Source organism: Lathyrus oleraceus, chromosome 4 (assembly GCF_024323335.1).
Source record: "Lathyrus oleraceus cultivar Zhongwan6 chromosome 4, CAAS_Psat_ZW6_1.0, whole genome shotgun sequence".
Classification (NCBI taxonomy): Eukaryota; Viridiplantae; Streptophyta; class Magnoliopsida; order Fabales; family Fabaceae; genus Lathyrus; species Lathyrus oleraceus.
This window is the reverse complement of record NC_066582.1, coordinates 350,400,052-350,472,140: the sequence shown is the minus strand read 5'-3', so window position 1 is coordinate 350,472,140 and position 72,089 is coordinate 350,400,052. Positions and strand designations below refer to the sequence as shown.

The 72,089-nt window shown below is 36.1% G+C and overlaps 1 protein-coding gene across 1 annotated transcript; it reads right to left on the bottom strand.

Moving 5' to 3' along the window:
- Positions 1-37,534: 37,534 nt before the first annotated feature.
- LOC127075438 (guanine nucleotide exchange factor SPIKE 1) lies at positions 37,535-63,604 on the bottom strand. The gene is made up of 30 exons (XM_051016896.1): positions 63,266-63,604; positions 63,007-63,169; positions 62,616-62,737; positions 62,410-62,513; positions 62,242-62,297; positions 62,001-62,098; positions 61,743-61,880; positions 60,359-60,670; positions 59,603-59,890; positions 58,879-59,046; positions 58,581-58,778; positions 58,431-58,474; positions 57,654-57,723; positions 57,043-57,204; positions 55,748-55,855; positions 55,535-55,572; positions 54,601-54,745; positions 52,705-52,831; positions 52,332-52,525; positions 50,535-50,665; positions 49,736-49,811; positions 49,510-49,620; positions 48,875-49,057; positions 48,394-48,537; positions 48,097-48,270; positions 47,459-47,806; positions 47,022-47,354; positions 40,834-41,019; positions 38,314-39,288; positions 37,535-38,160 (listed from the first exon to the last, which is right to left on the bottom strand). Exons 1-30 carry the CDS (start codon positions 63,323-63,325, stop codon positions 37,906-37,908), a joined length of 5,511 nt encoding a protein of 1,836 aa, XP_050872853.1. The 5' UTR covers positions 63,326-63,604; the 3' UTR covers positions 37,535-37,905.
- Positions 63,605-72,089: the final 8,485 nt, after the last annotated feature.

Below are 72,089 nucleotides of genomic sequence, written 5' to 3'. Positions count from 1 at the left end.
AAGGGGAAGGTATTAGCACCCCAAACATCCATGGTACTCCATGGGAACCATTTTGATTATTCTCGCTCGAATAGGTGTTATATCTAAAGATTACTCGCAAAAAGAATGGGAAAGGAAGAAAAATAGATAAAGTGCTCGGTGAGGATTGGGGCCCTCATGCCTACATATCCTCATAGTGCAATAAGAAATTCAGAGCTTCGTAGTTCAAGGAACTAGAGGTGGGAGGTGGAAAGAAGTTGTGATCAAGTATGGTCTCAACCAGAAGATTATGTTTTGGACTCCAACGAGGGTGAAAAGATGAAACCAAGAGTAAAACTGGTATGAACCAACAAGTGAGGGCCTACAGCGCAATATCACTATATTGGAACAACCGAAAAAAGAGAGGAATTAGGTGTTTGGGTTACGGGCCAAACAACTCTTGGTTCACAAGGAGATACAAGATGGAGCATAAAGCTATAGTGTATTTGGCTCAAAGAATAAGTATATCACATGGATTGAACGAAGGTAGATTATGAATGCATCACGGGAGTGAACGGAGTGAAGTGACCCAAGTCACAGAAATGAATATCTGGTGACAAGTGATGAGGAAATATTATTTGAAACCGGAAGGTGAAAGTGTATTGAAATCCATAAGAGAAATGATATTTGTACCATAGAGATGTTTGGGTGACGGGCCAAGCAACTCTAGATAGAAATGCGGACTTTAGACGTCCTAAAAGGATGTATATGGAATTCCAAAGAAAGTGTATTTCGACATCAAAGAAGTAATATGTCACTGGGTGAACGGTTATGATCGAATGTAGAAAATGGGTTATGAAAGATATGAATGATGCCCTAAGGAGAAGGAGGAATAATTAGGAGTATGCTCTTCAAGGACTCGCATCCTCGTGCCTACGTATTCTCATCATGCCATGAGAAAGTCAGAGAAATCGTAGTTCGGACTTATGAGAATAGAGAGAGAGACATACAGTGATGGAAATTATACTTTGTACCAACAGAATAGTATCAAGGGAACCCACAACTGGAGGGAACTTGGAATCAAAGAGTAAACAAGCCTCTCAACCAAAGGAACGAATTAAATGTCTAGATACGAGCCAAACAACTCTAGATTCACAAGATGAACTGGTGCTACAACGTCTTTAAGGGGTAAAAGTGGGGCCCAAGAGAAAGTATCGTCGTGTACAAGGAAACAGTATATCACTGGATGGGGAACGAACAGTTTGAGATCGAATAAGAATAGTATCTTGAATCCAAGAAAGGGATAGACTCTTAATCGAAAAGCAAAGTGGCGTCTTAACCGAAAAGAACGAATTAAATGTTTGGGTACGAGCCAAACAACTCTCAATTGATGAGGTGGACTGTCGTTAGATCATCCTAAAAGGATAGACAAGGAATCCAAGGAGAAGTATGGTTGATCTCACAAAGATGGTATTGATTGAATGAATGGAGAAAGATTGATTAATAAATAGGGTAGCTCGCGAAAAAACTGGGTTCTTCTGCCTACGTATCCTTATAGTCAATAAGGAAATCAGAGCTTTCGTAGTTCAGCCCACTAGGGCTGAAAGCATAATGATTAAGGAGGAAAGAAGAGATGATAGAATTATTTGAATTGAAAGAGTGGAGTAGACTTGATAGTTACTTGATAAGAATCACACTAAAGTCTATGAATAAAGGTGGATATGATAAGCAACGAGTCAAACATATCGCATCCGAAGATATCCAGAACGAGTGTAGGAAAGCTCCAGTCTCATTCCTTCTTTACTAGTTAAGGCTCAAGGCGTGTAACTCTCGTCTTAACTTTCAAGTGGAGAGAGAAGAATCTTTGTTGTTGTTTCTTATGTTGAGGAAGACCTTAACAATCGTTCATTTCGAGTTACACTAAAGTCTATGAATATAGGTGAATATGATGAGTGTTGGGTCATTCATCCCATACCCAAAGATACTCAGAATAGGGGTAGGAATCCTTCAGTCCCACTCCTTCTCTATTGCTTAAGGCTCGTATCGTACAACTTAATTCATGATTGATAAGTTGTTGATGTAGTCCTCGCTTTACGTTGTTTTGTAGCGAGAGAGGGAGAGAGAGACTTGTCAATCATATGATTAGAATTGTGCTAAAGTCTATGAATAGAGGTGAATACGATAAGTGTTGGGTCATACGTCCCATACCCAAAGATACTCAGAATGGGGGTAGGAATACTCCAATCCCACTCCTTCTCTAACTTTGATTTGACAAGTTTTGGCAGTTTCCACCTTTGAAGCACTTGTATAGTTTGCTGCTTGGTATGACTGAGGATGCCTTGATTGAGAATCTGACTTGAGGCTTCAAGCTCCACAGTTTGGAAGAAAAGTCTTATTAAGTGACCAAGGGTCTTTTGGTCACTCAAATTAGACTATGGGATTATACAAGTTTAAAGGATTTAATTAATAAAAATTGCTTTTGATTAATTTAATCATGGGTTTGTTTTGGTTTGAAGTCTAATGGTTAACGTGGAATTAGACTATCCTAAGGGATCATATCATGGTTAGTTGCAAATTCTATGTTAGAAATCCTAAAGGAGCATGTTATAGTTAGTCAAAATCTATGATGGAAAAATAATAAGGGAACATGTTAATGTTTGGACTTTGGATTAAAATTCTAAGTTACATTTTATCCCTAAAGGAGCATGTTATGAGTAAAAATTCCCAAAATTACCCCTAAAGGGTAAAACAATCTTTTGACAATTATAATGGTTATCGAATCTAAAATTCTAATAATGAAAATTCTAATTAAACTCCTAATTGGTCCAATTAACCTAAATTCTACCAATCAAAGTTATCTAATTAACAAAATAAACGCAAATAAAACAAATAAAATAGTGTGGGCCTTTGCAAAACAGAGGTGTAGGCCTTGTTTGGATGTGCAGGAAAGCAGAGGGTAAAGCATAGTCCAAATGCGTGGGCTTCAGTTGCCAAAGCCCAATGCTAAACAGATATTTTCAGCCAAGGGGTGCAGCAGAAAAATTAGGATGATAGGGTGTTGCGTTGGGCTTGGAATGTGACAAGCCCAAACAGAAATAAGCCCAAAAATTGGGGACTGGTTTAGGAAAAACCTGAAAAATTTTGAATGTATTTGCGCGCTCTTTCTCATGGCAGCTCAGACCGTCGGCGCTGGAACTCCACCGCGGGCCATCGCGCTGTAAGACCCCAATTTTGTCCCTAAGATCCCTCATGGCATCATATCATTGCATAGCATAGCCTCAAGGATCACTTGAGCATCTTGGCTTCCTTTCCTTTTGGTTGGGATCTCCTGTGAGTGGTTTGATATCACCAGGCATGCTTGCATTGTATATCATTGCTTTTCTTGTTTTCATCACTACCCAAAAGCACAAAAATATGTCACTAAAATTTGTTTTGTAGCTGAAGCAATCATCAGGTCAAGCAATTCAAGAGCGTCCTTTGTACAAGAGCTGATGGTATTTTCTTGAGATGAGGACCACATGATATCATCTTGAGCTTATATGAGCTAAGGTTCATTTTGAAGCAAATTCCCCAAGTGGTAAAGGCTCAAGTTCATCAAAGCATGTCAAGGTCATCTGAGGACCAAATAATCAATTGTGCAGTCAACTGAGGGCTTTGAGTTGGGGGAAATGATTTGAAACATCCCAATCATGTTCAAACAAGGCCTATTCATCATGTCAAACATCTATCTTGAAGATTTTGAAGTCATGACAAAAGTTTCCCAAAATGGAAAGGGACCTATAATTTCAAGTTTCCAAAAATGGCAAGTTTTTGGTCCACATTCAACTTGACTTTCCAACATCAAAGAAGCTTCAAATGGATTATTGGTGAACATGAAAGTTGAATATCTTTCTCTCCCATTTTCAAAAAGTCCTATTTCATGTCCATCTGATAATTGGTTGAGAAGTTATGGCCAAATGACCACAAAGTATGCATGGAAGTCCAACATGGCATAACTTTTGATTCAAAACTCCAAATTGGTCCACTCTTTTTGCAAAATGCTCCTTGTGACCAATACTTTCCAAATGAATCTTTGCCTTGCATGAAAGAAACTCATATGATCACTTGTTCACACATGTGCATTTTGGAGGGAATTTTGATAATTCAAAATTGGATGATCATACAAGCCAAATACCAATTCCATGATGATTATTGGATGTTTTTAAGTGAAATCCCAGCTTGCATGGTACTGTTCACGTGTGGATTGGTCATGCTAAGCACACTTGCCATTTTTGCAAAACACCTCACATCTCCTTAATCTTGTTTAGCCAAGGCAAATTGTGATTAGCAAAGTCATTAACAGGTGGTATATAAGCTAAATCATAACTGTTTTGCAAGCAGGATAACAAATTCAGATCAAAATTTCACTTTTCCCTCCATTTTTCTCTCTCTTCGATTTGCATCTTTCTTGACAAAACTCTTCAAGATTCTTGCAGATTATTGATCATGGAACTTCACTGAGTAAGATCCAACCATTACTTGTGGTAATTTAGCAAGAATTCATGCAGTGCAAAAGCTTCATCAAGTAGATCGGATTCTGAGATTGAAGTGGATCGAGGAGGTTTCAGTGGATGCTTTGTGCATAAAGCTTCACAGTAAGGTTGAGGAAGAAGATCTGGAAGTTCTGGAAGCTGGAGAGCACGATTTTTTATCATTGCATTTCAAGTAAGTGAAAATTCGATCATCTCCTTTTGCTATTTTCTTGCCATGATTGTATAGATCTAGTTCCCCTGAGCATGCTGATATGATTATATTTGAATTTGGTTAAGATATGAACATGCTATGTTGAATTAAAGTTTTGATTGCAAATATGTTTGTGCTCGATCCGTGCGATTCATGAGGAATTAGTTTAATTGAATGTGATATCTGAGATCTATGTTGAACGCCGGTTCGATTGACATACATTTCATGCGTTTCTGGAAAAATGTTTGAATCTTCGCCGCCTGGTTGGCCGGAGAAGACGGCTGTTTCCGCCGTCTGCAACCGTCTGGTTTGCTAGGGTTTTAATCCATTGTGGCGTCCACGTTTGTTCCTACCTGTCCGTTCCATTGGCTGTTATCCTTTTGACTTGCTTATGTGTTACATTGACCGATGATGTGGCTGCCACGCCATAAATGAAACGCAGCGTTTCATAAGCGCTCCTAACCTTCCTTGCGTGCGTTCGATTCTTGGCGTGCGCATGTTTTGAATTTCATTTGTTTTCTCCTTTCCATGCGTGTGTTCGATCCCTGATAAATGCATTCTCTGAATTTTATTCAAATTTCATTTTCCCTCCATTTCATTTCATTATTTCACATTATTTTCTTCAACTTTAAAAAATCATTAAAAAATTGAAAAATGCTTCAAATTGATCCCAATTTTTTTCACATTCTTGTTTGGATCTCTAGTTTTTTATAGCATTTATTTCTTGATTTGTTGATTGCTGGATTTTTTAATTGTGAATTTGTGATTGAACATTATGCCAAATTGACATGTTACATTCATTGCTTTGTGAAATGCTCATCTTTAATCCAATCGATCTGAAATTTTGCATGCTTGATCCTCACATGTGATATGATTTTTGAGCTTTTGTTTGGAATTTTTATCATATGCTATCACTGTTTTGGACACATGAAGATATGGTGTGACAATTTGTGTCACATTTTGTGCCTTGCATTTATGCATTTTTGTTCACCTATCATTTGAGATCTTCTGGATTTAAGTTTTGGCATGATGTTTATTCATAACATGTTGAGTTCACATAAAAAATTTCATAGCCATTGGATGCATTTCTGTATTGATTTGGATTTTCTAATTTGGATGTCCAACTTTGTGCACATTGTTTGCCTTTGCATGACATGAATTATTTGAAGCATTTGCCTTGTGAATTGATCTTGGTCCTTTTGAGGACATTTTCTTGATTGTTTGAATGTACAATATGTGAAAGATTGACTTCTGTTTTCATCATTTGATTTGGTTTTGAACCTAGTCTTTGTACAAGTGTTTTGTACATAAACTAATTGTGCTTTGTGTTTCAGGTTTGGACATTTAGCATTGATGATTGGTTTGATCTCACTTTGTGAGATACAAATGATTTGAATTCTAACACATTGCTGTTTTTGTAGGATTCTAAGTGATAGGCTTGAGCTCATTGCTTCATTTGATTGCTTGATCATTGCTCATTGACTTGTGTAACAGTTGGACTGTCTGTCTGTTTGTTTTCTGATTGAGATATTAACTGTTTAGCTTTTGTACAGGTACATTAGTTGCTTGTGTTTAGCTCTTGCTTGAGCTTTGGATTGTGGTTGATACACCACTTAGGTAGCTACTCTCTTACTCCATGTAGTCTGGAAGTCCTGTCACCTTTTTGGCAGGCATTTGGCTGAAGTCCTCCTTAAGAGGCTCTGTGTGTGATTGTTTACATTTGTGCCAAAGACCTCTAAATGAGGCATGTTACTTGATAAGTCCTCCTAAGTGAAGAGGCAATTGACAGATAGAAGGGATTAGCAATCAATCCCCTGTTATTCAGTGAGTCATTCACTATGCTCGCATTACGTGCTGATGCTTTTGAATAAACACCCAAGATCTTATTTAGTGTCTGTCAAGTGGAATAGGATCCCACATTCTGGATCCCCACACTTTCTTTGTCATAAGCTCACCCAGGCCAGGGTTAAGAGCATGAGGTCTCATCCTCATTTCCTACTTGATCAGCTTCACCCTAACTCTCAATGTTAGTGGTTAAGAGCTACAAACTACCTTTGTACAGTTTGGCTTGTTTGTCGAGGTTGATATGACCCCTCTTGACTAAAGCCCACCTATTTGTTTGAGCCTCTTGTTTGTATATAGTGTGTGATGCATTGTTTGCTTGATTGCTTTGCATGTGTTTGCTTTTGCTCATTTGCTTGTTTGTTTGGAGTCGGATGTAAGTCCATCTATTGGCATTCTGTTCCCGTTTTGTTGCTTGCGAGTCGGATCTAAGTCCATATATTGGCATTCTGTTTCCGTTTTGTTGTTTAGAGTCGGATCTAAGTCCATCTATTGGCATTCTGTTTCCGTTTTTCTTTCAGGAGTTGGGTTTAAGTCCATTTATTGGCAGCTTGTTTCCTTTCCTTGTGGTTCTCTTTTGAGACTTGTTTATATGCTTTTGCCTTGTGCTTGCTTATTCCAAAGGAACTTACTTGGATCATCTCTATGATCTCGAGAAAGGAACTCCTATTGTGGTTTTATCCCTTACCTTTCACCCTTAACCTTCTTTCTCCATCTTAACCCAAACAAAACCAAAAAACTATTTGTGCAAACATTTGACTTGTTTTCAACATTAGAAACCTAAGCCTTAGGCTTTTGATTTTCAAACTCTTTTTCATAACACTCATGTTGAATTGAATCTTTAAGTCAACTTTGACCATTTTGTACATACTTCTAATTGGTTAATGCAACCCACTTAAATGTGCTTCTTTTGTGATTTCAATGATCACTTTCTTAATCAAATTTTTCATAACCTTTTGCTATTAGGTTTGAGTTATCTTTGTGGCAGATATGATACTCACCTTTGTCCTTAGTGAGTGGACAATAAGTCTTCCATGCTTATTATAGGGCTAACCCCTCACTAGCATGTCGAAGCTATCCTCACATGGTGGACTTGTGGTTTTTCAGGTCGAGTTTTCTCCCTTTGATAACAAAAGACCTTAAGGCTTTTGGACCAATCCATCCACTCATTTGTTTTGAAATCTTTTACCCGAACTACGGGGTTTTGATCCTTATCTTTCATGAGAAGGTACGTAGGCAATGGGTTCATCCATCCAAACACAAAATGTAAATAAACTTGTATATTCTTTTCTCATCTCTTCAATCATGTTTGCACAAATAAAATTTCATAAACAATAACCTTTTGCAACAAGCGTGAAAAGGGCTCCCTAGGAGTACCTAGGATGTTGTGGGTGCCTAACACCTTCCCATTGCATGACCAACCCCCTTACCCAGATCTCTGACCCTCTTTTACTAGTTTTGTTTGTAAAACTTTATAGGTTTTTGTTCACTTTCTAACCATTCTTTTGGATAAATAGAACTGCGGTGGCGACTCGACTTTGTATGATTTACCTTGGATTTAGTCAATATCTCCAATGGTAACGAATACACCGCTACAGAAAAGTGGCGACTCCACTGGGGATAGATCGTCCCTAGTGGGTTTTGCCAACTTTTCACACTTGTTGTATTATATTGTTATGACATATTTTTGTGCAATTTGGGATTACTGTATTGTTTGTAATGATTGAATTGCTTGATATATCAATTGCTTGTGTGCTTGGTGATCTTTGTGAGATGAGTTCTATACCCGAACTCGAGTGCACCTTAGGATAGGAGAATGGTATAGTTTCGTCGACTTGTGTGGAGTTATTCCTTAGCAAGTTGACTTGCGAGTCCATTCACTTGGTGGAGGTCATGTTGGGATAATAATGTCACACAAGTAAGTTGTGGTTAGATATTACTCTTTCCAATGTGTGCCTTAGAAGCCAAGGACCTTAGTTTACCAAGCCCATCTTGGCCTATTTTTAGGACGTAGTGCGGAGGTCGTTCAAATGTAAGATTTGATACGATTATTACGCGATACTACACTCATAAGAGTCTCTCTTGAGAATATTTTTGGAATACGAGTAGTCGTTTCTCCGATAATATTCGAAAGATGGGATGATGACTATGGGAACCTCTGGTAGAACATGATCGGCAGGTTTAAACCCTAGTACACTCCCTTTGGGTGTTTCTTAATCGAAACTCCATGCTCGTGACTCACAACAAACCCTTGATTCATGGTTGATCCGTTCATGCATCCTTAATATCAATGGAACTTGGGTGTCGATAAGGTGTAAACCATAATCCACCAAAATGGATGATTGATATTAAGGATAATATGAGTCATCCCATGACCTTTGTCTGGTGTGCTTTGCTTGATCCTTGAGTGTGATTGTTGCATTCATGCATTCATGCATTCATCTGCATCCATATCATCAGATAAAAAGAAAATTTTCAAGGAACTTAAGGGGTTCATTTGCAAAAAATTTCAGACATGGAAAGACAAAGAATTATTTTGATAAGATATTTCCAAATGCAAACAAATGCTTAATATTTCCAAAATTTGCAAATAAAACCCTATAGTTCCTTTGAAATAAAAACAAATCATATGCACAAGCATTACATGCATCATTTGCATAAGCAGGTGTTGTTCTCAGCCTCTGGTCTTGTGGTCTAACTCTGTTGCTCTTCATTTATTTTGAAGACAAGCTGACTCACCGGTACTACACCAGAGCCAACTCTTCCAGATTGATGGATCATCTAGAGCAAGAGAACCGTGAACTCAAAGATGAAGTTGCCAGACTGAGTGCTTTTGATGGAATCATTCCTGGTTAGCCACTTGTCTTCCTTCTCATACATAGATGTTGAGGATGAAGTTGGAACGCCTTTCCAAGCTTTATCTATAGTTGAGCCTGTTGAGAAGAGAACTCCTTCATTTGCTTCCTATAGAGATGCGAAACTGGCCATTGAATGTGGTGCAGTTGCTGGTCTAGGAAAAATGATTGAGCTGGAAGTTAACAAGTCCCGGGCTGGCATAGGCTTTTCTTCTGGGGTCTTCAACGAGAGAGGGTTGTTCAAGAGTGGAGGTTTCATCCACACTGGTCAGAGCGAAGAAGTTGTTGCTGTCTTGGAAGAGGATGCAGAGGATTCTGACAATTTTGTCATCCCTGGCGGAATCTGCAACAATTGGGTCGTTGTGGATATTCCTACAGTCGTCCACAAGTCAACATGCCAAAGGAAGAAGTCATGACATTGTTGGCAACATAAATACAATGATATTTTCATTCAATAAATTCATGCTAAATGTTTGTTTTTCCAATTGTTTTCCCTTTTTGCTTTTTGCATGAAATTGGTGATCACAAAAAAAACCCTAAAAACAAGAATAAAATCAATCTTTTCATCTGCATAATGATTGCCTTGTTTGATTTCTAAAAAGCTTTTATATCCAAAATCATTATGCAGGTTAATTTCTAAACCCATTGAACATAATGATCCAACGCCATCTCCCAATTTTGAATTCCCTGTATTCGAGGCAGAGGAAGATGATGTTGACGAGATTCCTGACGAGATTACCCGTCTACTTGAGCATGAAAAGAAGATCATTCAGCCGCATCTTGAGAACCTGGAAACAGTCAAATTGGGGTTTTACAGATGTTAAAAAAAGAGGGGTAAAAAAAATAAAAATCAAAAAAAATCAAAATCAAAAAAAAAGAAATGTAGAGAAAAATAAAAGAAAAAAAATGGCGCCCTCAGACCCCAAGTTGACTAATGCTGAAGGGATTCAGAGTCGTTACGACCAGCTGAATTTGATCGAAGAGAAGCGATTGACTGCCGTGTGCCATGGTCAGTTATATCAGCAAAGAATGAAAAAAGCATTCGATAAGAAGGTCAAGCCTCGTGTGTTCCGAGAAGGTGACCTTGTGCTCAAGAAAGTCTTGTCTTTCGCGCCCGATTCCAGGGGCAAGTGGACTCCAAACTATGAAGGTTCATATGTTGTTAAGAGAGCCTTTTCATGCGGTGCTTTGATGCTTACAAGTATGGATGGGGAGGATTTCACTCGTCCTGTGAATTTAGATGCAGTAAAGAAATACTTTGCCTAAAAAGAAAAACAGAATAACTCGCTAAGTTGAAAACCCGAAAGGGCGACTTAGGCAAAAATGAGCGTCTCGGTGGATTGAAAACCCGAAAGGGCGACTTAGGCAAAAATGAGCGTCTCGGTGGATTGAAAACCCGAAAGGGCGATCAAGGCAAAAGTTTGAGACATGAAAAAAAAATGAATATTTGCATCCCGCTAGATTGAGTACCTCATCCTGGGGCAATCTAGGCAAAAATTAGGATTTTGGCAAGTAACTGCATCTTGACAAGACTGTGTTCTACATCTGTCACCCATCAGAGATTCTTGTTCATTCGTCGTCAACTGAAGCTTCGAATACATCGAATCCGGAATTGGTGGAGAAATGGTCATGATGTTCAATGTAGCCCTTTTCCAATATATATCACCAATTTCAAACTGGTAAAAATCTATGGAGTCTCGCCATTTGCAGGCTACCATTCCATCAAATAAATTTGAGCCTTTATCCAATTATTTGCACTCTTATTTGTTTCTATTCAACAAATGTTTTGCATGTTTTAATTGATAAAATGTCATTGTTTTAAACAAACAAATTTTTCACAAATTGTTTTTAAACGAAGTGAACATTCACAATGATGAAAGGATACTTAAGGAATTCTCAGTGCTCTCCCAAGGGTGGTATGATTTCCAACAGGGTAAGACATGTGTTCATATCCCTGGCATTTGACTGTATCCTCTTCCTCCGGAGCCTTTTGTGGTTTTCTCCTGAGCAGAGTGCCTTTTGTGACTTCTTCCCCTCAGCAGAGTGTTGGGAAGATTTATTTGTCCCTTTTTCACTTCAGCAGAGCAGTAATTTTCTCTCCTCGGACGTGTTATCTCTGGAATATCTGTTTTGGTGGTGAGCCACCAGAATCCCTTTATCCATCGGGTATACTCTCCAGTAGAGCTGCTCATGTGGTAGAAGTGGTCTCATATTAACTCCTATCCCCAGTTGGAATGTTCATTGATTCCTTCCCTAGCAGAAGAGCAGTGGTACTTCCCTCTTCAACAGGTGTGCCCTCGTTGGAAGGTTCAATATTTGGTGGTCGATCCCCAGATTTCCTTCATTTCCTCAGATAGATCCCCAACGGTGTTGTTGGTGTGTCGGATCTTATCTTTGATGGTGTTTTCCCCTTCGGAGATATTGCTGTTTTCTGGTATCTATGATCCACATCAGAGTTTTTGGTGGTGGATTTTACCTGTGATAATTCATCCCCAAGTAGAGTTGTTGGTATGGTGGATCTTACCTGTGTTGACAGTGTTCCCCGACCAGTGTTGCTTTTCTGGTAGATTCTACTCATGCATTTTGAGCACCCTTCCCCAGCTGAGATTGATGGTTTATCCCGATCTTGTCTCCTCAACAGGTATGATCTCCTTGGTGAGTTTGGTATCTTGGTGGTTGATCCCCAGATTTCTTCTTGTATCCCTCAGGTGGATTCCCCAGTAGAGTTGCTGTTGGATTTCCCCAGTAGAGTTGCTGTTGGAATCTCCAGTAGAGCTGCTCTTGTGGCAGTTTCTGCCTATACAATGAACTCTTTTCCCTAGCCGAATTGTTTGATGATTCATCCCAGAGATTTTGTGATTTCCTGATATCTCTGATTCTCCTGCAAGGTCTTTGCTTTCTTAGCATCTGGATCTTCAGTAGATTGGATGCTCTCCATTTGGTGATCCTGGCTTTCTCTTTTGAGATGTAGTACCGGGTGGCTGTGTGCTTTTTCCTGGACCTGTTTGTGTTAGATATGTCTGTTTGTCAGTATTCATCATACATAAACCACGCATATGCATGCATAATCATCAACATCTAGATATTCATGTTGCATTTTTTGCCATATATCTTTTGTTGTTGTCTCCTGCTAGTTGGTGATATATATATATATATATATATATATATATATATATATCCCCAAGCAGATGGATGTGTCTGATCCCTCCATGTAGAGTCAACCCCATAAGCAGAAAGTGTCTGTCTTTCCTGCCATTTCCCCACCGAGTTATATCCTCGTGGACGACGGTTGTTTCCGTTTCCTCCCAACACATATATTGGGATGGATTTCCCTATTGAGTTATATCCTCATTAGGATGAGTCTTGATTCAGTTTGCCTTTTTGGTTTGATCCTAAATTGGCCCTTTGAGACTGTTTTTGGTGTTCCCCAGTAAGGTCGCCAATATTATTCACCTTATCCTCAGTGGATTTTTGTGGCTTCTACCCACTAACCGGTAGTTGTAAGTCCTTTTTCTTTGGTTTTCTACCCAGTATTCGGTAGTTATAATTCCTACTTTCATCCCCTAGCAGAGGTAACCTTTGTGGTTCATTCTGGTTGATGGCGGATTTTGTGGTCTTCTACCCAGTATTCGGTAGTCGTAAATCCTACATATTCCCTCCCTATCGGAGTCTGTGCTTCCCCGCGGTATAGATGAATAATTGCCCAGTAATCGGCAATCATCTTATCCCCAGTAGAATTTGTGGTTTTCTACCCAGTATCCGGTAGTTGTAAACCTTATCCTTATCCTCAGCTGAGTCTTTGGTTTTCTACCCAGCATCCGGTAGTCGTAAATCCTATTTCTCCCCTTTGCAGAGTTAACCTTGTTGTTCATCCCAACCGATGACGGTTACTTTTTTGTGGTTTTCTGCCTAGTCTTCGGTAGATATAATCCCCTCTTTGTTGGTTATCACTCCAGTATTCGGTATTGATATTCCTTCTTTCTTGTGGATGTTTGCTCTGAGTAAGCAAATTTATCCCTAGCGGGTCCTCTTTCATTTACCGTTTGCCGGTAATGTTTGTTGCTTCCCCTTTGATTGGCCATCATTACATACCTAGTTTTGGTATCCCGATGCCTTTCTTTTCGGTCGATTTATCCTTTGTTAACCTACTACCCGGTTGTGGATAATCTTCCTTTCGAGTATATTATCTATGTTTTGACGGCAATAGATAATATATCTCATGCACTCTTTGGTCGAAGTCTTTTGTTGTTCTTCCCGAATTCCTTGTGGAATCGAATGTCCATCCTATAAACAAGTTTGCGTTTCTAGCTTTCTTCAGGATGATGAGTGTGTTGGCACACAAACCAATCCATGTTTCGGTCGATTTATCCGTTGTTAACCTACTACCCGGTTATGGATAATCTTCCATGCGAGTATATTATCTACGTTTTGACGGCTATAGATAATATATCTCATGCACTCTTCAGTCGAAGCCTTTTCTGTTTCCCCAGTTGAGTAAGATTTGTTGTCCCTTTGCGGAATCGAATATTCATTCTACCCCATTTTGTTTGGATAATTGCCTGGTTTGCGCAATTTATCCCCAGTGAGTCATCTCTCGTCTACCCTTTTGTTGTTGGTAACGATTGTTTCTCCTTTGATTGGTCATCATTACATACCTAGTTTGGTATCCCGATGCCTTTCTGTTCGATCGATTTATCCTTTATTAACCTACAACCCGGTTATGGATAATCTTCCTTGCGAGTATATTATCTACGTTTTGACGGCAATAGATAATATATCTCATGCGCTCCTTGGTCGAAGTCTTTTGTTCTTCCCCAATTGAGTAAGATTCGTATTCCTTGTGGAATCGAATGTCCATCCTATAAACAAGTCTGCTTTTCCAGCTTTCTTCAGGATGATGAGTGTTTTGGCACACACACCAATTCACGCCTCGGTCGATTTATCCTTTGTTAACCTACTACCCGGTTGTGGATAATCTTCCTTTCGAGTATATTATCTACGTTTTGACGGCAATAGATAATATATCTCATGCACTCTTAGGTTGAAGCCTTTTGTCCTTCCTCAGTCGAGTAAGATTCGTATTCCTTTTGTAGAATCGAATGTCCATCCTATAAACAAGTCTGCTTTTCCAGCTTTCTTCAGGATGATGAGTGTCTTGGCACACAAACCAATTCAAGTCTTGGTAGGTCACCTATTATATACCCAGTAACCGGTATCCCTGGTGTTCCTTCCTTTTTGCTCCCTATTATGACCTCGGTCCCTTGTGGAGTCAGATTTTCCTGAGTTGAAACATACCTTTTTCAGGTCTTCCTCAGATGTTTTGGTCGATTGATATCTCTCACCCGTACACCAGTCTTAGATATTCATTCTTCCTGAGCTTGTTACCCACTAACCGGTAACACCTCATCCTTTTGCTTCCCCTGGAGAGTCTTTTTAGATTTCCCCAGCAGAGTTGTTGTTGTGATTCGCTTTTTGCTGTGTTGGCATATTCCCCAATACATGCATTTTCCCTGGCAGAGTTGTTTTGTTCCATATCTTTCCCCAACCCGATTCCGGATTTTTATCCGAAGTATCCAGTACGGATAGTTGTGCTGTGTTGGCGTTTTCCCCAACACATGCATCTTTGAGTCAGCTTGAGTCTTTCCATTGGATTTATTTCCCTTTGGAATTCTTTTCCCCAGTTTTGAGTCCTTTACTCCCCAGTAAAGTCTCCAGTTTCAAGTCGTGTCCTGCTCACGCATTTTTCTTTTTCTTATCCCCATAAGAGTCCCGCTAGAGTCTCTGTTCCATCAGTGAGTGTATTACTCCTATGGATTTTCAATCTCTCCTAATTTCTTTTCTTCTTTATGGACCCATATCCCCACAGAGATAGTTTGTTTTGCATACATACATTTGCATCATGAGGTCTCTCAGGGACCAAAATTTGTCTCTTTGTTGTTATTTAAGCCCATTCTACCTCGTCGAGACGAAGATTTTAACCTTCATTTCTCCGGCTAGAATGACCTTAAATAGGGGCATCTGTAAGACCCCAATTTTGTCCCTAAGATCCCTCATGGCATCATATCATTGCATAGCATAGCCTCAAGGATCACATGAGCATCTTGGCTTCCTTTCCTTTTGGTTGGGATCTCCTGTGAGTGGTTTGAGATCACCAGGCATGCTTGCATTGTATATCATTGCTTTTCTTGTTTTCGTCACTAACCAAAAGCACAAAAATATGTCACTAACATTTGTTTTGTAGCTGAAGCAATCATCAGGTCAAGCAATTCAAGAGCATCCTTTGTACAAGAGCTGATGGTATTTTCTTGAGATGAGGACCACATGATATCATCTTGAGCTTATATGAGCTAAGGTTCATTTTGAAGCAAATTCCCCAAGTGATAAAGGCTCAAGTTCATCAAAGCATGTCAAGGTCATCTGAGGACCAAATAATCAACTGTGCAGTCAACTGAGGGCTTTGAGTTGGGGGAAATATTTTGAAACATCCCAATCATGTTCAAACAAGGCCTATTCATCATGTCAAACATCTATCTTGAAGATTTTGAAGTCATGACAAAAGTTTCCCAAAATGGAAAGGGACCTATAATTTCAAGTTTCCAAAAATGACAAGATTTTGGTCCACATTCAACTTGACTTTCCAACATCAAAGAAGCTTCAAATGGATTTTTGGTGAACATGAAAGTTGAAGATCTTTCTCTCCCATTTTCAAAAATTCCTATTTCATGTCCATCTGATAAATGGTTGAGAAGTTATGGCCAAATGACCACAAAGTATGCATGGAAGTTCAACATGGCATAACTTTTGATTCAAAACTCCAAATTGGTCCACTCTTTTTGCAAAATGCTCCTTGTGACCAATACTTTCCAAATGAATCTTTGCCTTGCATGAAAGAAACTCATATGATCACTTGTTCACACATGTGCATTTTGGAGGGAATTTTGATAATTCAAAATTGGATGATCATACAAGCCAAATACCAATTCCATGATGATTATTGGATGTTTTTAAGTGAAATCCCAGCTTGCATGGTACTGTTCACGTGCGGGTTGGTCATGCTAAGCACACTTGCCATTTTTGCAAAACACCTCACATCTCCTTAATCTTGTTTAGCCAAGGCAAATTGTGATTAGCAAAGTCATTAACAGGTGGTATATAAGCTAAATCATAACTGTTTTGCAAGCAGGATAACAAATTCAGATCAAAATTTCACTTTTCCCTCCATTTTTCTCTCTCTTCGATTTGCATCTTTCTTGACAAAACTCTTCAAGATTCTTGCAGATTATTGATCATGGAACTTCACTGAGTAAGATCCAACCATTACTTGTGGTAATTTAGCAAGAATTCATGCAGTGCAAAAGCTTCATCAAGTAGATCGGATTCTGAGATTGAAGTGGATCGAGGAGGTTTCAGTGGATGCTTTGTGCATAAAGCTTCACAGTAAGGTTGAGGAAGAAGATCTGGAAGTTCTGGAAGCTAGAGAGCACGATTTTTGATCATTGCATTTCAAGTAAGTGAAAATTCGATCATCTCCTTTTGCTATTTTCTTGCCATGATTGTATAGATCTAGTTCCCCTGAGCATGCTGATATGATTATATTTGAATTTGGTTAAGATATGAACATGCTATGTTGAATTAAAGTTTTGATTGCAAATATGTTTGTGCTCGATCCGTGCGATTCATGAGGAATTAGTTTAATTGAATGTGATATCTGAGATCTATGTTGAACGTCGGTTCGATTGACATACATTTCATGCGTTTCTGGAAAAATGTTTGAATCTTTGCCGCCTGGTTGGCCGGAGAAGACGGCTGTTTCCGCCGTCTGCAACCGTCTGGTTTGCTAGGGTTTTAATCCACTGAGGCGTCCACGTTTGCTCCTACCTGTCCGTTCCATTGGTTGTTATCCTTTTGACTTGCTTATGTGTTACATTGACCGATGATGTGGCTGCCACGCCATAAATGAAACGCAGTGTTTCATGAGCGCTCCTAACCTTCCTTGCGTGTGTTCGATTCTTGGCGTGCGCATGTTTTGAATTTCATTTGTTTTCTCCTTTCCATGCGTGTGTTCGATCCCTGGTAAATGCATTCTCTGAATTTTATTCAAATTTCATTTTCCCTCCATTTCATTTCATTATTTCACATTATTTTCTTCAACTTTAAAAAATCATTAAAAAATTGAAAAATGCTTCAAATTGATCCCAATTTTTTTCACATTCTTGTTTTGATCTCTAGTTTTTTATAGCATTTATTTATTGATTTGTTGATTGCTGGATTTTTTAATTGTGAATTTGTGATTGAACATTATGCCAAATTGACATGTTACATTCATTGCTTTGTGAAATGCTCATCTTTAATCCAATTGATCTGAAATTTTGCATGCTTGATCCTCACATGTGATATGATTTTTGAGCTTTGGTTTGGAATTTTTATCATATGCTATCACTGTTTTGGACACATGAAGATATGGTGTGACAATTTGTTTCACATTTTGTGCCTTGCATTTATGCATTTTTGTTCACCTATCATTTGAGATCTTCTGGATTTAATTTTTGGCATGATGTTTATTCATAACATGTTGAGTTCACATAAAAAAATTCATAGCCATTGGATGCATTTCTGTTTTGATTTGGATTTTCTAATTTGGATGTCCAACTTTGTGCACATTGTTTGCCTTTGCATGACATGAATTGTTTGAAGCAAATTCCTTGTGAATTGATCTTGGTCCTGTTGAGGACATTTTCTTGATTGTTTAAATGTACAATATGTGAAAGATTGACTTCTGTTTTCATCATTTGATTTGGTTTTGAACCTAGTCTTTGTACTAGTGTTTTGTACATAAACTAATTGTGCTTTGTGTTTCATGTTTGGACATTTAGCATTGATGATTGGTTTGATCTCACTTTGTAAGATACAAATGATTTGAATTCTAACACATTGTTGTTTTTGTAGGATTCTAAGTGATAGGCTTGAGCTCATTGCTTCATTTGATTGCTTGATCATTGCTCATTGACTTGTGTAACAGTTAGACTGTCTGTCTGTTTATTTTCTGATTGAGATATTAACTGTTTAGCTTTTGTACAGGTACATTAGTTTCTTGCTTTTATCTCTTGCTTGAGATTTGGATTGTGGTTGATACACCACTTAGGTAGCTACTCTCTTACTCCATGTAGTCTGGAAGTCCTGTCACCTTTTTGGCAGGCATTTGGCTGAAGTCCTCCTTAAGAGGCTCTGTGTGTGATTGTTTACATTTGTGCCAAAGACCTCTAAATGAGGCATGTTACTTGATAAGTCCTCCTAAGTGAAGAGGCAATTGACAGATAGAAGGGTTTAAGAAGCAATCGCACGGCACCGAGAAAAGAGTTTGATTGGTTTAAAGTATTTTTGGATAGTGAGAGAGTTTGGAGAGGCGAGAACTATATCTTAGTTCCTAACTCTCGGGAGTTCGTGGACTACACCTCGCTCCTTTTTCATCTTATTTGCAAAAGGATTTTGATATTTTTAGATGTTTTTGAAGTTTGACTTGAGAAAGCGCACTCAAAGCTAGTCGGTGTTTATTAAGCATTATGGAATTGATTTGAGGATGATGAGTGGTTAGATTGATGAAAACTACATCTCAGATCTTAACTCTCAGGAGCTCGTGAACTATACCTCATTCATTTCATCCTTTTTATTGAAAAAAAGTGTTGAATAGTCGTTAAGTTTTTTTTTAATTTTTGATTAGGAAAATGGTTTGACGTTGGATCAAGCATTTGATTAACGATTGCAAAAAAGTTTGATGGAAAGTTTAGAGAGTTTGAAAATGGTTGAAGATGGAAAAGTTGAGAAATTAGGAATGGTTGAAATGGATCGGAAAGAAGAGTTTGAAATTGTTTGATTTGAGAAACTATTCGAAGTTGGATCAAGTTTTTTACTTTTTTTATTTTTGAGAAATGGTTGATTTTATTCTTGTGTTAGAAACTAACTAAACAAAGAAATAAAAAATAAAGCAATAAAATTATTACATGTCATAGGAGTGGGGGTACATTTCGAAGAATGGGGATATGAAATGATAAAATGATTAAAGAAAAACTCAATCAACAAATTCACGTGATTGAGTGTACGTGCACGAGAAAATGGCCTCATTATAAGAAGGCACAAGAGTAAGCCATGTGAATTAGAAATAGCAACACAGTGTCATATGTACAACAGACATTTATAGTAATTAAATCGAAAGAAGTAAAAACATAAATGAAACGTGCACGGATCAAGATAGTGATGCGAGGCTACGATCACATAATGTAAGTACGTGCAAAGTAAATCTATGTTGAATTCAAATTTGATTTAAACAACAACAACGTTGGGTCATTGTTTGTCATCATGAATCGAAAGAAATGCTAACGTGAAGTGTATCGTTGCAAAACGGGATGGAATGGGAATGAACTCATTCACAAAAATGGAATGAAGTCATAAAATAAGGTTTAACTCGTATGGAAAAGCAACAGTATCAAAAACGATATTAAGTAAACCTCACAATAGACAAATAAAATAAGCAAGAAATTGAGAAGTGCAAGCAAAACTCTAGGTAACGTGCTCAAAGTCGGTTTGTGTGTATCGATAACAAATGAGACGTCTGATGCAAAGGTCATAACGCGATGAAATACAATCGATATATCGATAAAAAATCATGCGGCACAATGAAATAACTCAAAGAAACATAACAAAACCCCATGCACGTCATAGTTTATTATTCATCAATGTCGCGAAATTACAATTGTCGTAATCGAAACAAAATGAAAATAATCATAAAATGAAACTAACAAAAAGGTGTAAATATCAAGAACTAAATGGGATTTAAATTAAATTCTACAAGCCCATAAAAAAATTATAAACTATTTGATCCAAATAAAATACCAAAAAAAAGTAGTAAAACCTCAAAAAAAAGAAAATGTGTGACCTATCAGTGTTAAACTCGGATCATGGGAATTAGGAGACATAAACCTCAACCAACTCAACCTTTCACATCATCGTGTCAAGCAATGGCATGGACTAATATATAAGTAAAAAATGAAAATAGATGGAAAAACAAAAAGCAAGCAAAATCAGTACAATATCAAAATGCAACTTCATAAAAAAAATGGTATTGTTCACTTCTTCTTACAAATTCACGCAAACAAAGTCTTATACTTCCCAGGAACATGATTTCCTTCAAAGAGCAAACAAACATCTCTTTCTTTTTTTATTTCCATGAATAAGGTAAATAAATAAAATCATGAAATTAAGTTAAAAACCGATAACAACCGAAAAAATAATAAGCAATACAACTAGAATGAAACTTGTTTCCAAATCCATGTATAACGTGTTATTCTCAATAATACTATTCTTCACCTTCACATAACCAAATGCAAATAACAATGGAGAAAACTCAAACGCATGAATGATAGCAAAATAAACTTATCAATGACAAACAAAACAACAACACAATAAAACATGACTGAAGTTACAAAACCATAATGGAAAAACAAATCGAGTTGAAACCGAAACAATTAACCTCATCACTTTTAGCACCAACTAGCGGCTCAATCTCTCCCACTATAACCAAATTTGTAGTGTTTCCAGATCCAACAACCTCATCAGTTCCATTAAAGAAGGTGTTTTGGTATGGATGTATTTCGAGTGGTATTTGGAATTTATGGAGGGTGTGGCCATCGATGGATGTAACAATTTCGTGATAATGGTGTTGCAACATGAAAACTCCGGTGAGATTTGCTTGAGGGTTTGGTCGGAGCTTAGTTTCGTCGATGAAACCGACAGTTGTTTAAAGGTGAAAACGAGGAGAATAGTTGTGGTTGTAGATTGAATGAATATTTAAGGAAATTATTGGTTATGACACTTAGTGGGTAGTGAGTTAGTGAAGATGATGAAAATGTTAAATGGAAGATTAGGAGGAGGGATTTGCAAGGTGGCTTGCGGACTTTGTTAGTGGTTCAACTTGTTGCTTTCACGATGGTTGTTGTGTGAAAGTGGAAAAAATATTGACAATGATGCATAGGGAAAGTGTGTTGAGGAATGCGTGATTCTCAGCAAAGAGAAAAATTCCCTCACAATTCTCCTTTTGTTTCTTTCTAAAAACGAGCAAAAATCCACTTGCAACATCCCCCCCCCCCCCTCCCCCCCGTTTACAGCTGTACAAATTGTCATTGGATGTTTTTCAATTTTGAAATCAAAACCCCCTCCTCTTACTGATAGTTGCGTGGAGGTTTTAAATGGTCCCCTCCAAGAAATGGTTTTTCCAATCTTCCAGCAAAGTTAAGAGTGAGATGGCGCGGGTGCATGTTGGACAAGGGAATCCAATACAAATGCACATTATCAATTTTTTTATATTTTGAAATGGCTAAAACAAAATTTTAGTAAATGAATTAAAAACAAAAACACTCAATTAAAAAAAACTCCAACTAAAAACTCAAATGATTCCAATTAATTATATCGATTACTTTTACTAAAAAAGAGAATAAAAGAATAAAAAATGAATGAAAATCGGGCGCAAAAGTGCTCAAAAAATTAAAAAGAACGCACCATAATGATCAAGGAAAAATAAAATTCTCGGAAATATACAGGTTTTTATAAAATTTTGAAATAAAAATATCCGGTTAAAACGCTCAGGCGGATCAAAATGTGACTGAAAAAGTAGTTGAAAAAATAAAATGAGCATACTAGGTTAAACTACGTTAAATATAGATTAATAAAACTGACGTCTGCAAGCTCGACTTTGAAATTTTTTGCCCGTTAATTTGACACATGTTTGACAATTGATTCAACCGGTCTGTCTGTAGATCCAAAAATTTATTTCAACTGACATTTTAGGAATTATACGATATGAAATGTATGTTATGCTATGCAGGTCATGCAAACTCTATGATGAACGTATTGATTCGACGATTCAGGATCAAAATTGGGATGTGATAGTTTCCCCTATTTAAGCATCTTCAACTAGAGAATAGGAAGAAGGACACTCTTCATATGATCAAGGTGGGAGATAGTTAAATACTTAGAGGACTCGAGTTTTTATCATAAATGCATATGATATGGTATGATGTGTTATGTGTGTATACATGACTCTTTTTTTTATTTTGATTTGCTAGGAATATGATATGATATGAACCCTAGCATGATATTTCATGATAAATGAAAAATGAAATACAGATTCGTGGGGAATGATAGGGACAAGGTAACGATGGCCTAGAGGAAATGCAAATAAGGGTAGAAACTCACTAGGGATAAGAATCATGCTAGAGAAAAGACACTAGGGAATATTCAAAGTGAAAGTTGACAAACGGCACTTTAGAATACAAGAGAAATCAAAAGTTCTTGGAGATTTCTGAAAAGAAATATATCCCACGCAATGATCTAGAGTTTTCTAACAAGAAAAGAATTCAACCAAACAAATATGGTGATCCCTAACAAGGAATACCACCAAAGTAAAATTGGGAGCTTTCTTACAAGAAAGTCATCTACATAAAAGAAATTTGGAGATTCTTCACAAAGAAATCATCCAAGACAAAACCACGGGATTTTTATGACAAGAAAAGCATTCAATAAAAGACTTTGGGGATTCATGACAATGAAACCAATTGTCATAATGTTCTAGAGTTTTCTTACAAGAAAAAATAGCCAATCAACAAAAGGAATGCTTAACAAGGAATTCAAATCAGGACAAAACTCGGGAGCTTTCATACAAGAAATTCATCCATGCAAAAATAAAATTGGAGAATCTTCATAAATAAATTATCCAAGACAAAACTCAGGAGTTTTCTGATAAGAAAAGTATCCATGCAAAAGCTATGATGATTCTTCACAAAGAAATCAATAAGGCAAAAATGTTGAAGTCTTCTAGCAAGAATGACATCCACAATTATGGGAATTCCTTAGAATTATGAGTCATACATGAATTTCTAGGAAACCTATGGACAAACATGGTGTAAAACTATTTGTAAGTGCCAACAATAGTTGGACTTAGACCGTAAGATTGGTTACAACCAGCTTCCGACGGATTGATGCCAGTTACAACTGAGCTTTTCAAAAATGGGGGCCAGTAACAACTGGACTTTAAAGGTGCCAATGACCATTAGATTTTTCAAACAATGTTGGTGACAACTAGACTTAGGGTACCAATTACAATTGGATTTTGAAACAGAGGGCCAATTACAACTGGACTTTAGGAAGGATGCCAATGACAATTGGACTTGCAAACAGTATCAGTAATGATTGGACTCTAAAGGGTACCAATAACAATTGGATTTTGAAACAAAGTGCCAGTGACAACTGGGTTTAACATACCAATTACAATTGGATTCTAAAACAGGGTGCCAGTTACAACTGGACTTTAAGAAAGATGCAAACAACAATTAGACTTACAAACAACGCCAGTAATGACTGGACTTAAAATGTACCGATAATAATGGGATTTTAAAGCAATGTGTCAGTTACAACTAAACTTAACAGGTGCTAATAACAATTGGATTTTAAAATAGAGTCCCAGTTATAACTGGGCTTGGAAGGTACCAGTGACAAATGGGTTTTGAGGACACCAATGACAATTGGATGTTTGATAATGAAGTTCAATGACAATTAGACTCTGTAGGGGATGCTGGTAACAACTAGATTTTAAAACAGATACTGGTGACAACCAGACTCTAAAGACATGTCAGTGACAACTAGATTTAGAAGACAGATACTTGTAACAAACAAACTTTGTAAGTGACGACTGGACTTGGGGTACCAATAAAAGTTGGATTTTAAGACAATGTGCAAATAGCAATTGGACTTTAAAAGGTGCTTATAACAATTGGACTTTGAGAGTAAAGATAGTAACAACCAGGCTTGGAAAATGGTGTCGGTGACAACTTAACTTTAGATGCCAATGACAATTGGACTTCAAAAATAGGATACCAGTTACAACTGGAATTTAAAAGATGCATACTAGTAACAACCAGACTTTGGCTACCAATAACAATTGGAGTTTGACAATATGTGTCAGTGACAACTGGATTTTAAATTGTGCCAATAACAATTGGACTTTGAATACCAATAACAATTGGATTTTGACAATAGGTGTCAATGACAACTGGGCTTTAAATGTCAATAACAATTGGACTTTGAAAAAAAAGGTACCAGTTACAATTGGACTCTAATAGATGCAGCCTGGTAACAACCAGACTTTGGTTACCAGTAACAATTGGAATTTGACAAATGGTGCTAGTGAAAACTGTAATTTAAATTATGCCAATAACAATTAGACTTTTGAATACCAATAACAATTGGTGTTTGACAATATGTGTCAGTGACAATTGGACTTTAAATTGTGCCAATAACAATTGGACTTTGAATACCAATAACAATTGGATTTTGACAATAGGTGCCAGTGACAACTGGACTTTAAATTCAATAACAATTGGATTATAAAAATAGGTACCAATAACAATTGGACTTTGAAAAAAAGGTACCAGTTACAACTGGAATCTAACATTGCAAGTTGGTAACAACCATACTTTGGTTACCAATAACAATAGGAGTTTGACAAATGGGGCCAGTGACAACTGGACTTTAAATTGTTCCAATAATAATTGTACTCTTGAATACCAATAACAATAGGAGTTTGTCAATATACGTCAGTGACAAGTGGACTTTAAACTGTGTCAATAACAATTGGACTTTGAATACCAATAACAATTGGATTTTGACAATAGGTGTCAGTGACAACTGGACTTTAAATGCCAATAACAATTGTATTATACCAATAAAGTTGGACTTTAAAAAAAAGGTACCAGTTACAACTGGACTCTAACAAATGCAGGTTGGTAACAACCAGACTTTGGTTACCAATAACAATTGGAGTTTGACAAATGGTGCTAGTGACAACTGGTCTTTAAACTATGACAATAACAATTGGACTTTTGAACACCAATAACAATTGGATTACAAACAGAGAACCCCAATAACAATTGGAATTTGGGATGACACCAGTTACAACTGGATTTTGAAGATAATGCTAGTGACAACTGGACTTTAAGGGACACCAATAACAATTGGATTTTAAAACAGATACTAGTAACAACTAGCCATCAAGAATACCAATAACAATTGGATTTGAAAACAGATACTAGTAACGACTAGCCTTTGAACAAGATGCCAATGACAACTAGACTTTGGGAAGTACCAACAACAATCGGGTTTTAAGGAAAAAAAGTGACAACCGGACCTTGGATATACCAATAACAATTGGGTTTAGAAGAAGAACTTCCAGACGAGAATTGGACTTGAAGGTTAGATTACCAGAGGGAACTGGTGTTTTATCTTTTTTGTTTCTATTTGTCAGATAAGAACTGACTTTCAGATGGTCTACCAGACGAGAACTGGTTTCTTTTGATTTACTGTCAGACAGAAACTGACTTAAAAGAGAGCTACCAGGCGGGAACTAGAGTTAAAAATAAGCCACCAAATGGGAACTGGTTTAAAAATAGGCCACCAGACGGGAAATGGTTTTAAGAAAAGGCTACCAAATGGGAACTAGTTTTAAGAAAAATTGTCTGTTAGACGGTAATTGACTTAAAATGATTTACCAGTCGAGAATTGGGTTTTCGATGAATGTGATGATATGCATGGCTTAACACCAGAGCGAAGCGACATGATTAATGCATGAGAATTCTTTATGCAAAGACTTGAAGGTTTCCAAAGATGCCCCTGTGGTGGGTAATGGATGGAAGGTCCCTTTATAGAAAATCTCCTTTGACAAAAGGCAAAAGGTTATTTGATGGGGTACTAGCATGATTCCCCGACACTCGTCTTGAACTCAATAATTGTTGACGTATTACAAAGTTTATTTTAGCAGCTTGAGAGCATGGAGAGGATCTGCCCTTCGGTGGCTCATCTTGCCCCAGTCTATTGGGTCTTTGAAGGTGTTTACCTTGATAGGAGTTTGAGTCTTTGAAGATGTTCACCTTTACAAGGGTTTGGAAGCAGCTTGTCACAATAAGACCTTGAGGTGACTTGCCTCAATATTTGAAGCCTTGAAGTTGTCCTTGGCTAACCAACTCTTGGGGTGATTGACTCAGATCAACTGATGCTCAAAGTGATTTTCCCCTGACTGGACATCTTTCACATGATTAAGTTTCTCAATTGGCTGCATTTTATTCGGATTCCTTTGATTTTCAATGTTGACTTGTAATTAAAATTATTCATTCACAAATGGTAATTTTAATGCAATGCAAATGCAATTTTTTGAAATCAATCATTATTGAAATGATGGCGAAATAAAGTGAACGGGTCGATGATCTAGACACATGGTTGATCTAGCCATTCACAGTATGTAAGGTGGTATGATCAACAAAGATTTTTTGGAGTCATGTTAATGCAACCTTGTTGTAATATGCTTTCAAAATAAACACTGCCAAGATGGTTCGAAGGTGTGATGGTAAAGATGAGGATTCAAGATGAGATTATTTTGAAATGGCAGTCACCTTATTTTGTTTCTCTTTATTTTTGGGGGGGATTTTGATGACCTCTCTTTTTTGCTTTTTATCCCTAACTTCTGTCTGGACCACTTCTTTGAAGCTTTCGGTCCACCGAGATGCCCTGATTTTTTTTGCCTAAGTCATCTTTTATGGTATTCGACTTAGTGGGTTTTTCCTTTCTTTTTTCTTTTGAAAGGTTTGAATGCCTTGTTATTGGTTTTTGAGGAAAAAACACTACAAAGATTTTGGCTTTTATCAACTTCTTCGACACTTTAAGATATGTTTGTAGTGTGTGGTTGATCCTCATGTGGGATGGTGTGTTGATGGATTGATTCTCTCGAAGACTGAATGCATAGTCAAGCTATCTGAATACAACTATCATGCCCATGGTTAAGATTAAGTATTTTTAATTCCGAAAGAAACACCAACTTCTACGTTCAAAGTGGTTGACAAGGGACTAACTCCTTATCTCTTCAGTGTTTGGGGATTTGAAATTATGCCTTACATCATCTGCAAAGTTCTATTTGAAACCACACCATATCAATTATGGTTATTTCATTTTCATCATCCTCCTTCCAATCTTTGGTAAAACAACAGTTTGATAAAGGAAAATGAATGGGAGGAAAGTTTTTATTTCTTTTTTCTTTTTGCATAAACGAAGGAAAGATAGAAAGAGTGAATACGAATGGAGTGATTCATAAAATGCATGATCACTTCATTATTATTACCATTAAAAACAATGTTTAAAAACAAGTAGCACTTAATAGACAAAGAAAATAAAAATGCAAAGATAAACATTCCTCATGACTACTAGCGTGAAGGATAACTTCATGTTTGATCCATTGACTTCAGGATATTCCCATTGAGGTCTTCACACTTATCAGGGAGAGAGGTTGACGTGCAATACCAGGTTTCCTTTTGGAAAGGATATGTACTTTTTGTCGATCAACTGTTGAACCTTAGCTTTGAAAGCGTTGCAGTCTTCAGTTGAGTTCCCTATTGATTTGGCTTGATATCCATATTGTATATCAGGATTATACCCAGGTGGGTATGGTTGTGGCAATGTCTTCATAGGTTTGAAATCCACCAATGAGCTTTAAATCAAAGGTTGCAGTAGTTGATTGTACGTCATAGGAATTGGATCAAGATGAGCATTCCTTCTTTCTAGGTTGTTGTGAGGCATATGTTGGTTCTGATGTTGATTCTGATACCGGCCTTGGGCTTGCTGATTGGAATGAGGAGAAATCCAAGGTTGCTGGTACGGCGCTCTGGGCATTGTTGGTTACCTATAAGGATATTGTGGCACTGGAAATAGTGATCGTTGAAAAGATGAAGGACCATAGGGTCTTGTTGGTGCACCATGATAATACTCAACATCTGTCATAATTGCATTGATTGCATCATCTTCTTCCTCTTGGGAAATGCTAAGGGATTCATTATCGCTAGTCTGGCTACTCAAGGCACATTGGACTCTTCCACTTTTGAGGTTGCTCTCAATGTGCTCTCCAACTTTCACCAGGTTAGAGAAATTTGATGATGCACTTCCTACCATCATTCCAAAATGCGGTTGCACTTGGGCTGCCAATTCTCTCCACCGTTACGCATATCCTCTGAAGGTCCATTGCTCTTTTGAGATAAGGTCTACATCTACCTTCGATCTGGAACCATGTCCAAATTGTATTTGTCATGCTTCAAAAAGGCATTGGCCAAATCTTCCCAAGACTGAATATGGGTATTTTCTAAATTCATGTACCAACTCAAAGATGTCTCACTCAAACTGTCAAGAAAACAGTGAACCATCAGCTTATCTTCTTGAGTATGGGAATTCATTTTTCAACAGAACATCACCAAATGGTGTCTTGGGCAGTTGTCCCCTTCCTACTTATCGAAGTTGGGTACTTTGAATTTTTGGGGTATAATCAGGTATGGCACCAAACACATGTCGTCAAGTCTCAACGTGCTAAAACCTTCCACAACCTTCAATTATTTCTCTAGATCACGACCGATTTCTGCAAATTCATTCACTTGAGAATATCTTTGTCATAAGTGCGAACTATGAGAATTTGGCACGCTCCTTGTGACTTGAGGATTCCCTTCATCATTATGAACAATGGGGGTCTTCTGCACTATAAGAACTTCATTAGATATCGGGATATGCGCCAGCAAAGGTCGAGTAGGAACGTCCACTTGTTGAAGAGCATAATCATGGGGAAGATCATACGTCGGGTTAGTCACCACAATAAAGCTTGGTGGGGGGCCAACATTCTCCGCAACAGCATGCTGAAGATTTCACATAGCTATCACAAGCTCTAACATCTGGTCTACCTAGCCTTTTAAGAAGTTTATAATCCTTCTTATCTCTTCTTGATCTAGCTTCAAATTCCCTAACGTCCTTCAACAGCTAACATAGGTTCAATATAGGTGTCGGGAAATCAGCGGTTGGTTATGGGCAAACACAAAAATTAGTTTTTTTGGAAATGGTATGAAATAAATGCAAATGCAATGGTATGTGAGTGGAAGCAATGTAATGCCATGTATTTTTTTTATTTTGGTACACTGGTTCATATGTTCGAGGTAACTGATGAATCTGATTGGTTTCCACAACAGGATTCTCACTGGGTATGATCTAAGGTTTGTAAAAAAAAACTAGAGTCATAGATCCACAAGAATGTTTGTCGCTTACGGTAACTACATGTTGGTCGTCAACTCCATCAAAGGAATCTATTCTGAGAGAGATCTTCGTATTGACCCTTACGAGAACTACATCTTAGGGACCTGCATTACGCGACCGTCGACTTTGTTTCTAGACATGGTTCCCAGAGTCATGGATCTGCATGAATGTTTGCAGCTTACGGTAATGTATGTTGGGCGTCAACTCCATCAAGAGAATCTATTCTGAGCGAGGCCTTCATGCCGACCCTTACGAGAACTACATCTCGGGGACCTGCATTACACGACCATCGTTCTTAGTTGGCCAAAAGGCTCAATGTTCTATAAAGGTCCTTAGAATCATGGATCCTCATGAAAACATCAAAGTTGATGGAAACTACATGTCGGTGACAACATTTTCAAAGGATCTACTCTAAGTGAGGTTCTCGTTCCGACCCTTACGAGAATTACATCTCCGGGACCTTCACTACTCAACCTCGTCCTATCTCATGTTTTCACTCTAGACTCGGGTGGAGAGTATTTCCCATAAGGTTTTCAACCAGAGTAACGATCCAATACCACTGCATATGGAACTAATACAACAAAATATATCAATATAATAATATAGATAACAAAAAGCAATAAAGAAAATAAAATCCACACAAGTAAAGAAAACAAAGGCACGCAAACGACCTAACTAGGCCTGACACACTTAGGGAACTAGATCCCCAACGGAGTCTCCATCCGTCGCACCTCAAAAAATGAGAACAGGACTTAACGAAGTGCAATCGCACACTCATGGGATGGACTAAAGAGAGTCGCCATCGAACTTTATTTATTCCTAAAAAGGAAAGGGAAAATATCGATAAAACCCAAGAAATAACTATAATGATATTGGTCGTCGCAACCAAATTAGGGTTTGGGAGTCGATTACGTAAGGGGAAGCTATTAGCACCTCTCACTCAGTTGTACTCAACAGGAACCATTAGGATAGTTATGCGCGTTAACGTAAGCTTAGAAAAGTTAGGCTTCTCGAGTTATTAAGAAGGGAAATAAGAAATAGGATCAAAAGAAAAGAGAAAATGTTTTTGGATTTTTTATTAATGTGCCTCACAAGATTTACAAATCCTGCTCCTACGTATCTCCGGGTGAAATAGAGAACTCAAGGCTTACGTAGTTCTGGGTAGAAATTGTTTTGTTGTTGGTCAATTTTAGCGAAAGCTACTTTATGTCAATCGATGAAAACATTGTTGGCTACACAAAAAAAATGGATAAGAGAACGTTTGCATCATGGTCGAATGGATTTACAATTCAACATTTATGGTCAACGTCTCAAGCTAACTCACACATTCAAGTGGACAAAAAAATTGCATCGTCTCGTGACAAAATACCTTTCGTGTGAGAAAAGGATTTAAGGATCAATCGCACGGCAGCAAGAAAAGAGTTTGATTGGTTTGACATATTTTTGGATGATGGGAGAGTTCGGAGAGGCGATAACTACATCTTGATTCCTAACTATCGGGAGTTCGTGGACTATACCCCGCTCCTTTTTCATCTTATTATCAAAAGGATTTTGATATTTTTAGATGTTTTTGAAGTTTGGCTTGAGAAAGCGAACTTGAAGCTAGTCGAGGTTTATTAAGCGTTGTAGAATTGATTTAAGGATGTTGAGTGTTTAGATTGACGAGAACTACGTCTCAGATCTTAACTCTCAGAAGCTCGTGGACTACGTGTTCCTTTCATCCTTTTTATTGGGAAAAATTGTTGAATAGTGGTTAAGTATTTTCTTTTTTATTAGGAAAGCAGCTTGACGTTGGATCAAGCATTTGATTAACGGTTGCAAAAAGGTTTGATGGAAAGTTTTGAGAGTTTGAAAATGGTTAAAGATGGAAAAATTGAGAAATTGGGAATGGTTAAAATTGATTGAAAAGAAGAGTTTGAAATGGTTTGATTTGAGAAACTACTCGGTGTTAGATCGAGTTTTTTAATTTTGTTCTCTTTGAGAAATGATTGATTTTATTCTTGTGTTAGAAACTACCTAAATAAAGTAATAAAAAATAAAGCGATAAAATTATTATATGTCATGAGAGTAGGGGTACATTTTGTCGAATGGAGATATGAGATAATGAAATGATTAAAGAAAAACCCAATCAATAAATGCAAGTAATTGAGTGTGCGTGCACGAGAAAATGGACTCACTGTAAGAAGGCCCAAGAGTAACCTATGTGAATTGGAGATAGCAACACAACGTCATATGTACAACACATGTTCGTAGTAATTAAATCGAAAGAAGTAAAAACACAAATGAAATATGCACGGATCAAGATCGTGATTCAATTATGTGAATCAATGCCACATAATGCAAGGACGTGCAAAGTAAATAGAAGTTGAATTCAAATTTAATTTAAACAACAACGACGTTGGATCGTTGTTTGTTATCATGAATCAAAAGAAATGCTAACGTGAAGCGTATCATTGCAAAACCGAATGGAATGGGATGCACTCATGAACAAAAATGGAATGAAGTCATAAAGTGAGGTTTAGTTTGTATGGCAAAGCAAACGGTATCAAAATCGATATTAAGTAAACCTCACAATCGACAAATAAAATAAGCAAGAAAACGAGAAGTGCAAGCAAAACTCTAGGTAATATGTTCAAAGTCGGTTTGTGCGTATTGCAAATGAGATGTCGTATGCAAAGTTCATAACGCGGCAAAATACAATTGATATATCGATAAAACAATCTGGAGGAATAACGACATGAAAATGTCAAATTCGCAGATTAGAATACGATTATTTGCATAATGAAATAACTTAAAGAAACAGAACAAAACCCCATGCACATCATACTTTATTATTCATCAATATCGCGAAATTACAATTATCCTAATCAAAACAAAATGGAAAATAATCATAAAATGAAACTAACAAAAAGGTGTAAATAGTAAGAGTTAAATGGACTTTAAATTAAATACTACAAGCCCATAAAAAATTACAAACTATTTGATTCAAATAAAATGCCAAAAAAAAACAACAAAAAGTAGTAAAACCCCAAAAATAGAAAATGGTTGGCCTACCAATGTTGAACTCAAGTCATGAGAATTGAGAAACATAAGTCTGAACCAACTCAACCATTCACCTCATCATGTCAAACCATGGCATGAACTAATATATAAGGAAAAAATGAAAATAAATGGAAAAACATAAGGCAAGCAAACTCAGTACAATATCAAAATGCAACTTCATGAACAAATGGTATTGTTCACTTATTCTTACAAATTCACCCGTAAAAAATCTTATACTTCCTAGGAACTTGTTTTCTTTCATAGAGAAAACAAACATCTCTTTCTTTTTTTATTGCCATGAATAAGGTAAATAAACAAAATCATGGAATTAAATTAAAAATCAATAGCGACCGAAAAAATAACTAAAAGCAATGCAACTAAAATGAAACTTATTTCCAAATCCATGCATAACGTGTTATTCTCGAGAATACTATTATTCATCTTCACATAACCAAATGCAAATATCAATGGAGAAAACTCAAACGCATTAATTATAGCAAAACAAACTTAACAATGATAAACAAAATATCAACACAAAAAAACACGACTAAAGTGACAAAACCATAACAAAAAATGAATCGAGTTGAAACCGAAACTATTAACCTTATCACTTTTAGCATCAATTAGCAACTCAATCTCGTTTCCCACTGTAACCAAATTTGTAGTGTTTTCAGATCCAACGACCTCATAAGTTCCATTAAAGAAGGTGCTTTGGTATTTATGTGTTTCGAGTGGTGTTTGAATTTTTGGAGGGTTTGACCATCGGTGGATGTAACGATTTTGTGATAGTGGTGCTGCAACAAGAAAACGCTAGCAAGAATTGCTTGAGTGTTTGGTCAAAGCTTGGTTTCATCAATGAAATCGGCGGTTGTTTGAAGGTGAAAACGAGTGAAAAAATGGTGGTTGTAGATTGAATGAAGAGTTAAGGAGATTATTGGTTATGACACTGAGTGAGTAAAGATGATGAAAATGTTAAATGGAAGATTAAGTGGAGGGATTTATAAGGTGGTTTGCGGATTTTGTTAGTGGTTCATCTTGTTGCTTTCACAGTGGTTGTTATGTGAAACTGGAGGGAAAAAAAGGACGATGACGAATAGGCAGAGTGTGTTGAGGAATGTGTGATTCTCAGCAAATAGAAAAATGCCCTCATAACTCTCCTTTTGTTTCTTTTTGAAAACGAGCAAAAATCCATCCCCCCCCCCCCTTTTTTTACAGTTGTGAAAATTATCATTAGATGCTTTTTAATTTTAAAATCAAAATCTCATCCTCTTACTGACAGCCGCGTGGAGGTTTTAAATGGTCCTTTCCAAGAAACTGTTTTTTTCAATCTTTCAGCAAAGTTAAGAGTGAGTTGGCGCGGGTGCATGTTGGACAAGGAAATCCAATGCAAATGCACATTATCAAATTTTCTTTTTTTTAAAATTAATATTATTAATATTTTTGAATGGCTAAAACAAAATCTTAGTAAATTAATTAAGAACAAAAACACTCCATCAAAAAAAAGTCTAACTAAAACTCAAAAAATTCCAATTAATTATGTTGATTACTTTTATTAAAAAAGATAATAAAAGAATAAAAAATAAATGAAAATATGGCGCAAAAGTGCTCGAAAAATTAAAATGAACGCACCACAATGATCAGCGTGAAATAACATTCTCGCGAACATACAGATTTTTGTCAAATTTTAAATTAAAAAATGTTCGGTTAAAACGCTCAAACGAATCAAAATGTGATCGAAGAAGTAGTCGAAAAAATAAAACGAGCACACCAGGTTAAACTACGTGAAACATGGATTAATAAAACTAACCTCTGCAACATCAATTTTGAAATTTGTTGCTCGCTAATTTGTCATATATTTGACAATTGATTCAACCGGTCGGCCGGTAGATCCGAAAATTTATTTCAACTGACATTTTAGGCATTATGCAGTGTGAAATACATGTTATGTTATGCAAGTGATGCAAACACTGTGATAAAGATATTGATTTGGCGATTCAGGGTCAAAATTGAGGTGTGACAATAGTCTAATGGTATCTGGATCGACGCCATTACCCTTTAATGTGTCAGTATACTGGATGAACACGGAAATATGCAAATTTGGGTCTTCCTTATGGCTACCGGAGAATTGGTTCTGCCGCACGATTTGCAGTACAGAGGGTTTCAACTTAAAAGTATTAGCCTGAATAGTAGGGTTAGCAATGCTTGGATGTGGCTCATCCTCATACGGGACGCCAAAGTGCTTAAGAGGATGCTCATCATTTTGTGCAGCCATTGGAATAGTGTATTAGGCGCGCAGTTGTTCTAATCGGTGTCTAATGCGAAGAAAGCATTCAATCTCATTAATCGATTGTTCTAGTTCGTCCCCAGAGTTACGGATACTTAGGATACAACCGAGAAAATAGAAAGAAAATAATAAAAGGTGTGTCTTGGTCTATACGGCGAAGCAACACAATTAAAATATTGACAAATTTTATCCCCAACAACGGCGCGAAAAACTTGATATGTTCGCAAGTGCACGGAAATATCGTAGTAATATAAAAAATGTTGAATTCACCTTGACCAATGTCAATCTACCGTTATCTATCACTACTATGTAAATCTAAGGCTATGGATAATAGTTTTGGTATGCAAAAGAAAAAAAAGAAGTTGTTTAATAATCAATTAATAGACGGGAAATCGGAATGTTGCTCTCGTCAACCAATAGGACTCGTGAAGTCGTTAATTATAATTAATTTGGGATAATATTTTCTTATAGGAAAAGGACCAACCTTTAAGGGATCATTCGCTTTCGCACAACTGGAACCAAGTTTTAGCCTAAAAATCTATATTGCCCGCTTTCGCGTGTCTAGCGTGTTAAAGTGCAAAATTCTTTTTGAAAAATAATTGCTTTTAAATACTTGAAAAGTTGTTTAAGATGAAAAATAAATTTAAAGGTATTAGTGACTTTCACACGTCTAATACCGAATTTTAAGCACAGAAACATCCACTTACACGTGTATGTTTATATTCTTAAAATCACCTTTTTGAAAATTATTATTTTTTCTGATCAACTAAAAAATGTTTTCACATTGTTAATAATTAAAAACTAAATTTTTCCTGAGTCAAATACATGTTCTGTTCTTTCGAATCAGAATCGGCATCTCTAAATTACTGCTTTTGTAGTACACAAATAATTTAAAACAAAAGTTAATTCAGTCAATTAAACAATTCCCATTAATTATAACTTTTACGACTTGTTGCGATCACCGCCGGTGCGACGATCCTCATATTTTGAGCTCGACAGAATTAGTCAGACAGGTTTAAAACGAATATACTACTGTAATTAAAATTCATACTAAACATATTTAATAATAATAATAATAATAATAATAATAATAATAATAATAATAATAAGGGTAATGCTAACTTGTGCCCCTATGACACAAGTTAAGAAACTCATTTGTAAAAAATTTGTATTAAAAACAACAATTAAAAAATTAAATTTTATATTTTTAATATAAACAATACACAATTCTCAAGACAATGTTTCTTTATTTAGTTATTAACTTGTGCCTCTAGGGCACAAGTTAGCATTACTCTAATAATAATAATAATAATAATAATAATAATAATAATAATAATAATAATAATAATAATAATAATAATAATAATAATAATAATAATAATAATAATAATAATAAAATAAAAAATAAAATAAAATAAAAAGAAAGAAAAACAGGCGCATGCAATTGAAACAATATCAAAAAAACAAGAAAGTGGAACCTGTTATAATAGCATTAAATACGTAATAATATAAAGAGAATGCTTCAAACGGGTACAGATGAAGTGTAATTACCCTTTTTTAACTTAATTATAAAGCAAAAAAAATATAACTTATATCAAACTATATAAATTACTCTTCTTTAATTTAATCCAAACTCCAATCCTTCTATCATTATTTTCAATTAAATCAAATTCATCTCATTCTTTGTAATCAAAGACAAAAATAAAAGTGTAGCTAGAGGATTACTTTCACAACATTTATTAACTTTAACTTTGATAGATTGCTATATATTCTCATCATTATTATCATGTCCATTGGAGGTTGGAGGTAGTTAAAAATCCATCATCAGACTAAATATCAACATATTCAAGTTGTTCTCTATTTCTAATTTCTTTAGTGGTTAATCACATATTCGTATCAACATATTCAAGTTGTTCTCTATTTCTAATTTCTTTAGTGGTTAATCACATATTCGTCATGCCATGATCGAAATCATTCATTCTTTGTTGGTGCAATCGATTTATTTTCATGGGACAAAATATAAAATGAACTTTAAAAATTTGACAAAAAATATATAATTAGTTCAAAGAATAAAATTCAACAATTTCACCGATTACAAAGCAATTTAAGTAGTTAAAAAATTTACATAAAATATGATTTTACATTAAAAACTTTTCTACATGTAATTTAACGCAAAATTCAAAGAATAAAATTCAACAATTTCACCGATTACAAAGCAATTTAAGTAGTTAAAAAATTTACATAAAATATGATTTTACATTAAAAACTTTTCTACATGTAATTTAACGCAAAATGATGACCAAGAAACATAAAATCTAGAGTTAGAATTTAAAATTGCAATTTTAACAACATTGACTTATACTTCTTCAATCCTTTTCAAATATCTTGAAATAGTCTCATTTCATTTGTAATGGCAATAGTAGAAGCCTTTTTAACCATTTCTTCAGCTTGTCACTATCATGCTTTCACCTGCAACATCTACTCTAAGATTTCCTCTATCATGTTCTCAAACGTTAACATAACCATATTGAATTGCCAATTTCAGTGAGAATTGGTTTTTAGTCTTTCAATTGTGAACGTGGAAAATTGATTTCTTGAGTCATGCTTTTTAAATCGTAGTCCCCATTAAGTATAGTTCATATTTAAATGTATAATCATTTGCTTTTTCAACTACTAATTGCTCATCAATGCATTATGTTCGTCATTTCCATTCCTTAATGTTAATGCTGTCGGATTATCACATTTACACTACATTGTACACAATAGCTGTATTACATAGAAATGACATTACCCGTATCATAAACAACAAGAGGGAAAATTGGGGAGAAATAGAGACGTGATACACATTCGGGATGATTCGTGTTTTCCTGGAATCAGCAGGTCAGCATAATTCTATCTAAATATGCAAACCATGATACAAATGCAATTGCACATCATTGCAAGCAAAGAAAGAGGGGGTGAGTGGAATAGAAAGAAGAAAAAAAACAAAATTAGGGTATATATGAACACGTAGAAGTAATATTACAAAGCAAATACTCGTGGCCGTGGTTATAGCTCTGAGAGGATGGCCGGAATGTAATGCGATAGCTCTGCAGTTAGAGACTGAAATCCATTTACAAGTTGTGTATGGAAATCCTGATCCTCCTCACCTATCAATCTGAAATGTACGCGGATGGCACGTTTGCAAACAGCCATGAACTCAAGAAGGGCAGCTATAAGTTGCTGCAGTTCCTGTGACCGCAACCTTGTAGCAGGCTCGCCAGACAAGAAGGCTGTGCAAACACTCAAAACTCCACTATTTACCTGCACAAAAATAACTGTTATATAAGAATCGAGAGACTGAGTGTTAATAATGAGCCAAAAATAGAGCTCAGAAATATAGACTGAAATTTTCGTAACCAAATCAAAATCAAAACGATCGCAAAGAAGGAAAATGAGAATCAATACTCAACATACTTGTACTGCAACACTGCCTTGGAGGATTCTCTGTAGACTCTGGAGTCGTGGAAGTTGATCCCCTTCTGAACTCCGGGGCTCTTCAAGCTCATTTCTTAATGCAGCTGTTCGTGTTTCAATCATTCCAATGGCATTTTCTACAGGTGAAAATTCAAGGGACTCAGATTTGATTACCAATAGCCTATTTACTAGAGCTGGAAATGAACCCTCAGTCTGAAGAACAGTGCGTCTCTTCCATTGATCTTCCAGTCCACCTTGATTCTTGCCATTTTTTGTAAATGGGGTATCAAACAAAAATCGGTCAAACACACGGGCACGGACACTTCCAGTAGAAAGAGAGAAAATTCTCTCTCTTCTACTTCCTAAGTCCTCATCTTCCATGACTGCATCAACAGCAGTGATCTGAAGGTAGCAGACACCAGGCTGTAACTCTTCAGCCTTCACTTGTCTGGAATCTGGAATAATATGCAAAGTGTGATTACCATCCATTCTGGACTCGTATATATGACTAAGTTTTTCCATTATGTCCCCTAGACGTACATCACGAGGTTCACGATAAATATACTCCTTTTTGTCGAGTTTTCCAAATCTATCACCATAAAATCCAACCCTATAGTATGTTGCATCAGTGAAAGGAATTGGACTAGATTCCTGTTCAAGTATTGATTCGTAGATGTTAGTAAGTAAAGTGTGACATTTAGCCAGCTGTCCATAAGCCCGTCTGCTCTTGTAAACTGGGATAACAAGTTCCAGAATGCTTGCACAGAAATGAAATAGCTCAGCTTGGGAAAAAAGCTTATTGGCAAGCTGCAGGTATTTCACAGCAGAGTCAACTGTCAGTTTTGAAGCACCGTATCCCTCTACCTCTGCAGCGGATGCTTCACACGTGATCTCACTGCTAACCATAGGACAAATCTTCCGTAAAGAAGCAACATGATCTTTGTTCCAAACACCATCATTTCTGGCAACAAGGGCCTGCATCAAATTTAATAATAGTATAAGCACAAATTAGTTGCTATATCAATTAGAGGAAGTTCCATCTCTCACATCCCCCCCCCCCCCCCCCGAGGGAAAAGGAGTGAGATAATTGAGAGTGTCGCCTAAAACAATGACTCATGGTATAAAAATAACAAATATTGACCAATTGTTCAGAGTGAAAATGCCTACCATTTAGTTATATAAATATTCAAAATTGACTGTACTTTTGGTTTCTAGCACATCAGGAACAAACAGGTTCATTGATAAGCATCATGGGATTAGAGGGAAGCAGTTTGAGTAGGGGTTATAACATAACGAGATATGTGGCATTTGATAATTAGCAAGAAAAAGAACATAGGCACTATCTGAAAATGTAGGGAGGCAATAGACTTAAGTTATAGTTTAACCTTAAATATTTTCTCACTTGGTTCTTATCAGCAAACTTAATATTAGCATATAGAAGAGTGCTTTAGCTAGGTGTTATTTGTTCAAGTTGAAAAGTTTATTGACAAGAGTGCTTTAGCTAGATATATTTAAGAGGGGAAAGAAACAATTTTTTCTCATCTGATAGCAAAAGCTTGAATGAAATGTTGATTTTAGGAGCCAATAGTCAGATACCAAAAGGAAAAAAATGCATATTCATTCATATTTAGGATATTGATAATTAAGGTTGATCAATTGAAGGAGAGTGTACAAATAAGATAAGTTGTCTGCTTGATTTTTGCTAACTTCCTTACTACTAACAAGCAACCACGACTTCTATGTTTAAAAAGGTAGAAGTGCCCTATAAAAGTTACAGATCTTTCAAATTTATTATAGATTATAAAAAGGGGCTCATGCCTAGAAATGCCTGTTTTTATAAAAGATAAAGACTAAAAATTGATCACAAAAATTATAGGGACTAAAATCAAAACAAGGACATTATGTAGGGATAGAACATATTTAAAACTATTTAAAATATCCATAAACTCTTAAACTTTTCAACGATTTTTGCAGATGTCATAAAGTTATAAAAAGTTCGTCTACTAAAATTTATATTCTTCTAACACGAATGATTTAAATGTGATTTTTTAAACATCAAAAGTTCAAGATAAAAAACAAAAATTAGGATCTATAAATCAAATTTTGAGCTAATTTTTTGTGGAGATACTTTTTATAATGTTTAAAACATGCCTGAAAAAATATATTCAAAAGTACTTGTTGACTTAACAGCAGAGACTATAAACAAAATTAAGAACTAAACTGGGAAGGTCTATTGTGTAGGGACGAAAAAACATATTTAACCCTAGAGTAAAATGAAAGGAATATTCCATTCCATCTATATATCAAGTTAGCATGGATTCAAAGATATTATTAATTAATTTGTATACTTTGTAACATTAACCCTGTATCTATTTTGATGCATAATTGGTCTGTTCACAGTTCAGCCTATCAATAAAAGAATATCCAAGAAACAACCATGTTTTGAGAATCCTAAATGCAAACTAGGTAAGGAAAAATCATATGTTGCACCGTTTATACATAAATAAAGCATGCCTTTACCTGCATTACAACACCAGCAACAGCAACAGCGCATTGAGCAGCTTCAGCCCATGACTGCATTTCCTGATGTGCATCACATAAATGAAGTAACCACATTATATGAAGATCAGGAACTGGGGCAAATGCCATTGCCAGTTTATAGAAGCCTTCAGCTGCAGCATATCTGTCCATAGTCATTACCGGGGCCTGAAACAAGATTACAGTTAGTAATCAACTGAAGCCCACTAAACAGGTCGTAAAGATCAGGAACCAAGCTACAAGCAAATAAACATCCAAAATGAGCAGATCATTCCACCTACACCCTATTAGAGTATATCACTCTAGTGTGCCACATCATCCTAGTTAGTTAGAGTGTGGTGTAGGTTAAGCTAGTAGTGGCACAGGTTTAGAATACATATAAACTCTATCTCACTGTAACTGTTCAATACAATAATAATAGAATTCAGATTAGATATATTCTCTCTCTTTTTCTCTTCTCTCTTCTCTCTCTCTCTCTCTTCTCTTCACTCTAATATGGTATCATAGAGCTTCGGTATCCTTAGCTCCGACGGCTTCAATGTCGTTTCAGTTGAAAATCGCTGAAAAGCTTGATGAAAAGAATTTCCTACTATGGCAGCAACAAGTTGATCCGTTCGTCAATGCGAATAATCTTCAGAACTATCTCTATCTTCATGACATACCTTCACGATTTCTTACTGAAGAAGATTGCGTCGCTAATCGCGAAAATCCTTCCTATCGCACGTGGATCACGCAAGATCAGTGGCTGCTGACGTGGCTTCAATCCACGTTATCACCTTCGATTCTCTCTCGTGTTCTAGGATGTGTTCATTCGTATATACTTTGGGAACGAATTCTTGTACATTTTCAGAAATTAACACGTGCTAAAGCGAGGCAATTGAGAGCTGAACTCAGATCTACGATGTTAGAGGACAAATCTGTTGAAGAATATCTTGTTCGAATCAAAGCCCTAGTTGATGTCTTGCTTCAGTTGGAGATCCTGTACTTGATCAACAACACATTGATGTCATACTTGAAGGTCTTCCTCAAGACTTTGCCTCTGTTATCTCAGTAATTGAAAGCAAGTTTGACTCTGCAACTCGAAGAAGTTGAAGCTCTTCTTCTAGCACATGAAATGTGTTTCAACAAGTACAACAAACTCTCGCAAATGGAGGTAGCTGCTTCAGTTAATCTCACACAAGCTAACTCTCAAACTGATACCGATGTATCAAATGCTAAGATTATTGAACAAGGAGTTCAGGGAGCTAATTTCTCCTTTTCACCCAGAGGAGGTCGGGCTGGTGGCCGTAGTGGAGGACGTGGCCATGGAAGAGGCAGGTTTAGCGACATTCAATGTCAGGTTTGCTTTTATGGACATCTGGCTCAACTGTTATCAAAGGTTTAATCAGCAGTTTCAACCTAATATACCTGCAGATTTTCAAACAATGAACCTGCACAACTTCTACAATCCTTTTCAGCCTATTGGTGGATCTCACTTTGTACCGCCAATACCTAACACCTGGACACGTCCTAACTATCAACCTAGGCCTGCTCTATTACCCATTACCCACTCCACAACAAATGAGTGCACCACAAGCTGTTCCTAATGCCATGCTTACCAACACTGGTCCAGCTCAAAGCAATTCCTGGTTCCCAGACTCAGGAGCTTCTTTCCATGTCACTAATGCTTCTCAAAACATACAACAATCCACTCCATTTGAAGGTCCTGATCAGATCTTCATTGGCAATGGTGAAGGTTTGCGAATTCATTCCTCGGGCTCATCCTCTTTTCTATCTCAATTTAAACCTAGTACCTCTTTAGTCCTTCATAATTTACTGCATGTTCCCTCTATCACAAAGAATCTTACAAGTGTTAGTAAGTTTTGTCTTGATAACTGTGTGTTTTTGAGTTCCATTCTGATATGTGCTATGTCAAATCCCAGGCCTCTAGTGAAATTCTGCTCCAATGTCGTGTAGGAAAAGATGGCCTATATGAATTTCCTCATCTTCAGCTTATTCAGCCTCCCAAATCAAGTCAAGTCTCATGTCTGGCCTTAGCCTTAAGTATTCCTGCTTCCAGCCTTAATTCTAGCACCGGTACTAGGTTTTCTAATTCCAATCAGAATGTATCTGAAAGTAACTCGTGTAATTCCCATCTCACCTGGCATTTACGCCTTGGTCACCCCAATCCCCATACTATGAAACTTGTTCTAGAACAATGTAATATTTCTTTTTCTAATAAAGCAAATTCCATGTTCTGTTCAGCCTGCTGTATGGGAAAAGCTCATTAGACTGCATTCCCCTAAGTCACAAACTCAATACACCTCACCTCTTGAATTAATTTTTAGTGATCTTTGGGGTCCAGCTCCAGTCAAATCTTCACAAAACTTTCACTATTATATTACCTTTGTCGAGGCCTATACAAGATTTACCTGGACTTATTTACTTAAAACTAAGTCTGAGGCATTAAACATTTTCAAACAATTCAAAGCAATGCCTGAACTTCAGTTTGGTTACCCCATTAAAGCAGTTCAAACAGATTGAGGTGGTGAATTTCGCCCATTCACTAAGTTTCTCTCTGATCTTGGCATCATACACTATTTGTCCTCATACTCATCACCAAAATGGTGTGGTGGAGAGAAAGCACAGGCATGTTGTTGATCTAGGTCTTACTCTTCTTAGTCATGCCTCACTTCCACTAAAATTCTGGGATCATGCTTTCTTAACTGCTGTCTATCTCATCAATCGCTTACCAACCATGTCTCTTAATCAAAATATTCCTTATGCTGTCTTGTTTAATCAGAATCCTGATTATGGGTCCCTTAGAGCCTTTGGTTGTGCTTGTTTTCCACTCCTTCGTCCCTACAATCCTCATAAAGTTGACTTTAGATCACATGAGTCTCTCTTTTTAGGGTACTCCACGTCTCATAAAGGTTACAAGTGTCTGTCCCCAAGTGGAAGAATATTCATCTCCAAGAATGTGCTATTTAATGAGAACAAATTTCCCTATCATGAACTATTCCAACCAACATCCTCACCTCCCTCAGCCTCTGTTCCATCTTCCTCACCATCCATAATCACACTAAATCCCCCCTTTCAACATTCAGTTCCTCCTCTTACTGAGCCTCCTGTTAACTCTAGTTCTTCTACCCACCCTATTCCTTGTCAAACTGCTGCAGAACCTATATCCTCTAACTCTGCACCTTCCTTATCTAGTGGTTCTGCCTCACCCGCATCTGTTCCTTCCATGGCTAATACTCAGCACAATTCTCCTACTTCACAATCCTCCTCTTATGTCTCTCCTCCTAGGGATCCTACTCTTCAGCCTCTACCAAATAATTCCCATCCTATGACTACCAGAACCAAGTCTGGTGTTCCTTTACCTTGTCTTAACCCCTCTGTTTTTCTTGTTCATTCTGAGCCTAAGAGTGTTAAACTAGCTCTCCAAGACCCTAAATGGTTTGCTGCTATGCAAGAAGAGTATGGTGCTTTGGAAAGAAACAAAACCTGGTTTTTGGTTCCTCTACCCCCAAACAGAAAAGCTATAGGGCGCAAGTGGGTGTTTCGTGTTAAAGAAAATGCTGATGGATCCGTGAACAAATATAAGGCCCGCCTTGTTGCTAAGGGGTTTCATCAAGTTCATGGGTGTGACTTTAATGAGACCTTTTCTCCCGTTATTAAGCCTGTTACTATTAGGCTTATTCTCACATTGGCTCTCACTCACAACTGGTCTTTGCAACAGCTGGACGCTAACAACGCGTTCCTTAATGGCTTGCTTGAAGAGGAGGTTTATATGGTGCAGCCTCCAGGTTTCACCTCTTCCAACTCCTCCTTGGTTTGTCATTTGCATAAGGCTTTATATGGCCTTAAACAAGCCCCAAGACAATGGTTTGATCGTCTTAAAACCACCCTCCTATCTTTTGGCTTTGTTAACAGTAAGTGCGACACCTCTTTGTATATGCACGAAAGTGCTACCGTCTACATGTTGGTTTATGTTGATGATATTATCATCACAGGCAGCTCTGCAGCTCTCATTCAGCAAAACACTCTCAAGCTTAATCATGTTTTTGCTCTTAAACAGCTTGGGGGGCTTGGATTATTTTCTTGACCTTGAGGTGAAGAGGCTATCCAATGGCACCTTACTTCTTACTCAATCCAAATATCTCAGAGATCTTCTTGCCAAGACTGACATGTCTGAATCCAACTCAGTAGCTACTCCTATGGCTTCAAGTACCAAACTCACCAAAACTGGGTCGGCTGATTTTTCTGATCCATCTCTTTACAGATCTATTGTTGGGGCCCTGCAGTATGCTACAATTACTCGTCCAGAGATTTGTTATTCAGTTAATAAAGTTTGTCAGTTTATGGCACACCCTTCGGACACTCATTGGCTTGCTGTTAAACAAATTATCTGTTACCTTAAAGGCACTGTCACCTCTGGGTTGTTATTCACACCTGCCTCGCCTGCCCACCCTTTCTCACTTCAAGCTTATTGTGATGCAGATTGGGCTGCTGACCCAGATGATAGAAGGTCCACTTCTGGATCAGCTGTGTTCTTGGGCCCTAATATAAACTCCTGGTGGTCCAAAAAGCAGACTGTTGTTGCTCGCTCCAGTGCAGAGGCAGAGTATCATAGTTTGGCTCAAACAACAGCTGAGGTTCTGTGGGTTCAAACACTGTTAGCAGAACTTAATTTTTCTTTTACCACTCCATCTATTTTCTGTGACAATCAGAGTACTGTTGCTATTGCGCATAATCCTGTGCTTCATGCAAGAACCAGACATATGGAAATTGATCTCTTCTTTGTAAGAAAAAAGGTCCTCAACAAAACTTTGGCTGATTGTCATATTCTTGGTGTTGATCAGAAGGTTCACATTCTTACTAAACCTCTCTCAAATTCAAGATTTCTGGAGCTAAGGAGCAAGCTCAACCTGACTGCCTCTAGTCCTCCTATGCGCCTTGAGCTTGTAAGGGAGTATTAGAGTATATCACTCTAGTGTGCCACATCATCCTAGTTAGTTAGAGTGTGCTGTAGGTTAAGCTAGTAGTGGCACAGGTTTAGAATACATATAAACTCTATCTCACTGTAACTGTTCAATACAATAATAATAGAATTCAGATTAGATCTTTTCTCTCTCTTTTTCTCTTCTCTCTCCTTTACCAAAGCCTTTACCCATTATGTATAGTCGTCTACATAGATCATGTGATGCCATAATGTTCTTATGTAAATCATGTCAAATGACAATTAAAATTAAAATTAAATCATGTCAAATGACAAAATTAAAATTAAAACTAAATCATGTCAAATGACAAAATTAAAATTAAATCCACACCATTTGTGTTTCTACAGGACTTATCTCATTTTTTCTAAAGTAGGTGCAACCTCAACATTCTCTCTAATGCTTGCATTTCTGAATTTATTCTGTATTTGGTAACCACACACCCATTGTATCAGTCTCTATATGTAACGTTGAGCTTGCTTTTGGTTGGCTCTTTACGACCAACATTCTTTGACACAAATTGCAGGTCTTATAATTGTGCAATTAAATATTCATTTATACATGAAATTATGAATGATATAGTTATATCACAAATTACATTCTGAAGCATTTCTTCATTTGATTCACCCTACATGAACTTACATCTCTCAAATTAAAATGAACTTGGGTGATATGGTATGTTCCAATTTCCATGCCTAAGCTAGATACTACTGTGGCTCTTGTTTAACTTATACTCCTTATATTCTATTTTATTTGTACATAAATGGAAAGGGAAAGCCAAGTGTTTCAAAAACTTGTCTCCGCAACTTCCCATTTAAGTCAACTCTCCAAATAAGGGCCGAACAAAAAGCATATATCAAGGCATCAGCTCTTGGATATGTTTAGTGACCACATCCAAGACCAGGAAAAAGGGATAGGCATTCAAGAGAAAGGAAAGCAGAGCAACAATCAGCTCTACATATGTATTATATTACTATCGGGAAACTTAATGAGGAATCCTTGTATTAAATCATTTACAAAGTTATAAAAAATCTTGAGCTAAAAAGGAGGTAAGCCAGTTTGAACAATACAATGATGTTTGGCATTATGAGAAGCAATTCCCCACCCACAAATGAAAAAACATAATCATTTTATCACAATATTTGTAAAGAAAAATTGATTTCATTTGATACATATATAGTTAAAACTTACCAATAGTGCATGTTCCAAACTACCATCAAGGGCCAAAAGAAGACTGTCAGAGAGATATTTCACCTCTGACCATGACCATCTATTCTCTGCCTTTTTTTCTGGTATGGCTATAAGAACACTCTCAAGTAATCCACACTCCTCCAACAGGAAAGAACTTTTAGTTTCATCTTTCATTTCCATTAATGACTTTCTAAGTCTCCGTGCTTCACCACTCTCTTCTAGGCTACCATCAGATCTCATTTGAGTCACTTGCACATCAGACATCAACTCTGATAAAGTGATGATCAACATGACTCTTAATCTTGCTGTCTGCGTAAAGTAATGAAATGAACACTGCACAAATTGGATAAACCAAAACAAGGGTTTAGATCAATATGATATGAAACTAAATTTAAATATCAAAACCCTCAATAAAACTTTAAGTAGATAAAACATACCCTCACAAGTATTTGAAGCCCAACAACTGCCCTTTTCCTGATGTTGTCATTTCTGAAAACTGCAAGCCGAAGGAGATGGAAAGTGACTTGCTTTAGAAAACGATCATTTTCTCTTGCCATTAGAGTTGCCCCGTGTAAATCAAACACACTGTTAAATACAGGAAAAAATGCTTTCCAAAAAGACAATGGCTGATTTCTAGATAGAAAGCTCATGAATACAGCTGTGATGCAATCAAGTTTGCCAACATCAGTAGCAATGCTATGTGATGCTGCCATCACTGAAAACTTTTCAGTCACCTCCAAGACCTGAAGACTGACAGAAGCACTCAAATTTTCTTCCCATAATTCCTACAATATAGACACCCAAACCAAAAATAGAAGTTGACACAATGTCAGTTACCAAATGAGTAGATATTTAAAAAAATGATGCATATATCTATGTTCAAGATTAATTTGGGGAATTGTACCTAAAGCGTGCAGTGCTTAATGCACAAATTAGGGTAACAATTGATGCAAGTAGAAGGGAGTTTACAGCAGGGATTAATAATAATTGGCAAAAAAAAGGTGTATTATGTACTGACAACCATTTTAGAACTATTATAAAAAAAATAAGATTTAGTTAAACAAGATAAAAATACCAATTTTTGCCTCAACAGTGGGTGCAAAGATTCTCGAAGTGCTTGAGCAGAAGCTCCAATTCTAGAAGACTGTGCTTGGGCAAGAGCTTCTCTCAATGAATATGGCTGGCTAGGAGAGCTTAATTGGGAATTTACTCTCTGCCATAAATATCCATTATCAGGTGTTCCCTGAGGCTGTCGCACAAAATTAAAGCCAGAAGATGCAAAATAATGATTCAGCTATATCCAGCATTGAGGAAGCAAATCAAACCATAACAAAATAATATACTAGTAATAGCTAAGCAGATGTTGGCTCACCCTGACTTCCTGCCTTGAGGCCTCAGATAAATAGTTGTTGATTGCAGGAGAAAGTCTCTCCGAGTATTTGGGGGAAGCAGGGGTCTCCCCTACAGGGTTGCGAGAACTAGAGCCAAGTAACATGCCATCAGCAGGTTTTTTATGCTGTAAAACATGCTGGTGTTAACAGAACAATTATGAATTTGACAAAAAGCTTACAAGTGAAGAAAATTCCGTTGTCCAAATGACGATAAATATTCAGAAAACATCTTGTGGGTGTTATCATCATGGTGATTCTCTAGCTTTGCAACCCATAGAGACAGTTTGAATGCCTCTAGCGAATGTATGGCCTAGAGCCTCCACACTACCCTAATAAATAATAATGTTCTCCCTCCCCTATTTAAAAATAAATAAATGATCGCCGACTTCAAAATTTATAAATCACAAAAAGCCAATCAAACACACGATTAGATTCATGACAGACTACTGAACGAAGAGTAACCTCAAATAGAAGTAAGCATTCTTCCATGAGCTTGAAAAACAATCTAGTCCGGGCAACGTTTTGCTGCCATGCCTTGACCAGTGATGCATCATCAAGATTTCGAACTATTTCGAGAATTACAATGGAAACTTCACGCTTCTCAACAGAATTCAGGTTGTAGAAAACAGGCATCTCATCTAATATCTGAAAAGACAAACAGAATTCATTAGAGAAATATGAAGTCCAGAAATAATAATTTCAAAAAATGATGGCAAGACTTAATATAGAAAACTTCATTTTTATACATCTTTTAAAAAAAATGTCATTGCTTTAAAAAAATGTTATTAACTAAAGTTCAAATTTACAGCATTTTACAAATGTAAACTACACTTAAATATAACTATTACACATTAAAATATTTCTTTACTAAATAATAATTGGATATATTCAAATTTAATTGTAAAAGAATTTCTTTTGAACATTTTCATAAAATCCTTGCAGATTCTGATCCATTAACTTTAAACAAAGTTGCCAAATTGCCCAAGAACATTATCAGCCAAAAGCGCAAAAAGTGATTGCATAGTGAAAAGCAAAACACCCACATAAAAAGTTTCAATGAACACATCAAGAAAGATTATTAAAATTAAAATATGCACCTGTCCAATAACTGGTAAATATAGCTGAGCAATATACAATTTATCTTCAGGCTTTTGGTATCTCACATCAAACTCGTGCTTGCACAAGAGCACTACCAAGATTCTTGCTGCCTGCAGATAAACACACAAGGAGGATAATATCTAATACAAAGTGTTATGAATCAGAAATAACACAACTTTAAGGAAGCAGACAAAAATCAAGATACTTTATTCCAACTAAACTCACCCTTGCCCGCAGAGACAAATCTTCATGATCCCAAGTAATAAAGAGTTCTTGTATCAATACAGACGAAAGGTAGTTTCTGTAACAAGTGCATCAACATTCAAATATACGGGTCATTGTTATACATGAAATCTCAGAATATTTCCTGGCTCACAATGACCTTTAACTAGATATCACGAGTCATATGAGGTAGCACTATCCTATAAGTTCCAGTACTTATTACTTTAAAATCTGTTTGGTAGGGATATTTTGGAGGGAGGGGAGAGCTTGTTTTTCTTTTCTAAATTAAACAGCCTACAAAATGTTTCTAAAAATGAATGAAGTGAGATTAAATTTTTATATCATATCATGGTATTCTTTCAATTTTATTAAAATCTCAAATATACATTAAAATATAGACCTAGCCCTCCAAAAACCTCTCCTCTAAATCCCTCCAAAATCCTCCTCCTAAACAATCCCTCATCCAAACACACTCTTAAAGTTAAAATCCCATCAAAGTTCAACAAAGTATGGCATGGTTTCATGTCAATGAAATAAAACAAAACCTAATCAGACAGATGAACCAATAGTTATTTAAGAGATCCAAAGAAAACAAACAACATCCAAAGATAAGTCAAAGGCCAATTAAGACAGTTATCACCAGCTAACAATATTGACAGGAGTATAAATCATGCAAAGTAGTTTAAAAAAAAAAACTAAGCTAAAAATCTCGCTGCATAAATTATGATACTTTCTAAGTAAATATTTGTGCACAGGAACATGGTATACATAAGTAATCAAATAAACACTATCAAAACAGTACCTATCTGAAGGGTCTCTCCCAGGCATTTCAACAAAAAGATCATGGTCACAGATTATTTGTAGAAAGGTAAGTTTGCACTCATGGAGAACTGATTGACATACACCAGAGAACTTATCTAGATATAATGATACCTGCATAGACAATAAACTTAGCATGAAGTCATAGAACCATAACATAGAAACAATGAGATTCGACCTAAGATTTGGAGGGGGCAAAACACTGTGAGTTGTAACATGGATCATAAGTTCATGTCTAAAATGTAGAACTATACCTACACATGCATATTCATAAAATAATAATATAGATAAGGAAAATCACCTCTAAATCACATAAAATTAGAAGTCCATGACCATATGATCAACTACGATTCAAAATCAGTCACAATCTCATGAAGTTCATAACCTAAGTTCCGCACTTTAATTAGGGGGATAAACCATCTAACATTGCTTTTCCAAATCCCTCACTATTTTCTCTCCACAATTAAATGAGAAGATATGGTACATTTCTCTCATTTTTTATCCTTTCAACTTCCCTTCTCTCATTAACTACTGAGACAAACAGAGAGAACCCCGCTTTCTATGAAGACAAACACGGGGTAACAATCCATGCATTTATTATTCACATGTTGTTTCTCTATCATCTACACATGTGCCCAAACAAACTAAGGTGAGAATCCACGTTGTTCAAAAAAGGGTGCCGTGCAACCTTTTCTTAAATGCATTTATTGCTAATCATATGTTACTCTTCTAAAGGAATTGAGGAAAACTGACTATTCAGCTTTGACTGTTATTATATTATTAAGAGTAGTTTAGTGGCATTTATTATATTATTAGGAGTAGTTATGTTTTGTTAATCATGTGGGTTATGTTTAGAATAAATAGGGGAAGATAGGAGAGAGTTTACTATCATAGAATTTGATAGGAAAGGGGCCATTTTAGCATTAGGGGAGGTGGACACCCTCGAAGTTCTGGTTTTACTCCATAATTCAAAGGGATTTTCCCTATTTCCTATTCTATATATCAGTTGGCTTCTATCAACCTATCATGTGTGTTCACCCATTCATCTTAACATTCATATTTTTGTGATAGGGAATTGGGTATTATGTGGTGCCCAAGCTCCACATTGAGCCGGACGGGATGCTTGAAGAAATAGGTGCCTTTGGTTCTTCTCTCTTGATACGAAGCTTACAAGGGAGGGTTCCCCAAGTGCTTGGATACTTATCAATTGATAACAAAGACTAATTGACGGTGACTCAGAAAGGGTTACCTACAGAGGGGCTGAAAAGGCCAAGTAAAGTGTTGCTGAGTGAAACTACCACCAGCGCGTCAGCTCTTAGGGGCAGTGCTATGATAGGAACTTGTATATTATGGGGTACCCAAGTCCCACATCGAGTAGTATGAGATGCTCAATGAGGGTTCCCAGAGTGCTTGGACACTTATCATTCTGCAACACTGAGTTTATAACGCTGTTAGCTATTAACACCTAATATTCAATCCATACCAACAACTAGCTCCTGATTATCCCTTAAGCTTGGGTAGTACATTTCTATGATAAAAAAAATACCGGAGCACCCTCCATTTGAACACTGAATTGATATTCTTATCTCTATTTTCCCTTCAACAGAAAGAGTCAACCGTTGGTAGCAAAAAGTATCCCATTTTATAATTAATATGCAAAAACCCACCAAGTTTAAGAAAAATAACATCCAAATATACTGACCCCCCACCCCACACACACACACCACAACAACAACAAAAAAAGCGATTCAGATAAAGCGATTCAGATAAAACAACGTACCAACTCAAAAACTTGCCGTGGCTCAATAATTGATAGAAGATCATAACAAAAAAAGGCCAAACTACTGTTCAAGCGCTTTGCCAAGCTTAAACCCTTCTTGCAGCGCTCATGCACCTCTGTGAGAAGGCAATCATACAACTGATTTATGCATCTGGATACACCATCCTTCAACTGCATCGGTGGGATATCTTCACCTTTAGTGGAAAAAGTAGCAAAAGATTGAGATCAAAATCAACATCAAAATATAAGCCAACTCAAATAGTACAAATTTGATATCATTGTTTTAACTTTGCACACATTACACATTTTGAAAGAAAAAAAAACCTTAACCGCAGAATGTTTGGATAATCAGATTAAAAGCTTTTATAGGTACCTATTGGAAGGCTATGATAGAAGAGGCGAGTCTTCTCCAATGCCATTGATTTAACAATTAACTCCAGAAAAAACCATGCCATTGCCAAAACGTCATCATACACTGGTCCAACACGATACCCTTTGGCCTGCAACATGAACCCACTTTATTCACTAATTATAAGGGTGAAAAGAAGCAGAAAATTGAAAATCCATGCTAATGAATTGGATTTGCTTGCAATTATTGCATAACAGCATGAAATCAATTCAGCATAAGAAAGTCAAAATAAAGTAACACATAGGGGTGGCAATTGGATCCATTAAGGTAAAATCCATCCAATCCATCCACTACATAATAATTAAGTTAATGGATTGATCCAATCCATCCATTTATAAGCATGGATTGATCCAATCCATCCAACACATTTTAATGATCCAATGGATTTTTTTATCTAATTTTAAAAAAATAAATTTTTTCAAATATTAAAAAATAAATTTTGAAAAATAAAAAATAATTTTTTTTTTGAAAAAAAATAATCTTTTTTTGAAAATACAAAAAATCGATTTTTTCCAAAAATTTAAAAATCATTTTTTTTGAAAAATACTAAAATTTGATTTTATTTTTGAAAATTTTATTTTTTTTACGAAAATAAAAAAATTATTTTTTTCGAAAATAAAAAAAAACGATTTTTAAATTATTTTTTTCGAAAATACAAAAATATATATTTTTTTTGAAAAAAAAAATGATTTTTCTCGAAAAAAAACTGATATTATTTTATTAAAAAAAATAAAAAACTTTTTGAAAAAAATAAGTGATTTTTTTCAAAAAAGAAAAATTCAAAGAAAAAAAAATGGATGGATGGATTGGATGGATTTTATTCTTAATGAATGGATTGGATATTTTTAAAAAACTTTTAGTGGATTATTAATGGATTGTTTTGATCCATCCATTAACTATCCAATTCATCCATTTTGCCACCCCTAGTAACACAGCTCAAATAGAACCGTAATGAAAAAAGCGTATGAATGCAGAGTCAAATTGCTTAAACAGAAAATTATGGATGATTATATCAGAAACTAAGATCTATTTCTTTATTTATACCACATCTTTCATAGTGAAGGTGACTCTTGAACCAATGGTTATTGACAGAAAACTCAACTTCCAGGGAAACTGTTTCTGAATTCTATATCAACAATCTTAATAATTTAAATTATTTTTCCTCATCTGATTATGGCCACAATTTATGTCTTAATGAAGTCTGCTAAGAGTTCTAATCGGCCAATATATGGCCTGAACATGTCTTTATAAATGGGGGCAATCCTCACCCTACAAGCTGATTTTGTAGGGTTGAGTTAGGTCCAACCACATTTCTTAACATGGTATCAGAGTCTGGTTTAAGATCCGGTGGACCACCTGAACATGTCCTTATAAATGGGGGCAATCCTCACCCTACGAGCCGGTTTTGTAGGGTTGAGTTAGCCTCAACCACATTTCTTAACAAAATCTATTTAAACTGGTTTTCAACTAAAATTGTAAATAAATGGTTAGAAAAAGAAAATCTTTGGTTTAATGCAAAAATGTGATAGAAAGAAAGTGAAGTATAAGAGATATTCATGTATGAATATGCCACCTGTAAATAAGTAGTTTCACATAAAGACAACAGTTACTTCTTTAACCAAATAATATTATGTGCTCAACACTTGAAACAGATCTGAAAACGTGAGAACATTGTCAAACATCCCACCATGGGAACTTCCTACTTCCCCTTAAAACATCAAACCAGCATATTCATGCATATATGTAGCCAATTTCTAATGTATAGTGAAAGATGAGAGAGATGAATGATTAATATGGATACAACATTATAACAAACAAGGGGTATAGCAATAGACAAATGATAAAAAAACATCTCAATACCTTACTCCGTGCCAGACTTCCCCAGACAGTGGATAAGCCAGGATAAACTGGTGGCTGACGGCCCCCAAAATCATCGAAAGCACAATCAACATAGTTGACTAGAAAATGATTTCTTTCAGCATCATCAACTGACTCCTGCTGTACCCTACAAATTAAATTTGCATGTTGTGCATGTCACAAAAATAACTCAAAAGGGTAGTTACAAATTCAAAGAATAAATTTCCCACATGTCGGACATACACAACCACATAAGGGCCTAACAGCTATGCATTTCCAATTACATTTTAAGTTGAGCACCCTCCCTCCACCACCCCGCCAGAAACACAAACAAGGGAAGGAAGAGGGACCGAAAATAATACAATACAAGAGTCTCCACCAGCTCACAAGAGTTTTATAAGTGGCTTGTAGCTGATCAGGGATAAAGAATTACATGATATCTTTCTGACTCAAGCATAGTTCGCAGGACATGATCCAACCACATTATATCCCAATCCAATGTGTTTGCCTCTTCTTACTTTCCAATTTTGTACCAGGTTATAACAAAAAAGTGTAGCATAAGAATACATACTTCCTGAGGGCCACAAATTTCCCTTTAAGTGTCTAGCAATGAAGCTAAGCTTTACCAATTGACAGTCATATAAAGGCAAAGTTGAAAGGGCGCTGAATTTTATATGCTTAATACCTCTAATTGCAGAGGAGTATCCCCAGTTAAGGATTTCAGACACGTGCTATTCCAACACAAATGGAAACAGTATCTTTAAACATAGCCACTAAAAGAAGAAATTACTATACCATACAGCATAACTGAATAAAAAACAATGATATCAAAACAAACAAGCTTTCCAAATGAAAAAAAAAATAATGTTGTCCTTATCCTTATCAAATACAATTTTACCAAACTAAAACTTGAATCAAATATAGATAAAAAGCATACCTAGTTACAATATTAACCATAGCCCGGAAAGCCGCAACCTAAAAGCAGTTGTGGAAAGGTGAATTTATACGAAAGAAGCGAAACCCACGCATGCAATGAATTTGGGGGGAGTATTGAACCAACAAAAAATAATTTAGAGACAAAATCACAGTATATGCAGCACCTGGACTCTTTTTAAACATGTGACAAAAAAGGATCGATTAATGAGCAAACCTGGAGTGTTTCTCCACCATTGCCAATAAGATGAAGCAGCATGTTAAGAATTGGGTGAAGAAACTGAAGTAAAGCAGTGGAATCAACATTCTTCAAACTATTAATGGCCTACATTTAATAATAGGTGAATCTTAATTTAGTACTCCAACTAATGACATTATATAGTTACAAACATACAAATGAAACCCAAAAAGAAAACAACAGACTATGCTGCATCACCCATGGGTCCCTTGCCAAAACAGAACCGCGGAATAGCACACTCCATTCTCTCTAGTCGGTAAAAATCAATCGCAATGAAACAAAAGCTCAATTTGTTCACTCACAAACTTCTCTATGCTGAGAACACCATTGAATGGCGCCAACTATTAGATACTCCCGCAAAGAAATATATTCAGCAGCTTGAGTGATTATTTGATTCTCACCAAACATAGGTCCCACATTGGATGATGTAAAAAGACGGAAAGAAAGAAAACAGAAATAGTGATAAGGTCTGATGAGACAGTGGTGGGGAGTGCTACTGGGCTTGACGTGTGGTTGGACTGCCACACAATGACCGCAAGGGGAAGGAGAGGAAAGAAGTAGCCGTCACACTCTTTGCCTTTGTCTCACCACAAAACCCATTATTTGCAAATTGTGTTTGGGTGCAAATTAGGAAGAGCACACTATTCTCCCTTTCGTCTTCCCCTTCACGGGAATCTCCTACTTCTTCCCTACCAACAGATTTGCAACTCCAACTGACTCACAAGAACATCACCTCACACGCCAACAATGGTGGAGGGTGTGCTCAGGGTAGATAGTGGCTTCTTAGGGTTGCCACAAACGATCATGGTGAATATATTACTACTGCTTTGACAGATGAAGAATAGCAGTGTCAGAGTCACCCACCTGAACTACTTATTCTGGAAGCTTCTAATGGAAGCTTAGAATTGTGATATAATTGAGAAAATACTACACATGGGACTTATATGCAGATTGTGATGCAATTTTTATGACTAGTTCTATTCCCAAAATCACAGCAGTCTAATTTTTAAATAATATATCTGAAAGTTTGGAATTGGGCTTCAGCAGCTTCACCACTGAGAAACCATCATGGTACCTCACCCTAATATTCACACAAAAATTTACACGGTAAAAAGATCTAAGATACCCTTCCAAGATCAAGGGAAATAAAAGGCAACCCACAACAATGAGTTCAAAATAAAATGCAACAATACCATAGAAGTCCAGAACATACAATCAAGATAACTAAGAGGGCCCAAAATCATACTAAAAATAAAGCTGGAAAATAAAGATACCTCTAGCAGTTCAGAACCCCAAGGTGGACTTGTTCGAAGAGTGTGTCGATCGTATTCGAGAAAAAAATCTCTAATACGTTCATTGATAGGGTATAAAGAAGAACATAATCGCAAACGCAGTCTGAAGACACTTTTCCCATCTTCCAAATAATCCAATCTCTCCTATCATAAAGAAAGAAAACAAAATATAAAATGACTCAAGTTCAAACGCATTATGAAAAAGAATCCATAAAAACATAAACTCAAGTGAAATAAATAGAGCTCATATTACACTTAAAAAGACAAATAACCACCAAAACAAAAATGAAATAGAATAAGGGATTAAGCAATAATTCTATTCACTGTCCTTGGATATTTTTTTAATAAAAGGTAAATGGCATGCAGGGAATTCACTCTCCTTCAATATTTAAAATCTTTGGCATATAAGGGAGGGCTTCAGAAGATCACTTGATGATCTCTGATTTTATAAAACTCCTAAACAAGACAACTGTTTTTATTAAATCCCCCCTTTCCAACCAAACATACCAATAGGTGCACATTTCCACAAGAGAAAAGGGGGAAAAGTAACCCGTGAACATATACAAGTGTGCACAAATATTATAAACACGCACCCGTCCTGCATCCTGGAGATAATGTGGGACCAACTCTCTCAAAATCGGGAGATTGATTTCCGACCGCAGCCTGTATAACCACAAGATCAAAAGTTTGCACAAATCAAGCAGAGCCAATAAATGATTTTAACGGTTTGGGGGTAGACGGTCGCTTTTTTTCAGATGCTCTTTAAGGACACTCCTAAATGTGTTCTTAAAATATGCACAAACAATCATGCATCAAATCTTTAAGCCGTAAATTTGTTCTTTCAGTATTAAAGGAGAATAGGAACAGGAAAAAAGACAAAGGAAGAATCACATAAAGGAAACATCAATTATCATCTAGAGTGAAATCAAACACACAACAGAGGCATTAAGATTAATGATCTAGAATGCAGCATGGGGACTGATTTAATCTTTTCCTTGTAAATAATTTCCAAGGATTTAATTGGGTTATGATTTTAAAATATAGCTTTCACTGTTTTGCAATTAAATTTATGCTAATTAGTTAACCTATGATCCACCCATTGCATGTGGAGAAATGTCGAAGGCTAAGCAACTGTGTCTGCATTTTTTCCAATCTGATCTTCATTTTTTCAGTTTGGAAATTCAGCAGCAGAAAATTTAGACCAATTGCAATCGCCATTATGGTCTAGGTTTGTAATTGAGATTTCTATCATGTGCAGTCTATATATATGTTTGACTGACCAAGAGCATTAAAGCACCAACTGTCATTAATAAAATAAACAGTTATTGGTTTCTAATCAAAGATAAAGATATCAAATCAAGAGAACATACTGAGCATGTGATGATAAAGGAAGTGCTGCATATCCAATTACCACCTGGGAAAAATTTTACAGGGAGTTAGTTCAAAAGAATAAAAAAGAAGCCCCCAGACACCCAGCCATAAAAAACAATAAGTTAAGTGGAACAGATCAACAAACTTACTGGCTTTGGTGCTTCCGATTTCGTTTGCATATCGACATGAAATAAAGTAAATAGAAGGTGGTGCATTGGTGTCCACATGGCAGGCAGGGACAGTTTAATTTCGTCATGATAGCAAGCAACCCTAGCCCCAACAGCAACTTGGGTGTGACCCCATTTCTGAAATGATGTCTCTAGCCCTGGATCTCTAGGATATATTGCCTGGACAGATTAGCCACACCAACAAACAAATAAGACAGAATTAAGACAGTATTAGCACAAGCCAAGAGTTGTCATAAGAACAAAAAGAGAAGGTCTATACCTCCAATGGCTGTCTACGAATATCACCATCGTCCTCTCTGAGTTCAACCCGTATAAACAAATTCCTTTTCCTACCCAAACTTACAGTCAACGGATACACATACAGGCAGTGAAAAAGTTGCAAAAAAGGCTCGTTTCTTGTTGTTGTGCGGAAGTCAAAGGCATGGAACTATATGTTAATCAATATATAGAGCATATTAGCACTAACATGGTATGTAGACATAAAATTAACTTAAATTTACATTATCAAGAAATATTCTCATCGCTTCAGTAAAGTTAAACATTATTGGCTTTTAGTATCTTAACCAAACACTACATAGACCAGCAAGATTCAAAGACACCTTCAGAGTGATCAGAGTCATCATGAGAAGTCACACTTATGAATCCCTAAAAGTTGAAAAGTAGACTATCTCACTATCCTTGAAGAGGAGTGATAAGTTTATCTTTTACCTCCCATAATTAAGAAACAAACCTTTTAAAAAATGAGCGCCTAGGATTGGATATGTTCAATTTTACATATTACTACTTTACTACATGTACCCCACAACCTTATTTACACATTTCAGGGTAGCATAGGAAAAGTTCATTATTTATAGCAGTAACCCCGAAAGGTTGTCTAATTTCAGGGATTTACATGTACCCCATACTTCACTGGTTTACTCTAAGAAAGTAACCCCAAAAGGTAAATATAGGCTGTCAACTCAATCATAAGATATTATACTTACACCATCAGCGTTAAAATCCGAGTTTCCATGTTGATTTGCTCCATTGCCCAAAGCATCATTTGCATCACTGAAGTTCCACCTGGAGATACTACCCTGAGGATCATCACAACCGTTACTATGATACTTTCCAGATGTAGAATCAGCAACGCGATCCCCGGGATCAACAGAATCGTTGGTTGCACTACCACATTCTGACATGATTTCCAAATCAGCTTGAGAAATCTGGTGCTTTTCAATTTCCAGTCTCAAAACTCCTTTGACAGGTTTATGCACTTTCCGCTTGGGATCCTTGTCATTTTGTTAACAACCAAGGAGTATTAAGTCAAGACACTTATGTTGAAATCATTGCAGACGTGAAATTTTGTCTCAAGAATAGAGAAATTAGTGTCTATCAAGGAACTTGGAAAGACTTTGTGGTTAATTTTTTTTGAAACCCAGAAATTAAGAACTTACAACAAGTTTGAATTTCATGTTGAATAAATAAAAATGATAAAAATGTTCAGAGAATAATGCAATCACATTTTAGCATTTAGCTATTAAAAGAAAACTGAAACCAATATGATAATAAAAGTGCCATAAATATGTATTCAATGCATACTAAACAATTGCAATATAAGTGGTCTAATTTGAACAGTTTAAGTCATACATAATACTTTGAAGTGCTATAAATAGCAGCAAACTTTAGCCTGAATTCTTATGCATTCAATTCAGTACTTAAAGAACAGAGTCCCCGTCAAAGGAACCTGATGAACATACCTGAAGTGACTCCTCGGTATAGCTTTCTTTGACTTTATTTAAGTTTGAAACCTCAACCACAATAGAATTTCCATTCGAGTAATTTGGTTTTCCATCTAACGATACTTTTGTACTAGTCTCAAAAACACCTTCATGCGAGCTTGAACCAGATACACTTGGAGCTAGAGGGCTGCTTGGGGAAGCAGGCCCTGCCGAAGCTGCACCAATACTGCCATCAAATAATGACACAATGGCCCATGCGAAGGACTCTTTGTAAGGCATGATTTGAGACCACACCTGCAATTTTTGCTTCTCTCTCTCAGTCAAATGCACCTGTCAAAGTAAAGAGAATATCAAGTAAAAAGTTTTTCAGACAACGTATCATTTCATGCACAAATACCAACCACCCTGCAATGGATATATTAAAAGTAGTCAAGCATCCAGTCAGCAAACCCAAAAGTCAGATCAGATCTATATTTGTACAAGAAAATTCAACTGGAAAATGCATATATACAACCTGCTTCTCATTGGTGAATTAACAATTTTAAAAAATGTAGTAAGGAATAAAAGAGTACAGATCGGTTTTCAGAGAAACAAAAGACAAACTAACATCTCGTGAAAAGTATTTTACAAGGTTATCTTTTTATCTTTCGATCTTTTATGTTGAAAAAGTAGAAAAATATGCCAAAATAAAACAATAGAGAGCCCACAACAAAGGACATAGTTATGCAGATTTACCATAGGAGAAAGGGGAATGTTGTAAAATATTAGTTATGTTAGTTATCTTATCATTTAGTTTGTTTGTTTGTTAGTTGGTTATTTTCTGTTCCACTTAATTTTGTAATCTGTTAGTCCAATCTCTTATAAATAGAACTAACTCTTCCCAGAGGAAGGTAGGAAGTCTTTTTGTGATTTTTGAACTATAAACTGATCTAGTGTAGGGAAGAATAGCTCCTCAGTGGATCCAATTTCTTTGAATCATTAAAATCTATAGGCGAATAATCCTATTTCCCTAGCTGTTGGTGATCAACCACTGTTACTTTCCCTAACAATTGGTCCATACAAAAATAGGCTTAAATGCTTAATACTATTTTTAGGGGTAAAGCTTGAGTAGTTTAAATTAAAAACTTTCTTTTAAAGAAGGCAACAGCAGGTTGCTCTTCGAGATATGATTTGAGTTCACGTCCATCTTTGAAGTTATGCTAGAATCATCTCATTTATATCCTAGAGCAATTAAAAAAAGTAAACAAACTAATCAATTATACAACTATGGAAGAGTCATCCTACACCCCAGAGGTGCTCCTACATACAAGTGGCATAAAAACAAAAGAACAGCGCCCCATAATCCCTGGCTAAAGCAGAAAGAAAACAGTACCAACAGTGAAAGAAAAACATCAATACGTACTGTATCTTTACGAGAATAAACAGAAGGAGTAACTCCTCCTTCTTCAGTAGCATGCTTCTCCAACTGGATTAACAAACAAACTGAAGCAGATGGCGCATCTAAGTAAAAAATTGAGCGAGGCTCACAGGTAATTTTGGCCTGGAATTTGTATAAATGGGAATAGCCATTGGTTTGTCAGTATGAAATCATCAGTTGAATTAATGTACTTAAAAAAATCATATCCAAAAAATTCTTTAAAATTGGTCTTGTATAGCTTACATCCTGCATTTCGGTTGGTAAAACATGAAAGTAATAGTCTTCTGATAATTTCTCTCTTCTCTCCCTATTGTATAAGCAAATTGTACCGTAAAAGGGCTCTACAAAGCATGGATTCAAAAACAGAGCTCTGAGTCAGGCACTTGAATCTGCTCTCAGCCTAAAAATATAAATTTAAATGGCAATGGAGGTGGCAGTGGCAGTGTCTAAACTGCCCTGTCAATGACTACAGCATAACACTCACCGGACAAGCCTGCCTGAAATTGTAAAGACTGAACCTTGACAGAAATCTTCATTCCACTGAGATGCCCAACAGCAAAGGGGTGACAGAAAAAATTCAGTTGGGCAAAAACAAATAGGAAATACAAACACAAAAGAAAACTCTACTAGAAACATCTCAGAACTTCCATACTGTGATATAGGTGTTTCAGGTATCCTTTGTCCAAATATCAATGACCTCTCGTTTTCCCAATCAAACGCCGGCTCATAAGCAGGAAGGGGAGACTGACCAAAATGCTGCACATTACCAAAACCAATATCAGCATTGTTGTGGTTTCAAAAAATATACTTAACCCACAAACACCAAGTGCAACAGAAACATAACTAAATCCCATCAACCTTTGGAACATCCGAATGTTCACCATCTGCAGCTTCCATAAATTGCCTTCCCGAAGTACTAGGGATGTCATCTTCACTAATATCTTCTCCCTTGGTTCGTCTAGCACTAGCAAGCCGCATTTCTGTATACCAATGAAATTTTTCACTCAAAAAATAAATTCACCTTTGTTTAGCTACAATCACTTATCACTAATAAACATTATAACACACAACCTACAGAGTTTAAACTAAGGGTCACTCCAATAAGTAAGCACATCCACATTCACAGCATGCACTTTCCAAATCTATGAAAGGTGTTTTTCATTCAAAGTATATATCTTATTTTCTAAAATTAGAAGCAGAACGCAAAACCTTGTATGATGAAGAAGTAAAAAAATGAAAATTGAAATACCGGTCTCAATGTCAGTGTCAGGGCCCTCATATATCTGATTATGAAACGATGGAGTTCCGATACTTTCATAATGGCCGTATTTGTTGTCATCCTTGACCCAATCAGTAGTGTAGCAATGAACAAGTTCATTGAGGTGCGGCCATTGCTCCAGATTCTCGTCAAACTGCAACACATTACAAGACGTGACAACAAATTGCATCAAATACACTGCTTCAGGAACTCGGAAAGATAGAATTTAATCCAGAAAAAGGATAAACACCTTGTTACGCCACTTGGTGGTGGCCGGAGTAGAATCTCGACGGTGACGGAGATGAAGCATGGTGGATCTAGGGTTTTTCTCCGAGAAGAGGAAATGAGGTCAAAAACAACGGACAAGACGACGTCGTTTTAGCTTTATATGCTAGGTAAAGAGTGCGTTAGGTAGAACATTAGCTGGATCTGTAAGCAGGAGAAGAAGCATTACGAGGATTGAGAGAGAGAGAGTAGTTGGTAGGTGAATGCAACAAAGCGAAAAGAAGAATCAAAAGAATAGAGAGTGAAAACAAGTCAAAAAAAGGTCTAAATAGAAAGAAAACGCCAAAGAGGGTTCATATGTAAATAGAAAGAAAGAAGGGAAAGTGGTGTCGGACCCAATGTCCCTTTCTATTGTTTTTCTTCCAACTTGTTGTTATTTTAAGCTTTGGGTTTGCCAATTAAACTAATGCATCATTCACACAAAATATTTAACTAATGCATCATTCACACAAAATATTTAACTAATGCATCATTCACACAAAATATGTACCAATTATGGTCTCAAAATTTCAGCAATTAATAACTCATATTTCTTTTCTTTCTTTTTGTGGATCATCATTTTATTTTTTATTTTATTTAAAAAATTATAAAAAGATCCAAGAGTATTGGGATAAAATAGTAATAAATATTTTTTAATTTAATTAGAAATTTTTAATTCGAATTCAATCTTCATTCTGATCTATAGAAAAAAATTAAAAAATATTAAAATAGAACTAGAATCTTGAAATATTAATTTAAAAAAATAGTAACATATAAGAGAATTCTAAATTAGTTTATATAAGACGGTAAACCAAATATTGAATTCGATCTTCTTAAAACATGTATAAAAGCTTTAAAATCAAAAGGAAATTATTCAATATTGCGTCTCAATATATTTCACTCTTCTTTGTTTATTGACTTGAACATTGAAGTGTTATTAAGCATTAATTTATATCTTTATTAATACATGAAGTTGTTAGTTTGTTCACTACCTTCATAAGTCATTCATCTTGGTCAAGTTCAACTCAATCAATTTAGAAGGGGCTTGAGTTTTATTTCCTTTAGAAAAACTAGAATATTTTTCTCAGTAACTTCAAGAAGAAAATTATGGAAATTACACCCACACTTTCATCATCCAAATTGATGGGTCAACCCTACAACTACATCTTAACAGTGTCAATTAATGAGGAACCAATAATTCATATTTGACGGAATTTGTAACACCATAAACCTTAAAATTTATATAAAAAAATGTATTCGACTAGTTAAGGTGTCACCAACGACCACCATCCAAAACTCATCAAAACATTTGACAAAATGCAACGGAAAAATCATTTCATAACACTTCATTTTGAACTTCAAGAATAAAGTATTAAACTTTAAAACACCAAAATCAACATTAACTCAAAACATAACAAACGCCATGTTCCCGATGTTACAGGATCAAAGCACTAAAACCAATCAATTATGATAAAGCCATAAATAAAATGAAGAATAGCACCAGCAAGGCACCTTCCACACACAGCAACAACTTTACTCATGAGTATCTCCAATATGTTCATGGTTGACAACTTTAAGCAAAAGGGTGAGAAATAAACTTTGATATAAATGGTGTAAAGCATGCAAAGATAAAGAAACATGCAACATGGCATACATTCAATACACAACCAATATCACACTCAATCACAACAATATGCAAATATAAGTAATGCGACATAACATGACACTATGCATGTGGTATCAACTCAATAATTGGTTCTCTCAAGAATCAGGTCCCCCTTTTGAACCCATGACCCCCCCCCCCCCCCCCCCGACTAATGAGGAACCAATAATTCATATTTGACGGGATTTGTAACACTATAAACCTTAAAATTTATATAAAAAAATGTATTCGACCAGTTAAGGTGTCATCAATGACCACCATCCCAAACTCATCAAAACATGTGACAAAATGCAACGGAAAAATCATTTCATAACACTTCATTTTGAACTTCAAGAATAAAGTATTAAACTTTAAAACACCAAAATCAACATTAACTCAAAACATAACAAACGCCATGTTCCCGGTGTTACAGGATCAAAGAACTAAAATCAATCAATTATGATAAAGTGATAAATAAAATGAAGAATAGCACCAGCAAGGCACCTTCCACACACAGCAACAACTTTACTCGTGAGTATCTCCAATATGTTCATGGTTGACAACTTTAAGCAAAAGGGTGAGAAATAAACTTTGATATAAATGGTGTAAAGCATGCAAAGATAAAGAAACATGCAACATGTCATACATTCAATACACAACCAATATTACCACAATATCACACTCAATCACAACAATATGCAAATATAAGTAATGTGACATAACATGACACTATGCATGTGGTATCAACTCAACAATTGGTTCTCTCAAGAATCAGGTCCCCCTTTTGAACCCATGACCCCCCCTTTTGAACCCATATATTCAATACACAACCAATATCACCACAATATCACACTCAATCACAACAATATGCAAATATAAGTAATGCGACATAACATGACACTATGCATGTGGTATCAACTCAATAATTGGTTCTCTCAAGAATCAGGTCCCCCTTTTGAACCCATGACCCCCCCCCCTCGATTAATGAGGAACCAATAATGCTTACATCCCCCCTTCTGACCATAAACAACATGCATTGACACATAATAGTAATCCCCACTTCTGAATTATTATCCATCAATAATAACAATAATTATCGCCATCAACACATAATTAATCACCATATAATTATGCATTTTATAATGATACAAATCATATTCACATCGTATAACATCACCAAACAGCAGTGCCACATTGAATACATACCCACACAGCACCCAATCATGTTAAATCATCTTAACTTTAATTCATCATTTACCATAATTAATCATTCATTTATTATCGTCAAACATTCTGTAACAAGTAGAAACAATTAACTTTATAAATTCCAGAACACATCTAGCCTCTTAATGCATCATTATAAGGTAGTTATATGCATTACTTTTCCAACACTTTAAATCTCACCTCATTTGGACTTACGGAATTAAAGTTATGGCTAAAACAAACGGGTAAAAAAATATGATTTAGTTCATAAAATTTTCAAAAATCAACTAGTGTCAATCACGTTTAGGTTACGTGCAATTGGTTGATTCATGGAATTAATCGATTGTCATGGTTAAATTTTTCATACTTTTCTAAAATTGCACGCATGCAATTGATTAACATAGGATATCAATTGATTGACATCCGCCAAAATTCAAAAATTTCCAGATTTCTCACATGAACTTCATCTTCCTCACTCCTTATCCTTCATATATCATCCCAACCCTCGTTATAACATTCAAATACACCATAACACCAATTGAACAACATATAATAATATCATCACGATCAAACATGTTACAGTGCACATATCAAGTCATGGATCATGGCAATTAGACACACAATTCATTCATCACTTTCATCAAATTCATACTCATGTTCAGAGCTGCAAATTTTCAATAATGGAAGAAAATCACATACTCATAAACAAAATAATACAACACGATTTCAGTCACAAAAAATCATATAACAACGCAGTCAATCATCAAATTTTCAAATCATCTCACAACTACAACAAATCAAAACAGAATTTTACACAATTCCTGATGAGAGTAAGGGTCTCTTTTATTTACCCCTTCATGCCAAACACCCATATAGAAGCTCTTACTCCCATCTTACCTTAGATTCCTTGCAAAATTCTGAATTAGGTTGATGGTTTTGTTCTTTCCTCTTCAAGCCCTAGACTCTCAGTTTCTCCCAACTCTTTTTGTTTTTCTCACCACTTCCCTTATTTCTCCTTATTTTATATTTTCCACGAAAAAACTTATTTTCTTATTTGTTTTAATTAATTAATTAAAAAAAATATTATTTTTAATTATTTTAATACTTCTACCACCTCACAAATGCTCTCACTACACCCTACCACATACATATACAACTTAATATATTTAATTAAAAGTACACCATGTAATAATTAATTAATAAAAATACAAATAATTTGATTAATTAAAGTAATAAAATTTGGGGTGTTACAAGTTTCCCCTACTTAGACAATTCTTGCCCTATAAAATTACTTGAAGGAAACAGAGTTGGATACGACTCCCTCATCTGACTCTCCACCTCCCACATTATTCTTCCACCAACTGATGAGTACATGAAGAACCAAGACTTAAATGAATTAATCAAAAGCTTGAGAGGTCATATGACAATGGCACATGGTAGGAGAATTAATTGTGCTCTAATACAATTTATAAACAAATCAATGGAAGCAAGGGACCAATTGAAAGGAAATGGGCTAAGACTTGTCATTTTGGTCCAAGCTAATGAAGAGGGTGTGTCATGTGGGCGTGTTGACCCATTTTGATGTTTTTAATCAATTATGTTATAATAAAATATGTTAGCGCCCAACTTATCAAATTTTAGCCCAAAACACTTGTTTTTTGTGTGTTTTAAACATTCTAAAGCTCTTAAAGCTTTAAAATTTGGTGGTTTTTATGTTTATAAGAAAATAATGGGCTAAAGAAATGAATAGGTAAAATTTTGAAGAAGGGAGAAAGAGAAATTGAGATGTATTAATCAAAGTGGTTATAAACTGTTATTATTCATCGAGGCAATGGCTATTCACTTTCTCCACCAACTTTAGTGTGTGATCTTTCATTCTCAAACCATTATTATTAGGTTAGTGGGCTAAAATTGTAGAATTTATTGAGTTATTATTGTAAGCTACCATTTTCCTAAAAATAGGGAGCTAATCATGAATGAAAAATCAAGTTGAATTTTGTAAAACAAGCACTTATGTGATTTTGAGAGCATTGCTCATTTGGTTCTAAATTAAAACATATTTTGATCTTATCAAGAAACCAAGTTTCTTGTGGTGGTCTTCACTTAGGCTTATCATCATTTCTAAATCATAGAAAAAGTGTAGCATCCCATTTCTATCATTTCTATCAACTTCTTTCTATATTTTCTTTTACTTCAATTTGTCCCAACTCAAATTATTACTTTAAACTTGAGTACTTACTCCATATTGGAATATTATTATCACAAGTTTCATAAAAAAAACAAAGTATGACAAAAATGGCTGAATATCAAATTGGTTAGCCATCATCAGCAGGTCATTCCCACACCACTTTCACTAGCGCAATCTCCTTGCCTCTCAAGTGATTCACTTTGCTCTCCTATACTCTCAAGGGAGATGCCTTAATGGTCAATTTCTTTGTGACTCGCACATCGTCCACTTGAATCACATGAGACGGATCATGAATGTACTTCCTCAGATGAAAGACATCATGAAGATTCAAAATAAATGGCGATAACACAATTTTGTATGCCACTTCTCCTACTCACTCCATAATCTGATAAGGATCAATAAAACGTGACATGAGCTTTCGAGACTTCAAAGTTTGACCAACACATGTCACCGGAGTAACCCTAAAAAACAAATGACCCCCCTCTTGCAATTTACGTGATTTCCTCCTTTTATCATGGTAACTCTTTTGGTAACTCTGTGAAGCTCTCATATTGATGTGTGTCTGCAAGTACACAGAAAAATCAGTTATAATATAAAAAATGTTGAATCCATATAGACCAATGTCAACATATTGTTATCTATTGTTGCTTTGTAAATCTAAGATCATCGGTAGATGTTTTGTTTGAGAAATGATCTAAAATAACAGGTTTTGAGAATTAAATGAATCAGAGACCGAAATATAATTTTCGGGTACCTTCGGGACTCAGATAAAATCCAGCATTTCGCTTTGTTTTAAAAATCACTTTCAGCTAAGTTACTAATTTAAAAACACTACTCACTTTCGCGTAGCCCGTGTTATACTTCGAAACCGTAGTTGCATGTTCTCGTACATACAAGTTATAATTTTGAAAACCAATAAGTCCTAATTAATCAATAAAGCATTGTAGTTATTTTTAGAAATTAAAAATCCAAATTTTATGATCGGATACCACTTTCACACTGTTGCGCTGAAAGTTATTTTAATGTTAAAAATCAGTGATGTTTTATTTTACCGAGTCTCGTTGGAACAACGGTCCTCAGATTCCATACTTTAAGAACTTAGTCGAACATATTTATTTGAATAATATTATTACTGAATTGCAAATATACTAAACTAAACACGATATTAAAATGATTTTAAAATGAAAACAGTAGTAACAACAACAATAATAAAAGTAGTAACAACAACAATAATAACAATTCATAACTAATACAAAAATTAAATAACTTTTAAATAAATTGGAACTTGCAAATAAAATCTAGAAATAAATAAAATTCTGAAATTGATTTCTGAAAATAATTCCGGCAAGATTATCTTATGATCGATCCAAGTGCATACTGAAAATTCCTAAATTCAGATGCTAAGGTGCAACAGTTCCTCAATGCGAGAAACAACTGCTTTACAAATGGTAGGTTTTCTACTTAAAATCAACTCTCTAAAACTTGGATACTGAAAAAAACTAAAACCTAGGCCTAATTATAGAGCTGGAAACTAGTGAAAAAACGTCTGAAATTGTGTTGGAGGAGTGGGAGAATTATCAACTGATGCGGGAGGCAACTTGGTCTTTCTGTTGCTATTTTTCTGGCTTCAAACTCCATGGTGAACGCCATGAGTGCAATTTGGGAAGAACGTGGCTTTTGAAGTTCATGGCGAACGCCATTTGTAACACCCTTCTAAATACCCCAAATTATTATAATTAAAATAACCATATATATATTCATCAGAGTAATTATGCCCGAAGGGTGTCACACAATCATCTCACAAAAATCATTAAAATATTCTGTCATGCTCATTTATTTAATCAAAATAAGGTTCTTTGCATAATTCGCAGCGGAATAAAATTCAACTCAATGTAAAACATGTAACACAATACATGTAAATCATCAACAACCAATATCAAATCAATTAAGACATCCCCTCCCGATGTTACATCTATCAGAGCATGACCCATAAGAACTACTCTAGACTCCAAGCATTAGCTTCTACTCAACTCATTTCTCGTTACCTGAAAAATAGGTGTAAGGGTGAGTTCCTCAATCAATATAACAAGCATTATAGAACAACATGTAATGCTAAGTAATTAACACATTAATTCACCCTAACCAGACTATACATTCAGCAACGGCAGTATCCGTTCAAACATCATATTCAACAATAACATATAGCATATATATAATCTCAACCATATTCAACATTAACAACACAACGCATCTACACACATATGATACTGGAATACATCCATTCATATCATATGCCATACATTCATTATGCAATGAGACTCTATGCATGCGGTACCGACTATTTGTGAACATATAGTTCAACCTCACCGTCCAAATCCAGGCACGGCTACCAAGCTCACTAGTCCCACTCAATTGAGACATAGTGACTCACTCACTAATTCCTCACCATGGGAATTAGCTACCACCCCAAATGGGCCATGAAATGCACGCTACTCACCTAGCATGCAAACAATCAACAACAGTCCAAAAATGACTAAACTCACTAATTCCTCACCATGGGAATTAGCTACCACCCGAAGGCCACAATATGCATGCTAATCACCTAGCAATGCAACATCAACAATAATCAAGAATAGACACATGCTCACACTCTAAGCCAAAATACAGTCTATTCACAAATGTATACATTCACATCATCATGTATACCATCACACCTCATCAACATAATTAATCATAAAAGCATATCATATCATGCCACAAAAGCAAACACAGTATTAGCACACTCTACTAATACCTATGCCACTCAAAACAACGGGAAATGATCCTTACAACATCATACCTCAGCTAAGTCTCACTACTCAGCCTAAACAGTCAAAAACTACACAACGGCAGCACAGGAAATCACAATCCTGCCCATACGCGTATTGCCTAGTCCCATACGCGTATTGCCCAAATCCTGACCAAGCCATACGCGTATTGCCCACTTTCATACGCGTATGCTACGCGTACCAACTTCTCATACGCGTACCAACAGAGACAATTTTACGTTAAAAACATCATCTTCCTCATCCATACGCGTATTGCCTAGCGCCATACGCGTACCAGCCATCTCATACGCGTATTGCCTAGTGCCATACGCGTATGACCAGAAACCAGCATTCTCAGATCTGCAATGGCTTTTCTGCTACGAGTTCTATTCGATCTAACCTCCCACGGTTCAATTCTTACACAAAATCACTCCTATCGTCTTATACACTTCATATCCTGTTCAATCTCACAAAATCCTAACACTATTCCATCTAATTTCTACGGATTTGCTTCGATTTATCATCCAATTCCATTCATCAATCATTTTCACAAATTCACCATACTCATCCAATTCAAAGGTAAATTAAAGGTCTATCACTACCCATGACATATTATCATATAATACCCGTTAATCAACGATAAACCCCCCTTACCTGAGTTAATCCGGCAGCCTCTGAGCTCCAAGCTTCTCCTTCCTTCAACCTTCGTTCTCTGGTTCTCTTTTTGCCCTTTCTGCCTCTTTTCCCCTTTCACGTGAAAACCTTTTTCCAAAAAAATTGGGACTTTTTATTATTCCAACTTATATACTCCAATAATATTATTCCACTAAATAATTATCCCAATAATTATTATTCCAAAATAATAATAATAATTCAAATATTCTAATTAAATTAATAAACATATTATTAATTTAATTTAAATAAATACATATTATTATCGGGGTGTTACAACTCTCCCCCACTAAAAGAG

Bases quoted from the DNA above. Each gene is read 5' to 3' on its own strand.
- LOC127075438 (XM_051016896.1), bottom strand. From the start codon at position 63,325: ATGCTTCATCTCCGTCACCGTCGAGATTCTACTCCGGCCACCACCAAG. The intron at 59,891-60,358 runs GTATGTTCATCA...CAAAATGACAAG, and splicing joins ATACCGAGGAGTCACTTCAG to GATCCCAAGCGGAAAGTGCA. The intron at 57,205-57,653 runs GTGCGTGTTTAT...TCTTTATGATAG, and splicing joins ATCTCCAGGATGCAGGACGG to GAGAGATTGGATTATTTGGA.